This window comes from Pholcus phalangioides, unplaced genomic scaffold (genome assembly GCF_987345545.1).
Source record: "Pholcus phalangioides strain wild (caught in Gottingen) unplaced genomic scaffold, Ppha-v1.0 ptg000011l_1, whole genome shotgun sequence".
Taxonomy (NCBI): domain Eukaryota; kingdom Metazoa; phylum Arthropoda; class Arachnida; order Araneae; family Pholcidae; genus Pholcus; species Pholcus phalangioides.
This window is the reverse complement of record NW_028301604.1, coordinates 58,438,721-58,510,809: the sequence shown is the minus strand read 5'-3', so window position 1 is coordinate 58,510,809 and position 72,089 is coordinate 58,438,721. Positions and strand designations below refer to the sequence as shown.

The window sequence follows — 72,089 nt, the reverse complement described above, 5'->3', positions numbered from 1 at the left end:
CATCGTAGAGGTATAGTTTCAATTTGAAAAATGTTCAAAAATTACCCTGCACCAATTTTGAAAGTGAAAATGCAGTGCGTCACAAAATAAAAAAAAATCTAAATTTGTATACGGTCCCCCTGTACTCTAACTTCCAATTAAAAAATTGTTGCCCTGTCTCTCCTGAGTCCAATAAAAATAAATGTCAAGTTTATGAGTAAAATGTTCGCTGAGATATTGTAATTCAGAAATCGGAGAAAAGTGGGACAAGGACAGTATAAATGAGGGGAAGGAGCGTTGTCCGTTAGTTCATAACTTTTTCTAATATTTGAAAATCAAATATCTTAGCGGATATTGTACTTGGAAACATGGAATTCTTTTGTTATCCTAAGGCTGCAAATTTCTAACTGGAAGCTAGAGAACAAGGGGCTCGTATAAAAATTTAGATTTTTATTTTTATTTTGTGACACTGCATTTTCACTCTCAAAACTGGTACAGGGTAATTTTTGAACGCCTTTTGAGCAGTGTTTATAATAGAACTATACCTCTACGACGGAGTGTTTATGACATAAAAACCACATTAGCACTTACAGGACACCCTGTATACATACTGTCCATTATACAGTGTCCCACAATCGACTGACATTTTTCAAAAAGGGATAACGCGAAAACGGTGACAGTTAGTCATTCTTACGGAATATAAATGTGCAGAGTCAGGAATTCCAGATACGTCATTCATGTTGTAAGGGGATGTATAGTTATTAAAATAAAAAAGTCAACTTTTTATACGGACACCCGTATTGTAATATTTGCAGAGATATATTAATTCAAAAATCGGAGGAAAGTTTGGAAAGAACATAACAAAAACTAACTTCTTTCCCAACTTTCCTCTGTTATTTGAATTCAAATATCTCTGCAAATGCACTTAGAAACGTTAAATGGTTTTTTTTACATCAGGAGAGACAGGGTAACAACTTTCTAATTGAATTTGTGGGCACAGGGTGTCCATATAAGAAGTTGATATTTCTATTTTAATAACTATATATTCCTTGCAATATGAATGACGTAGCTGAAATTCCTGCCTTCGCACATTTACATTCTGCAAGAATGACTAATATCTGTCACCGTTTTCTTGCTTTCCCACTTTGAAAACGGTCAGTCGATTGTGAGACACTATGCAAATGCAAACGCAGAGGCCACAATGAGGTGGCTGAAACTGAAAAAAAGTAATTAAAACAATTGCCATAAATGTGATCTAAATTGCAATTATTACAAGTTTGCAACAAGTTGACAGCATGATAATCAGATTTCAATATCCTACAGGACATTAGTTACTTGCAAATATTTCTATGTTTATTTGCATAGTATACATTCATAAAAAAAATAGCTACTTATTTTTATGATTATAAATTTTCTTTTTTCTTTTTCAGCAACACCATATCAGATGCTTTCTCATACTGCTTCCATTAAAATTTCAATAATATTTCCTGGCTTCATAATCTGAAACGCGGTTGGTAAATTGTTTTGAGAACCTCCGACATAACTGAAAATGGGATGGTAAAAAACGTAAAATATTAAAAATTTGTGTAAAAAGAAAAAAGATAATACAGAAAAAATACCAATATGTATTTCAAAGCAGAGAGAAAGAGAATCGGGAAAAGTTGTCATCGGCAATAACAGTCAAAGGTAAGAAAAATAAGTCTGTTTGTGTGAAGATGGACCACTAGATTCCAAGCACATTACTCTTCGATTAGCTTGTATGTTGACACCTAATCCTGTTATAAGACGCAAGGATTTCCAAACTGAATCTTGGTGAATCCCCTTTTTTTCCGTAACGGGATTTTTTCTTTCTATCTCTCCGACATACAGACGTATACATCCTTGGATATAATAGAGCTTTCAACTCTAAAAAAAACCAAATAAGTTTTAGAAACATTTTTTCTCTCGCTCGTTTTTGCTTGCAGAATTTCAAGCCGTGTTGAAATATTAAATGAAAGTAATGTTTGGTTTTTTTAAAATCATCCAAGATGTAAGCTTATGAATTTTAGATATGTCTTGAGTGGCAGTGGTAGATGGTATTTATTCAAATGATGTGAAGAGCACGAGGTAAAAAAAATATCTTTAGATTCATAGAATAACTCTTTGTAAGTACTAAATTCAAAAGTGAGTTTGAAATTAAAAAAAATCTGGTTTTTCAAAATCAAAATTATCAAGAGAAACCTCAGAGATACATTTTGCTCTGGAATTTCTATTATTTTATTTCACTATACAACCCTATAACTACTACAACATTTAGAATCCTGATACTTTCTGTATTATAAAGAAAAGGTGGGACATGAAATATATCTGCATTTTAATAAGTTAAATATTTTCAAGCATTTTTTTGTCTAAACTCTTTCCGGTAACATTAACGTGTGTTTTACAATCTTCCTAAAGTTTATTCAGTCTATTCCATAAACAAAATGTGAACTGACTGATCTTGCTCTTGTCAATCATTCTATGTCTCCGACAAAGTCAGAGGTCAACAAGATAAGATTTTATTTGTGCAACAACAGGTTAATACAACAAAAAATGAAATAATACATTATCTGTCGATATCACAAATATCAATTAACATGATTTGACATTTATGAAACAAATAAATTTCAATCAGGAATATTAACTTTTTTTAATATTTCACTAATGAAAGCAGCATCGGAAATTTAGAAATTTTAAAAGATGACTTTTTTTTAAAAATTATTTTTCCTCTATATTACATCAGAAATTTACTTACCAACATCAAAGTTAAATATAACTTTATGCTTTAGTTATTTAGATTTTTTTCAATCTCCACTTACATTTTTCTTCATACTCTGTAAAAAATAAAGCACGAATTCCACGTTGTAATTGAAAACGTATACTGACTTCACGTAAAATCTATACATCATATCTAGTAGTAGAGGTATAAATGTTATTTGCTATATGTTTTTCATCTCAACAGTGGTTGATTTTTACAGCTATAATCTTGAATAGGTGGTTCAATAAAATATGTATCAAGTTCGAATACGTAGGTTGATATTAATATGCAATCATCCATGTAAACCTGGCAACCTTATTCTTACGCACACAACTGCCTAAGTATGAGTAACAGTTTCTTACATGCGCTAACAGAAGTAAAAAATAATAATGATACCACGAAAAAAGTATCCATTAAAAAGAGGATTCAAAAAAAAAAAAAGAACCTAAACTCAATTTGACTCACTTTGAAGTCACTTCCACCGCGAATGTTGTATTTTAACAGGCTAGAAACGAAAAACTGTCAGAATCAATCGTGCTTTTTCAGTTGTTGGCGGAGCAATCCTTTTCTTCAAGCTTGTTACAGAGTGGTGGAGCTCACAAAGTAAAATAAAACATAAATGGCTTCTTATTTAGCTTTTCAAAGGAACACCGCGGCGTTTTTACATATCGACCTGACGGACCATTGTTATGTGCGGTGGAGCTCTCTCTCTCTTAACTTACACAGTTTGAAAGAGTGAATGTGTTGCTTTAAACAAAAGGAGGCTACTAATAAAAACCATTATAGGGTCATTTCCTTACCTTAATACACTTACGCATTTTCTGGAGAGCCACTGTCTTCTGAAGTAAATTCTTCAGCAACAATTTCAAATAAGAAAGAAAAAAGAGACAAGGTTTTCATATTCCCTCATAAATAAAAGCATACATTATAGCATAAAAAAAGATAGCTTTGTGATTTCTTAAAATGAAATGGACAGATGTCTGCAGCAACATTTGCTTGGTCTAAAATTGGATTTGTGGGTCATTAAATTTGCAGCAAGTTAGTTTTTCTTTGTGAAAGTCTTTCATAAATTCTTTGAACTTCTAACTCAAGCTCTTTACGTAACTCATGCGGTGTTTTCTAAAACATTCATTTTTTAACACGGGAAATTTTGAATGCATATTTCTTTTTTAAAAACAAGCTAAGATTTGAGTGAATTTCTTTACAAGAATGAGAATGTGTGATATTTATAATGAAACGCGCGTGACTTTTGCATTTACTGGATAAGAAAAAGGTTACAAGTATGGGATACTTCGTTTGAGAACTGGAGTGATTGCGTAATTTGCCGGCACAAAAAATCCGACTGTTCCTTTACAGACAACGAAAAAAAAAATCAAATTTATAGTTCATAATTGCACTTATCAAACAGACCATTTTAGGCAAATATTAATTTCGGAAAACATGTCGTAAATATAATCGATGCATCAGATGGTTTTTTGCAAAAGTGATATGCCCTTACATGAAAGATGTAATAATTTTTATTCGTGTGAGGAAACTTGATAACATATTACTATGTCGGTAATTTAGTGAGTAGAAGATAGTTTTATAAACTATGCATAAAATACCTGGCGTGGTACTTTGGCTAATTATTTGATGATACGTTTCGCAACGAAATCCATAAAAAAAATTTAATTTGAAATAAATGGCCCTGTTTCATATACATATTTTTAGTTATTTTATTTATAATACAAATAGTGTGGGGTCGCTCGTTTCTATGCTATCCATTAGAAGTAAGTAAAAAAAGTCAAAAGACAAAATGTTATCAACAGCTCGCATTCTTAGTAGTCAGAAAAATATCTTTCTTCAATACTCCCGAATGTCTAAGCTATCTTTCTCAAGAAAATGGGACTATTAATATCATTCTTTTTTGTTATCTTACCCGAGAACCCGCGATATTCTTAGAATACCTTACTTTTGGCTGCTTGACGGGATACATATTTCACTCGATCTGTCTGTGTATTCTTATCACGAGTGAAGTTTAGGATGTTTGAGAAGCATTTGTTTGGATAAAGGTTATCAACCAGTACATGGTCAGGTCATGATTGCTCACTGTGGTCATGCCTATTAAGATATTTTTCTTCTCTTCTTCTGCGTGTGTTTGCATTCTTTTTTCTACAATACAGTCGAGGTAGTTTTACTTATTAGATTAGGAAAAAAATTAATATGTAATTATTAGCCATTTTAATCATGTGATCACATGTTTTTTCAGAAAATTTTTAAAAAATCGAAAGGACTACTTTTTGTGTTTTAAGTGTGCATTACAGATGTATATTCTTATGAATGCCTGATACCGGGATTGATGCATATATGTATATTTTATTTAACTTTTAATTTTTAATTCTTTTGTGTATTTTTGCAGGACTCATTCTCTCTTCGAGATTGTGCTGGGTAAATGATTTTAGTATAGTAGAAGTCCGTAATAAAAAAAAACAACATCTCACAATCACGAGGAAAATTTTAATTATAACGGACTTCTCGCTCTAAGCGAATTCAAAGTTTTTGCTATGATAGGTTACAAATGGTTGAAAATTGCTACTTTACAATTGTTGTTGCATTAAAACGTCTTTCAGATCATTTCGTAACAATATTAGTGAATGAACTGAACTCTCCAATCGTGAAACTGATTTTTTAGTCTCACACTCGTTGATTCTCTAGAACATTTTTGCATAGAATTTCAGATTCTCAAAACGATTTGGCCGACCGATACAACAGTTCGAATAGTCATTTAGTGAATGGGAAAGACCAAAGTTGAATAAAATCGTCCCATATCCCGTGCGTACAGTGAGAAAAACCTAAAAATTGATGCGTGGAAAAAGTTTGACTACTCTGTGTCCATTCTTTGTTAGAAGTACCTCAGAGTAATGTTTACGACGAGCATGTGCGATAATGAGTCACTCTTTATTTAATTCTTGAAGAAAGAGAAAGATCCGTTTTCGATAATTTTCTTCGTTACGAAAGCTTTCTAATTTTCAACTCGCTATAAGAAAATATTTTTTTATCTTTTACATTAGCTTTTTGACAATCAGTTATAAAGCACTCGTTAAAGCGAGATTCTCGATACAAGCCGAACTTGTTATAACGGACTTTCACTGTATTTCAGAAAAAGCTATGACTTTTCAAAACATTAATGTTTTCCCCCCACAATTGCGCGTGTGAAAGATAATTATATATTACTGCAATTTGACTGATGTTTGGGGTGATTATGTCTCTCGAGACTTGGTAATAAATAGTATCTTAATGTAACTCGCTAACACAGCCTGTTTCTAATTTAATTTGATTTTTTGGTTTTGAATTAAATGTTATTTTAGTAATGTTGTTTAGAGGTAAGCCTCGAGACTTTCGGGCATTTAATAGCACCTCAAGAAAACTCTGCCTACATCACGTGTTTCTAATTTAATTTAGCTTTAAATTAAATTTCATTTTGAATAATCAAAAAATAATAATTTGAATACAAATCTGTTTCTAAAAATATTACTGGATTAGATTTTGCAACAACATCAGTTTATTGAATAATCATCATTCATTAATACACTGCTCAAAACAATTAGGAGAAATGTAGTTTTTATTTAATTGTGATTTTTAAACATTTTAGTTGATAAAATATTAAGAGAACATTGTTGGGTATTCACAAAGCGTTGTATCACAAGAGTTAATGATCGACTGAATTTTAATAAATTTAAATGAATAAATTTAATAAATTTAAATGAATATATTTAATAAATTTAAGTGAATAAATTAAATTAAATTAATAAATTTATATCAATAAATAATACATATCTCCTAATTGTTTCGAGCATTGTACAGTATATGACTTGCTTGTCGAAGCTAATGGTATCACACAACTTCTCATTTTATTCTTATATAATTTCAATAGGTATGAAGAGAAGTACGATAAATTCGACTTTTTCATAAGTACCTTTGCAAAATACTGTGCTGTAGTACGTGTTAGAAAATGAGAATGAAATAGAATATTCCCGATATTCTAAAAATGCGAGTAAAAATTTCAACCATTACTACACTGTTCAAAACAATTAGGGGATATGTATTATTTATTTAAATTTATTAAAATTTTGTTGATGATTAACTCTTGTGACACAACTCTTTGTGAATACCTAACAATGGTCTTCGTCAGTATTTTATCAGTTAAAATGTTTAAAAATCATAAGTAAATAAAAGCTACTTTTTCTCTAATTGTTTTGAGCAGTGTTCTAGGCGTTGTGATCCATTTCATATATACTCCATAAACTTGATGAATTTCAAATTGATGCAAGCAAAATATTTAAGATACGGAACAACACGCTAATGACTTTTTCATTTACGAACTGCTTTTCAGATCGCAAGAATATGGCGAAGAAGCCAAATGTGGAAGATGCAAAGCCAAGAGTTTTGCTTTTAACGAAGTTTCTCTCTCCGACAGAGTTAAGAGAGTGAGAGTAGAGGGTGGCCAATGTTTGCGGAATAGAAGTTAGGATGCGTTAGAGAAGAGAGAGAATCAACGTACAACCACATCGCCACCAATCAGCATCAAGTGAAACTCCCGCGGGAGTTTTCCACCCAATAACATCGCGCCCTTTGATCTCAAGAAACGCCTACTATAGGCCCGTTCTTTGAATGGCGCGAGTTATTACATTAACCAAGATCCGAATTTGACTGCGTCACCTTTAGTGCCAGTCCCTAACTCCCAGTCCATATTCCCGAACTCAGCGTATCTCCGACATCCCAGGAAAGTCCACGCAACTGCCAGAGTTACCATGAGGTGCTGTGCACAAATTTACTGCCAAGAAGTCTCAAGAATCACCTCTAGACAACACTCAAAGTGTATTAACAAATAATCGCTTTACACACGCAATTACAGGGGAAAACATTAATATTCTGTAAACCAGGGATCTTCTACCTTTCTTCAATCGCAAACACTGCCTATATCCATAATCAAACGAAGAGCATCCGTTTCAGCAACTTTGACATGCGTATGCTTGAAGTCTCCATAATTTTAATCCTTGAAAGCAATTTTTACAGGGTAGTTAATTGAAACGTTGATCAAGCACATGCGAGTGCGAAATCGGACACGAACATTGAGCACTCTCGATGCTTCAAGGAGCACCATGTTTCTTGGAGATGGTTGCTGTATATATGTAAACCATAGTTTTCTTAACCAAGCACAATCTGGAAGAAAAAATGAGTTCATGCAAAAAAGAATAATAATAAATAGAAATTTTTAAATAAATAGTAATTAAAATAAATACGATCTTTGTTTTTTCTTTCATTATTTTTTTGATAGGCTTACTGTAAATAAATAACTATCACATACAATTTTTTTATAATTTTGGTATAAGGCTTTCTATTGAAGAGTAAAATGTTTTTATAGTTTTATGTTAGGAGAGAAATATTTTCAGACTTTCAAATGCACGAAAATCGTGAAAAATTACACATTACATATTTAATTTGGTATGCATTTTAATTTTCACATTATGATATATTTTCTTCTATGTATTTTTGTTGGAATTACTGTATTTTTATGAGGAAAACTATGTCGGTAGAATAATGGATACAAAGATTTTCTTTTTAGACACAAATCTCTCTAGTATAATAAATGACTCAAATCACTGATGCTACTGATACTGATATTTTTTAAACAGCAATAAATTCAATAAGAATGTCATGATAATAGTTCGAGATAACTGATGTCTGGCAATTTAAATGCTTATACTTCTTTTACTTGAATCATTATATTGCACGCAAGGTTCATTAATTCCTCTCATTGTAGGTAGGCTCTGAGCGTTGTGTATGGTAGTGATTGGAAAAAATATTTCAGTGCAATTTATTTATATTGAAGATTATCAAGGCTCTCACCAAGCAACTATGAATATTGAAAAAAAAAATTACTGGTGAGTACAAACCAATGGATTAATTGAAGCCTTTTTTGAGTATGAAATTTCAAAAAAAATATTTTGCATCTTACTTTTATTCATCATTTATTATCATATATATTTTAATAGAATTTTTTAAACATTTACTGGCGGTTGTGACAAAGAAACTGGAAAAAGTTAGTTCACTATATTTTCATAAAATTTATAATCGGACATAGTCTGGTCATATCATCGTACATTATTTAAAAAAATATTTTTTCTGTGTAATTTTAAAACTTGATATTTATTTTTTCAAACTCCGTAAGCTCAAATTTTGACTAATCAGTGAGCCTAGGATTTGTTGTATAGGAAAATAGGTACTCTATTAATATAGTAAATTATACCAGCGTAGCATTACAGCTAATCCATTTAAAGTTATTTATCTAGGTGATATAAATCAAGAAATATTTAATTAAATTTTTCATTATTTGAAAAATTGGATCTGAAAAGTAAGCAAAAAGAAGGCATCGTGAAATGCGTGGAATTTTTTGGGTATAATGACAATCTGATCTTTAAAATCTAAATTTAATAGATTTATTCCATAGTTTTGTATCAAAATTTTGCTTATTGCATATTTCCTATACGCATTGTATGTTACTGAACTCTGTTTCGTTTTAGTATCCTTTGTATCCTTCCAAAAATGGTATTTTATAGTTGAGAGTTGTGTAATATTGCAAGAATCATCCAATGAATTTTTTCATTTGTATGTCGATGTATGTACGTATTTAATGGATCGATGTTGAAACAAGTTGCATTTTATGCGCCGATCCCCAGGAAAAACGAAGTGGAAAACAGGAACAACAAAAGTCGGTGTAGTTTGACCGAAGTGAGGAAAACGCGATACTAGGGGATTTCAGTTCGCGAATATAATGTCGTTCGCGGAAAGAGAAAAATCCAATTTGGGGCGCAAAGGGAGTAGTCACTGAGGCCGTCGCCTTCCGCCGTCAGAAACAAAATCTTTACTCACGGGACTCAAATGCCCGCGAAAAGTGAGAAACCACGCACTTTGGAAATGTTCTTGTCTGATCTACCATTGTTTGGCCACTATTCGTCCAACCCATTTTCCATCCGATTCAAATGCTTCGCCAACAAAGATCTAACGATAAAAATATTTCTACAAATGCTTTTCTACTCGCGATAACCAACTAATCAAAAACGAGATTCCATTCCTTTTTTCCCCGTTAGGTGACTAACATAGCAGTGAACACCGAAATCAGGATATCCAACAAGTATAACGACGCTTTAACTACTTGCCCGACTTGGACACGGGCATCCGCTTCTCCCCGAAATAGACTTGTCCGTGCCTAGCAAGGGTGTCGTAATCTGCCCCCAGAGGGCGCTAACGAAAAGTAAACATTTAACTAAATCTGCACAAATGCTATGGCTTTATACAACAGTAATATAATGATATCTAGATACATAATCTTGTAATCTAATTATATAGATACATAATCTATTTCAGTCACATAATCTATCTAAAAACTAGATTATTTATATTTCCTGCAAAAATTCATAAGAGCTTTTCAATTTTGTTTTTGATTTCAAAAAGAATTTAATAAGCGAATCAAAATTTTAAGATTTTCAAATTAACCCTTTATATCCTGACGATACAAAGTACCACGATAGATAATTTGTTTTGAACTAACTAATTTTTCCAAACATTGTTTTGGCTTTAATTAGAACTAAAATGACCTACCAAATAATTTACATGATAACCATTTATTATTATCTCATTACATTTATACTTTTATTTTAATTTATTATAATTTTCTTCTTATTCTACTTTTCACAATGTCGGATATAAAGGATTGAAAAATTGAGTGCGATTTTCTGTAATTTTCTGTTATTTCTATTCATTGACATATGAATAGAATGAAAAAAAAACCTGACATTTTCTGTGCAGAAAAAATTAAAAACTCATCAGGCAAGTGGTTAATAAGCATTTCTTTTTGAAACCTTAATAATTCTTTTCCTCAATACTTCAAACACGTTTGAAAATATAAACCAATGTGCCAAGATTTGAGATATCAATTTCCTAACCACAAAACGCTTTCCCCCCGTGAGGGATTTCCTTTTCATTTATTTAAAATTTCCTTTCAAACAAATTTTATTCCAGATTTGTATTGCTAAAAGCCATTTTTTAATTAGGGTCATTTTTGGTGAGATGAGCCTGTTACTATAATTTCTGAAGCACAAAAAAATGATGTCGGTGACACTGAATTCATAGGCTGCACTTGTAACATTTGGAAAAAAAAATTCCAATTGTTATACTTCAATATAAAAATAACGGAAGAGAGTGAGATATGATTCGAAACAAAAAACATTCTTTGGGATTTATATCGCAAAAATAATTCATTTTTACATATGAACCAGGGTACGATTCATGCATTTTTCAAACATAGCTTTTATGTCTTTTTAATGATTACATGTATTCAAAAATCTTGAACTCAGGCTATATAGGGTGATTCTAAATTCATGGGACAAACTTTAAGAGGTGATAAAAGACACCTAAATAAGCATTTTTGATCATAGAATGTGAAGTTGAATCGCAATAGCAAACGCGGTAGAGGGTGTGTTTAGAGAATGCACAACAGCACTTCAACAAAAGCAAATATCATATTTTTCTGAGGGATTTGCTGCAATAAATGCAATCGACCATTCGAGGGCGCGGGGTATTGTAATGTGGCAGGCTTTCTCATAATGCAACCCAGGTAACGCAAATTCTATCACAAGTCATTACCGCTTGATCATTGCAAGGTCTTTGCACTAATAAAAAACAAACTCAATCCAAGTTGCATATGCACTCCCGAATGGTTGATAGCACATATCGGAGCAAATCTGTCGGAAAAATATATTTGTGACGTGATGTGTACTCTCTAAAAACACCTTCTATCGCCTTTGCCATTGCGGTTCGACCGCACATTCTATGATCAAAAATGATTGTTTAGGTGTCTTTTATCATCTCTCAAAGTTTGCCTCATGAATTTAGAATCACCTTGTGCACTATGTTCAGTGTTGAAAGGTTTTGATATTATGCGATTAAAATATTATCCCAATAGTGACACGAAAATTTAGACCCAGGTGTATTGTAGATATGGTTTCAATATTATGCAATTCAGATAATCCTTAATAGGGAAATGAAAATTGTAGATTAAAATTATAATTGATTTTTACGCACCATTTTCATCAAAGTTTTTATTTTGTCACAGAAACGGTAACGGACAGAGTTGACCAAATAGTTTGGCGACGGTTCTTTTTGACCTCGCTTTTGTAGATTTTTGATTGTCGCCAAAATATCACCAAAAAAGTAAAAGCGTAAGAGAATTGAGCAACCCCGAAACGGAGCGGTATCTTTAGGAATATCTTGGAATGCATTACAAGCGCAAACTGTACCACGAAGTGCGGATTGTGTTTCAAGAACATTATAGGATCAAGAGTCGAGCGCGAGAAATTTCATACGGCGATGAGCGTGATATGTCAGACAGATTCCTTTATGATGGCAAAATGCGCGGTCCCTATAGACCTTAAGTCTTTCTTCTCTCTCTCTTTACGCTCTTACATACCCATATATACACTCACACGTAGCCGATGTTTTGTCCCTTAATTCTCTAAGGATTCGAAAACTCTAAAGGAGGCAAGTATTATGTGTCGTAAAATTATGTAAAAGTCTTTTTGTTTTTAAAAATGGTGAAAACGATCGAGCTCAAAAATTTTGAAGCCCTAAAACCATTTGCAATTCTTTAAGAAAGAAATATACACGCATATGTACGACCAATGTGAAGCTGGTTACAATAATAGTCTCCTTTTGTCTTTTCTATTGTTATGATTTTATATTATTTACTCTCTTTCCTTCCATTTAACCACCTGGTTTTTATATATTCCGGTTGGACTACCTCGTGTTCGTAGAACCACAAATTTTGTTTCTTATAGCCTATTCGTGAATACGTATAGTCTTGTTTTTATAACGTTAAAACATGGATACATATAGCAAAATAATGATATTTCACGGATTCTGAGTTTTTCCTTTACCAATCTCGAAACACTTGTGAAAATAATATGGACAACGATAAAATTAATTATAACGCAACCAAGTAATTGTCGAAAGTTGAACATTTTTTTCATCTAATAATTTTGGCGCTTTCTGTTTGGTTCAATATTTCAGAAAATATATGCAGTTTCTTTTCTAACGTTTTTTTATATTATTATAGAAACAATGTGCAATCAGTTACCAATTTTGTGAAAAGTTTTTCATTCAAAATAGTATAGAAAGTAAGATATACTCGTGAGTGCGCACACAAATATTGAACAGAAACTAGTCAACAGAGTCTTACCTAAGCAGACTTACATTAAAAGAGATTATTGATAGAGATAGCAATTTCAAGCTCTTGATGAAGTATTAATCCATAATTTATTACTTCGGGTGATTTCTTGTTTTCACTAGCCCACACTGAATGAATGAACGCCAGAGCTCTATCACCGGATTTATCCCGTTGAAGAGATATTTTCCAACCCAGCTTAGTGGCAAAGTCTGGAACAAAGCCCACACTATATGCGAAGGTAGAAATATTTTTGTTCAACTGGGAGCAACCTTTTCTTGAAATTTATGAATCACCTATAAATGTAAGAGCAGGTAAAATTATGTCTTCACTGGTATGTCGAAAGAGGGGAAAATAACAAAATCTTGTTCCAACCGCTTTTGAGTGACGTTCCTATGAATATGAGAAAACTTTTGAACTCGAGCTTCTCTTGAAAAAAGTTACATACCGGTCTATCAAACAGTGTTGCTGAATTTATTTTTGCATTTGATGGAAGAGAGGAGAGTTTGTTGTTGACCATACGCGCTGACCATGAATTTTCAGATATCCAAGTACTTTCATCGCATCGTCATAAAATATTCACGATGTTATTGGTAACTTTCAGTATCATCAAAGATTAAATGAAAGATGAAATTCGCTGGGGAAATACGGTATGCTCGTACATTCTAGTCTGCTGAAAAAAGAAGATGTTGATCATCACCAGTGTGTCCATATATCTTGCTACTGAAAAATTCTTCAAGCCTCAAACTTGCCAATATACGCGCAATATAATCGTCTAAACAGAGTGTTCCTAAATTCTTTGCCTGAACTTGACTGGATGGTATAGTGTACACCGAACCTACCAATATTCGTCGTAGAACATGGGGTCGCGAACGCAGCCCGAAAACGGCAAAGGTCCCACACTAGTCGGATGGAAAAGTCACTTTAGCTGAAATAGTAAATAATTTCCGGGCTGAAGTGTTCAAAGTAGCGCACGGTAAAGATTAAAAACAATCCATTTCTTATACCCGGAAATTTTTCTATTTCTTATTCTACATACCGGATGGCAGTACCAGACTATTTATAATGTTATCTACTGCCCATACAAATGACACGGTAGATGTGCAGTGCCATAGCAAAGTTGTAAACACAAACGATAACTGAACCAGAGTTCTTTGTTTTTACCGAATTCACCACGCCGTTGAGACAAGACATACCGTTCAAGACATGCCGTTTGAGTTAGATCCCTCTCTTGAAGTGCCGGAGGTTCCATGAAGGTCGTTAGATCGACGTCTTCTATCTCTTCGTCATTAAATATATAGTTCATCAATATTATCTTCAACTTCCGATGATGATTGGAAAGATATGTTTCTTTGTACAAGTTGTATTGGGGGTTTGATTTTAGATACTTGCGTTTTTGTTTTCTTCTGGTTCGGTCGTGTTAACCTTTTGAATTAGTCTTCCCTAATTTGCTTTTTCCTTTTATTCGGAGATACTCTCGTCGCTTTTATTCTTCATTTGTAAGTTTCTTTAGTAATTTTATTTCCTTAATCTTTGCCTGTAGTTCTTTTATTTTCAGCCTTAATTGTTTTTCTTTAGATACATCTTCAAAGGTTTTTTTATTTGGTGTCCGTGTAAAATCCACTGAATGTTGCTGTCTTGAACCAGGTTTTACCACTTTTAAGTTAGGAGTGGGAGAAGTTTGTTTAAATGAAGTCATTCCAGAAGCAGATAGTGTAGAAATTTCCACATTCAATGGAATTGATTCACCAACTTCAATTTCTCGATCAAGTGCATTTACACCACAAAGTGACATCAAGTAGTATTTAATAAAAGGTAATATTAAGAAGGCCTACTATGAGTAATCCATATTTCAGCGATAATAAAATAGTAATATTTGTTTATTCACAAAAACTTCCCACAACAGACTATTAAGGGACAATACCGAACATCAACGGGATGATTTCGAACATCCCCAAACGACACCTAGTGGCAATTTCTGAATCGAACCTCAAAATGTCCATTACAACCAAATTTTCTTCCTACAAAATAAATAGCTAGAGCAGCGGTTCTCAACCTTTTTTCTCACTCGACTTTTTAGTAAAAAAATTCTATGGCGGACCTCCGTAGAGTAGACCAATTTTTTAATTATTCATCAAAGTAACTGATGTATTTTTACTATTAAAAAATATCTATAATCATTTTTTTTAATGTTAATTTTTTTTTTAATTTTCCTCGAGCGACCGCGGAGCCCCTGGAGAGTGCACCCCGCGGAGCAGCGGTTGAGAATCACTGAGCTAGAGAAACGTAGAATCTAACGATACCAGGCTCACTACGTTAAACGCGAACACATTTTACTTACCTTTTATCCAAATCAGCACTAATTTACTAACAAAAGTTCCAAAAAAAAACTGATTTTCACACATCACATTCACAATAACATAGCTAGAAAGGCGCTCGCCCGCTCAATGAGTTTACGGTGGACACTGCCAGAGTGCAACACTAATCACACCGCTCTAGATTCAGTGACTGAGAACAACGGTGTTCGGAATTCCTCGATGTTCAGTATAAACCCGCTCTCCTAAACTGAAGAGCCAAAAAAACTGGTAAAGGCATGCGTATGCAAATAAGCAAATAAAGAGATATGGAACCAATCAGAGTACGGCGCTGCGGTCGGCAACGCGTATATAACACAACAAGTGTCTGGCATAGTTGTTAGATCGGTTACTGCTGCTACAATGGCAGGTTATCGAGATTTAAATGAGTTTGAACATGGTGTTACAGTCGGCGCACGAGAGATGGGACATAGCATCTCCGAGGTAGCGATGAAATTTGGATTTTCACGTACGACCATTTCACGAGTGTACCGTGAATATCGGGAATCCGGTAAAAAATTAAATCTACGACATCGCTGCTGCCGGAAAAAGATCATGCAAAGAAGATTCCAATTGATTAAGCTTCCAAAATTGAAAATTATGAAATCATGATTCCTTTTATTAAACTGTGATTCGCGACAGATTATCATATCACTTGAGTGATGCTGTTCACAATTTTAAGCACTACTGGTTTGACACATAGTTGCGTAATAATATTGAATAGTTCGTCATAATAATACGTGAGTAATTTGAACGTATTACTGGGTACAGTGCAAATAATAGAGAAAAGCAGGCTAATTAAACGATGATGACTGGGTATAAATAAATGGGAGAAAATGAGGAACTAAAGCACACACAAATATACTGATTCGTAGCAGTACCAGTAAGTATCGTATGTTTACGATTACATTTTATATCATATCAGCTTTTTATCCGTATTGATGGAAAATAAATTATCTAAGTGAAAGCATGAAATTTTGATTGTCAGCTGTGAGCTTGATGCGATCAAATCTAGTTCTGGCATGCATGCACTATTATTTATTTCGCTCCCAATAAGGTAATAAAGCTATATTCGTGTGAACATATGTGTTATTTTATTTTATTTTGAGACTCGTCTTGGGGTTTTGATATATGGCGTTCAATACGGGAGGCGAGATGGTCAAAGAGAAGGAGGAGAGTTGATGCTACATAACCCACCTCAAGGTTGTGGTTATAGACGCCAGAATCGCCCCCAAAACGCTCTCTTCGAGTCTAACGTTCTTTCCAGGCGTTGAACAGCCTGATTTATTGGCCAATTTAGCTACAAATGACCAATGCGATAACCAATATCGGACCGATCCCTGTAACGGCTCTACCCGATATTTTTCATCCTCTTAATTGTTTTGGCGAGGTTATATCTGCCACTGGGGTTTTTCGCTCGGATTTATTACGAGTTGTTCATCTTTCGTCGCCTTCTTACAGGTCTTAGGTTACTACTGACTCTCCAGATTTTCTTTTATTCCCGTTTCATTTTTTTTTTCAATATTTTCCCCTACTTTCACGTGTCTTTCTTTCCTATTGTTTGCTAAAACTACAATTATTATAAGCCTCGAAATGCTTTCCAGCAGCTGACTGTCAGGTGCATGCAACATTAATGTATTTCACCTGTTCGTGTTACGTGAAAAATCCATCTCTCCGCCATTTGATTCATTTCGACATATCTAGAAAATTTCTTCTAACATTATGAGAAATCATTTAACTATATTGTCGTTTCTCTGGTCATCTTTTTCCTTTGAACTTTGCGTTAATATTTCAGAGAATGGTATACAAATGCAATTTCAATGTCGTTTTCGCCGAGATAATCCTGTTATTTTTTGGATAAATAGATTGCATTTTAATCCATAGTTTGGATTGATAGACTGCACTTGCAACATTTGACCTTCAGGGAATTCAAATTATAAACTTTAAGAAAATACAAATACAAAGGCCACAACAGGCAAATTACCCAACGAGGTGGCTGAAGAAAGATGCCTATAAAAATATGGATGCCAAATATAACTAAAATACAGCAAACCAGTATAAGAGCATATATCAAGGAAAAAAAATTAATAATTAATAATATATAAATGCAATGCCCATGAAAAAGATTATGATTGTCTTATTCTAAGTATGTGGATAGGTTCTCGATTTATCCCAATATATTTATGGTACTTCTTTATAAACGTGTCGATTGTGTGTTACAATTCACGACCCCCTGAGGTAAGCTAATACATTTATTGACAACCCAATTGGAGAAAAACTCCCTGTCAAAATAGTTTATTGACAGTGTATTAATAACTAATGGTCCATCTTCTCCATTCCGTTGCAAATTTATTACCTATCATATTCCAACATTTCTATCATATTCCCCTGCAACACCCGCGTTCTTCCAATGCAAACAAATTTAAGAAATCAAGTCTCTCTTCTTAGCTGAAGCCTTGTGTACAAACAAGAGCACGTGTAGCTCTTCTCTGCACCCCCTCAACTAATTATGTGTCTTTCTGAAGGTATGGTCTTCAAACCTTACGGCATACTCCAGTCCAGGACGAACCAAGCCTCGAAAAAGCGGACCCCCCTCCCCTCCGTCCTTGTCAGCAAAATTTCGTTAGCTCTGCCTCCACTACCTCCTAACGCATATTGAGATCAAAGATCGATGCAGGGGGTGGGCATTAGCCTTCTATGCGCCCCCCAACCCAAAATTTATTTTTGATGCAAAAAAATTAAACTATCGGAAGAAACACTTTTATATATTACTATAATCTATTTCTGTTTATTTCAATGCTATTTGAAGAAAGAATTCAAAATTTCTCTTTAAGAAAATCATTGCGACCCACCTTTTGTGCCCCCTCCGAAGATCGATCCTCTGCGTACTCCTCTGATTGGATTGCTCTTCGAGAATATGCTAGGAGAGTCTAACCACCACCGTCTGACACTGCTGTAGTAAATGAACTTTGCTATGTATGCACGGGAATTATTATTATTTTTCACATGATTATAGACTGAACACATTGTATTTTTAGCTTGTGTTTCAAGTCAATTAATTACTGGTTTAAATAAAGCATTAATTAATGGAGCGATGTAGATCGTCGTTGCTAGTTGGTACCGAGCATTGAGCTCTCGTCTTCGTCATCATGGTTTCTCTAAATTCCAGAGATGTTGATCAGTCAATGGCAAGGAAAATTGCTCCACAGTAATCCGCAAATGAAGCTAACGTGGGTTAGAGCACACGCTGGCCTATGGGGCAATGAGCAAGCTGACAGGCTGACCAAACAAGCAACTAAAACGGAGAACAAAGGAACAACAATACTCCTACCGCAATCATCAGCTAAGGCAGTCATCTGGAAAAACCTTTTGCTCGAATGGCAGAATGAATGGGATGATGAAGAAGCATCAGGTTGGAGAGTTTTTCGCATAGTTAAGACTGTGAAAGCAAAAAGCCTGAATTGGAAAAGTGAGGTCATACTGTGTGTTCTGAACAGGACATGTCCTTTTCCACAGCATCTTCCTTCGAAATCCCTGACTGTAGATGTGGATTAATCGGGAACGAGTTTCATTACGCCCTCAAATGTCCAGCAACTAAACCATACCACTTACATGCTCCAGCAATTAGAAATATTGACAATTGAAGGAGGCAGATACCAGAAAGGCAAACTCTAATAATGATTACAACTTGGTTAAATTTTATGGAAGCAAATCTAAATCTGGTTCGAAGAGACCCATCGACCATAACAGTCAAACCAAGCACTATCAGGATAAGTCCCCGAAGATCCTCAAGAATCAGACGACCCGTTCTTTCATATGCTGAGGTGTCTGAGGACGAGGATCTAATTTCTTGAGTGAATGATGTTTCAATTTAGGAATTAGTCGTTGCAGTGTTGTTTCATCCCTATCCCTTATCAAATTTACTTCCCTCTCGATTAAAAATTCTACTTCTATGTATATTTCTGTATTATTATTTTCGTACTTGTCCCTTTTTTATGTTTTCTCAATTTATGCTAAATGTTTTAAGCATTTAATCTATATATACGTTTTTTTGTATTTTTGCATCGTTTTTATATTTTTCGCACTGTTTTGTGTTTTTATATTTCTTCGGGGTTTCCGTGTTTTCGCATTCCTTCATTGTTTTTGTGCTGTTTTGTATTTATTCATTGTTTTTTGGTTTTTTTTGTGCTGTAATATTTTGTGTATATGCGATTCTGTGTATGTACATATGATTGTGTGTAATAAAGTTTTCTCAGATACGGCCCTACCCCTTCACACGGGCAATGGCTAAAATTGGCTAAAGCCGATAGAGCCTGTTCTGTGCTCGATTTTAAAGAAAGAAAGTCAATGGCGGTTGCTTGAAAACAACCATTTGAGCAATTTGGAGTTATTCCTTTCCATTTAGCTATCGACGCGGTTAATGGAATTATTGCGGATGTGTGTCTAGTCTTTTTTTTCCGAGTGCAATATGGGCCCACACCACACGTAATCAAGTGTTTCAGGGGGTAGTAAATAAATACACAAAATTTTCTTCTTTTTTAATATCCAACCTATTCACAAACCATTTGCGGTCACAGATTTATATCATACAAGAAAATTATTTTCATGAGTAGTAGTTTTTTTGCTTGTCCCGTAAATCATCCCAACTTGTTTTCTCGTCAACATCATACAGGAGCATAGACAGTACGGGGGGCGTTATCCGCCATTCACGAAAAATTGTATCATTAGCATAGGCGGCAAGGCGAAAAGTAGACAATTTTTGCTGATCACCATGCACACCCTCGGTGAACCACCCCCATCCGATTTGAAGAGCACGTATCCGCTTATGTAAGGGAGTCCAGAAAATCACCCAACCCAAGGCACGACCACCTAGATAACCGGCCTCTGCACACGTGATCAGGAATGCTGTGACGTCAGCAAGAGTAGTGCTATCGTTCCTCCATGACCCTACTCAGCGAAGCACGATTGAACGTGTTTGTTTGTTCTTCATCTCTGCTTCGCACGTGTTTTTATAATTTTATTTCAACTCTCAGTTTTTTCGAATTTGTATTTTTATATATTTCTCATGCCGTTCACGATAGTCGTGCGGAATTATAAATTAGATTGAAGGAATGATCCAAAAGTCGCCGTGCTCAGATGCCGAGAAATAGCATGCCATCGAAAGGTTTACGAAATTACCAGCAATAGTAAGGTAAGAACGTTCTTGTATTATTTATTGAAATTTTCTTGAATTTTTCTGGTTATAAGAGCATTAGTCCACTAGTTTTATGATAATGTTGAAGGCTATTCCATGTCGAAATTTAATCATGAAGTGCAAAATCGCTGATTTTTTTGATATAATATATCAATATGGTATATATTTTTTTCCGCATCAACAAACTTCGATACAAATGAAAGTTTAACTTTTTTTTTCTGTTGATGTTTTGTTAATCTAACTCCAATAATATAGACAAAAAATTAAGTAATATGCTCTATACACAAATACTGTACCTCATCTGTTCAATTTTGAACAGATGAGGTACAGTATTTGTGTTTAGAGCATATTACTTAATTTTTTGTCTATTTGAACAATTTTTGTTATTTTATCTTTTCATAATTTTAAAAAGTTAACATTAGTTCAATTTCTTACTGGCAATGAACTCAATGAAAATTAGGCATACATTAATTAACATAGAATTGTTCACCTTGGGAATTTTTTTTCCTTTCTTAATTTCTAATTTTTTTTAAAAAACTTAATCATTATGAAAATTTGTCATATACTTTTAACATTGTGAATATTATGAAAGTTTTACCTTTTTTTATGCTTAGATATTTTCAAAAATATTTTTTAGAAAACTTATTGTCTCAAGATGTACCTAAGTAGGAAATCTTTTGATAGTAGAGAGAAAAAAAATTGCAATCATAAAATAAAATTATATCAAATTTATTTTTTCAAAATTTTTATTTTCAAAATAAATTGACTTAATGCCATAAATTTTTATAAGGGCTCTTCTCTCTCATTTTACAGGTATGTAAACCACATTTCAAGCCAGATTCTTGATAAGCTATTATGAACCCTGAGGAAGCGTTCCTGATTTCATTATCTGCTCAGCACCAAACACGGTCATGACAACATTATCTATCCTCTATCAACGAATTCAACAAGCTTCCTGATCGGCAAATCTACGGATACAGTAAGGTCTCGAGAAACTCTCAATGATGTACCACTGTTGAATGTACACTGGAATTTTTGTACACTGGGACTCTCGCGTTTCACTGTTCCACACTTCAAAACAAGCCAGAGAGAAAAAGGATATGAAACCGGTAGGAGTTTGAAATGTGTATATGCAATTTATTGGATTGAAAGGGAAATTTTTCTATCAGAAAGATGTGAAAAACATTTATGGATAACACTGTAAGGTCATGTATATGAGTACGTATGTTTTATTACTGATGCATTCTCAAATAATTTCTATAAAAAAAATGACTTGTGATGAATTTGAAACAGAAAGGGAAAAATGCCAAGTAAAAGGTAATAGAAAAATGCAAAAACTTTCAAAATATTCGAAGAGGTGACCAACGATGAAGGTAAACAATAAGGAAAAGCCACGAATTTCTAATGTTTTATAAAAATTTTCAGATTTTGAGTGAGGAACTCTGTTTCAGAGTAAGAAAAAAATCATGACCCCCTAAAAGTCATGAAAAAAATCAATGCTTTCGCTTGAATCATAGCTTTGCCTTTATTGTTGGTTTCTTTTCAATTATGCCTATCAGGCAAAGGATTATTACTTGTTCATACTTTCCAAGTAGGTTTTTTTTTAATATGGTGCAGATATAATTCGGAACAGTCTGTTATGACAAAAATGATTTTTAAAAATAATCGTAAAATGCAAGCATGTCTTCATATAACATTACTGTGATTTGGAAAGGAGACATCAACCTCCAATTTTATTCACTAACTTGTTTTTTTGTATCGCAACATGAGTGTTTTAAAGCGTTAAATTTAGTACAGTGTAACTTTGATAACTCGCCGTTTATTATTTATATGGTTGCCACTATATTTGATTCATTGGGGAAAATATTTCAATTTGATACATGAGACCCATATCCCACTTAAGTCGACTACGATTTAAACTGCATTACCATAACTTGTACTCAGAAATCACCCATGCGTTGATCAGTTCAAAAAATTTTGCGTCATTACTCTCGTATGTGAAAAATTATATTTTTCATTGTTTCTGTTATTTCTTTATTAATATTCGTCAAATTCTCTCCACTCCTTTCAGTAGGGTTACTTCCCGTTATTTCTCTGTTTGGAACCTGAAAACTCAACCTGTTTGATATGACAGCCACAGCTGTGAATGATTTTTGAGTGTGAGAGAAGACACGAGAAAGCTAAATTGATATGTTTTAAATGAGGGGAGGACATTTATCTGTTTGGTCAATTGCAACGCTCATTCACAAATAACATCTTCCAACAATTAAAATATACGTCCCTTCCACCTAAAATTTGAAATTATTCCCAATACAAAAGCTTTTCGTAGGAAATTGCAGATATGAAAATTTTTTTATGAATTTGTGAATGATATCTAGAATTATGTGTGTATGTTCAATATTACATACATAAAAAGTTTTTAAAAATTGAAGCAAAATGAAATAAAATTCGCTAACTTGACATCTGCTTAAGTTAACATAATTATTTTTCGATAGTCTTTGGGTTTCAAGTTATCGGGGTTCCATAGTGTCTTACTTGGTACACGCCACAGATGATCACAAAAAATATATTTATTTTTGACTGCACTGTTTACTCATAACCACCAACTTATATTAAAATCAGAATTGTGTATTTTTGAAATCAAAATATATTTGAAATTACTGAAAATCATTGAAAAATCAAGTTATTGAAATCATTTATCAAATGTGTGTTTTTCAATTTATTACATGTGTGGACAGATTTGTTTTTCCTACATCTGAAAGGATGTTATATTCATGTAAAATAAAGTTGTGTCAATATTTTTTGAAACATGTAAATAAACTTTTCCAATTTAACATTATTATGGTGTCTTTTATTGCTATCAAATAATATTTAGGAGTAAAAAAGATACAAGGCTTTGTTTTTCTCATTCATCAGTTCAAAAATCAGAAGTTTCAAGATATTTTTGCAAAGGTTTAATTTTAGGAACACTCGATTTTTAAAAAAAAAAAGTCTCATATTTATAGAAATAATACTGTACAGAATGATTGGGTTTTTTCTTTTTCAAATAGAAAAAAAATTAAGGAATTAAGATGACTCTCTCTCTCTACAATGAGAGATATCTATGAAATCATTGTTTAATTTTAAAAAAAGTGAATAGTGCAGTGCATAACTAATAGGAAAGGGCAAAAGAATTTTTTTAAATGGGTCATTAATGTTTGTGTATATAGTTGAAAAAAATATCGATGTCTTTTAAGAAAATTTCCCGACTGGTTACGTGATTCAAATTCTTCAGGGAGAAAAAAACTTCAAAAAATATCGTCGCCGTATCCGATCAGATCGTTAGGCTTAAGGAGGCGGAGGTTTAGCACTACTTCTAGTGACGTCACAACGCTACGCAAAGGCCGGTTATATAGGAGGTCGTGCCCAAGGACAACGCATGTAAGGAGCTGAGTGGACACAAAACTTGTTTTTAGCCGACCCCTTCCCCATAAGTGAGACAGGATGAGTGAGTAGGTCCGAAAGGCCTACTAGAGAAGAAGGTATATATAGATGACTTATCAATAGGGGGAATGTTAGTTCAGGTACCCACGAACTAGGGAAAGATTTTTCTCGTTTTTGGCATACCCAGTAAAAATATTATTTAGAATATTCCATATTTCTATAAAGGGTAGTTGATGACGTACGCATCATTAACCCTTCCTCCTTTTCATCAAAAGTCATCAAATCCAACCCCCCCTCCCCCCAGCGCTGCTGACGAAATACTTGAATGGCCCTAAACACTATTCTCTAAGCGTCTAAGCCTATTGTCACAAAAATAATTTATTTTCACCAAGGTGCGATTCATGTATTTCTCAACCATATTTTGATGTCTTTTTAATGATTACATGTATTGAAAAATCCTGAATTTGGGCTATATACATTACGATCAGTGTTTAAAGGTTTTAATATTATGCTATTCAAATAATCTCATAGTGAAGTGAAAATCGTATATATTTAATTCTTACGAATCATTTACAGTTTTAATAAACGTTTCTATGTTCTGTCATTTTAATGATTCCAAATAGAAACAATAACGGACGGAATCGGCCAAATAAATTGGCGACGGATGTTTTTGATTTTCCGTTTCTTCTCTTAATATGTCAAAGAAAATGTTCGATGAACTGTAGAATTCCGTTTAGCAATAATGTTCTCGGGGCTCTAGAGGTAAAACCTTGGATATTTTTTCTGTAATCAAATATCCGCGAAATAACAATTCCAACGCCTATACTTAGATGGCTTTACCATGCTTCTTCAAAGATAAAAAAAATGTAGTTTTCTTTCTTGTTGGTAGCTAAAAAAAAGTGACTATGCAAAATAAAAAAATGGAAGGGTCGTGAAGAGAGAGAGAGAGAGAGTCAGCTATAGCACATAGCATTGCTTATGAGAAACCAATGTGACGCAAAATCCTCAGAGAAACAACTCCTTATAAGTCATCCATCAAAACTGTGCCACTCTATGACTGCGTAGAAGAGAGATGAATCGTGTGTATGTGTGTGGAATAAGAGAGGAGAAAGGGATCCAAATAAAGACTTTACATTGGATTCTATGCAGCCGCGACTCGATCTCATTTTTTAAAATTTGGGACCCCGCTCTTTAAATGTCGACAGTGATCATTTTAAAGTCGAGCTCATGAATCATGCGGCGTGACGGCGCAATAAAAGAAAATGCGTATAAATCACGTCACGCTTATATGATGATGAAAAACGCCAAAATAGTTGGGTGGATTTTCGGGTATAAGATTGTATTATTCCTACTTCCTTTTTTCTCATTCTTCTTCCATTTTTCCTCTCTTCTTTTACTGTAATATCGGTGTGATGTTTCTTATCAAATGATGGGGCTGCTGTTGATTGATGACTTATTATAATTCCGTTATTCTAGACATCTTCATTATTTGAACCGATGATGATAATTTGTAAATCGCGCTTCTCGAGGCTAGCACAGACTTAAACCGAAGAGGGAAATATAAAATACGGAAAAACTCTCATCTCTTAAATCATAAATAAAGTAGAGGAAACATACCTTGGAACATTATTTTTCAAACTTTTTTTTTCCATAGCAGTCTTTACCGTAAAATTTTACTCAATTCATTTTTAGTATCTGTATACTGCGTGAGACATCGGGTGATATTTAAATTACCTTTCTGTTCGATTATAGCCATGGAATGAGAATTTAAAAGCGGGCTAAAATGTTTCAAGGTACAACATTGGGTCTTTTATTTTGAAACATGTAATGTTGTACTTTGAAACGGGGTAAAATTCCAAAGACAAAAAAATACAAGTATCACTGGAAAAATAACATAATTAATATTTTTTTAAAATATAAATCATATATTGGAATAAAAAGTACCAAAATAGTGACACAAATATTATTATTAATACACATTCACAAAAGTCGCAATAATGGAGGTGGAAACGTATTTACGTGTTTGAAATGTGCAATTATTCTTCATTATACTTTTAGAAAGGAAAATAGAATGTTTTTAAATCTTCAGTTTTGCCAGTTTCTTTGATGCTAGATGATTGCATTAGAGATTAAATATCCGTGATGGCAACATTTGCTATATCTGGCACTGATGAACAATAAAATATTTACTCACCCTTCTCCAAAGGAAATTCACTTGGTGAAAGTTCTTTGTTGAACACATACCAGACTAAACTTAATGTTTTTCTCAACAAATCGGACCAGGAGATAACCAAATGTGAATGGAAGAGAAGAAATCAAAGGCAGCTGAAGATTTTATAGGAGAGAAGTATAAAACTAAAATGTAAAACATATAAATTGCACATTTAATTTTTCTTGTTTCAAGGTACACCAAGTTCCACCATGTGTGAAAAATATTAATAACTTTATTCACAATTTGCTTCGTATGATTCAGCACTTTGTATGGTTTATCAAGTGATTGCATAGAAATTTTAATTGATAAATATTTTTCACTAAACTTGCAATGTTGAGAAGAAACACGGCAAAAATCAGCGCACAATTTTATTACTAAAACTTGCTAACTTGCAAAATCTGTATCAAGGTCACAGACAAATAGCTGAAACAACAGTTACGAATTTATGTATTTTTAATCTTTCGCACTCCAAAAACATCTGTTAGAATACTATTAAAACTATTTCAAGTGTTTCACCGTTTACTATGGTCAAAGTACAACAGTTCCCCTATTCTTAGCCGTAGACGTAGAGTAGCCGTTAATGTAGAAGCAATTTTAATTTCTTTGGAGAATAAAAAATTGTTTCTAAACGATCCAGTTTCTTTCCAGTCGAGTAAAGATCTAAAAGACATGTATAAGTTATTTTGTATTAAAGGATTGATGCCCACAGAAAATATCGGTATATAACAGTGATAAAAAGAGAAAGATGTTCAATGGAATTTATTGCTATTGGCCGTTTGAGGTCGTAACAACATCCCGCAGGGAGAAAGCCGTTTCTGTCAGTGTCGAAAACTTTCATTTTGTAATATACGCAAAAAAGACAATTTATATTTCGGCATTATATCATCGAAGAAGAAGATAAACTATTGCACGATAAGAAAATAAATAAATGGAAAAAAATTGCCATAATAAGACCGTCTCACTCAGTCAGGGACTTCCACTAATTATGTTGACCCTAAAATATAAGCGATTTATTTGCGAACGCATACGTACGAGAAGTAAGAAGCGGAGGTATTTACAGACTGCTCCCTCTACCTTGGTTCATTGCAACAGTAACGACACTTTAAGACCACCTGGCTAGAATTTTTATGGGATTCGAGGTACAAAACATGCGCGTACGCATGTATACGCGTCTACGCATTCAAGGGGTCGAGGGCCGGTGATAAATTTCTTAGCTACGCGTACGTATTTTTTATTCCTCCCGTTTCATCGTCTTTATTTATTTTCTTTTACATGGCCCGTATTTCGCGCGCGAAGGTTCTCGTTCTTCTCACAAAATCCTTTCTGGAATTTAGGCATCGAAACCGGTTCAAAGAATCATAATGTATTTAATTTCTATTATTTCTATTTCGCGTGTTTGCCGGTTCGAACAAAAACTATATAATATTGGTAGAATATTTTCACTGTAAGATATGTCTTCGTGAAAAATGTCTTACTCAGTGAAAACTCGATATAACGATAATCTGTTGACCAATGAAATATCGTTGTAGAGGGATTATCGTTTTATCGAAAAGCAACATTATTACCACGTAATGGAAATTTATGCTTTTGTTTTTTAAATTGATGTTGTTAGTACCCCAGAAAATGTGATGTTTAGTATTTTTCATCACAAAATATTATTATTGATCAGTTGATTGAAAAAATTATTATTGATTTGTTGATTGAAAAAATTAAGTTTGATGCTTTGTTCCTGTGAAAAGGAGTTCATTTCATAACATTTTTGTGTGTCACACAGGAAGTAACAATACCTTTAACATCATCAACACTTTCAGTGATCTTGTGGGGCTAAATTCAGTGATACCCTACTCATGTCAGTAATTCGTTGTAACACCAACGACGTCGCGGAAAACTTTCCAATGGAAAAGTTCTCCCTCCCAATCAGAAGGAAATGAGAGATAAATTTGCAGATTTTATTTAATTTTTTCTTATCTATTCGTCTTTTTCTATGTAATTCCATCAGGGAAACATTTCTCTACAAAAGGTGATGTCAAAAGTCTTCAAGATTTGCTCAAAAAATGCGTCCAATTAAAAAACAATGAATGCATCAAAATGCTCCAATTAAAAACACCGACGTAAATGTGAGGTGACATAAGTCGAAGAGATGTAAGTCAGGGTATTAATGATGCCCTAGGGGAGGATCGAAAACAAGTGACGAAATTAAAATTATATTCAAGACAATTTTGAGTAAAACATGAAAGAATACCGCTGTGTCAGTCTCAAAAAATATCGTTATAAAAGAGATTATCATAGTAAAGGATATCGTTGTATCGAGACAATAGACTATAAGTAATCAGACTATAAGTAAATTCCATACAAGATTTGAAACAAGATCGTTGTAGCGTGGTTTTACTGTAGTAACAGCACAAATATACTTTTGTTGTTTTAAAGTTAATATAACTAAATAAATGTAATTGAAAAATTTCTGAGGCAACTTCTGAACATTGTTTACTGATATTCGCAATGTGAAGTACAGTAGCAACAAAACTTTTGTAGCAACAAACGTTTCGAAACAACGTCTCTTGTTAGTATTAGATTCACTGAACTTTCAAAAGCGTCGCATGTCCTTTTGTGTCATTCTACAATTCTACAACGACGTCCTTGAGCTGGTTCGTAAACGTTTTTTTCTTTTATTTCTGTTCGACTTCTGCCTTTCCATTACATTCAACTCTCATCATCATAGATGACATATCTCTTCTCTGGTTAGCCCTATAAAGAAAAGAAAACCCCATTCATTCTAATGTAAAAGGAATTCAAATAGTATGAAATTCGATTTTGTTATACTGTAGCTACTTTCTTTGCATCGTTATCGTACCGTCATGTCATTCGGACGATGTTAGAATGTCTACCCCTCACAGAGTCTGTCAAGCTGCGTATGAAATTTCACAGTGGTATGACACCTTAAAGAAGAGGCGGTATTTGTTATCCCTCCAGTTGGCTAGTTAGGGGGCAGGTATCCCTTGCACACCCAAGGAGCAACAGCAGGGGTTTCAAACCCCAACAACTCAGATTTTACTCCAACTGAGCGGCAGCTGCTCCGAACTTAGATAAATAAAGGGAGGATCCTACATTTCTTCCAGATATTTACAGGTTTATAGACAAGCTTATATATTGAACATAATTCTGTCAGTATGAGTTTTACTTGGTTACTTTTTGTGCGAGCATATTCCACTTTTGATCGTTCATTCGAAAGACTAGAGTTAAATTTAGATAAAATTCACATTTTTGCATAACCATTACAGCACAGTAATATTGCAGCATTTTTAGAAGTAAAATGAATCGGTAGCCTATAGTTTGAGGCAGTGGTTCTCAAATTTTCTTCACCCGCTGCTCCCTTGTCCTGGTAAACGTTCTTCCACGGCTTCACAGAATAGTTTAACAAAGAACAACTTCAAAGTACAGAACATGTATATCTCTTTCAGACCCTTGTGTTACAAATATGTGGGTTGCTTTTTCCTCACTGTAGAATTTTTTCTTTTGACCTCAGGGAGTAAAGACCTCACTTTTAAAGAAATATGTAAGTTTTGAGTTAGAAATATGATGTATAAACTTTGGGGGATTTCATCAGAGGGCAGTACTTGAATTTGAACTTTCAGGGTTTTTTTAAGATGGCTTCGGGGAAAAAGTGCCTCCGGGAAAACTTATTCATTACATGAAATTTGGTAATAATATTTTTTGAAAAAATTGTGTGGGGAGATGAATATATCCTGCATGATCTTGGCTGAAAAAAATTAGAACGAAATGAAATATTTTTCCACAAAAGAAAAAAATCGAAAATTCGAAAAAAAAAATTGAAAAAATAAAGATTTGCGGATATTTATGTTTTAATGTATTTTTTTTATTATCAAAAATGCAGAAACATTTTGAAAATTCTAAAAAAATTAATGCTCGGATCGGAAAGAGATATGAATATCACCAGCTCATCGCGATGCGCTTGGCAAAGGGTGGTACCGCACACTTTTAGGACCACTGGTTTAGTATTTGCTCACAGATGACTCATTGATAATTTGGTAAATTGATAAATTGGTAAAGATTGGCTCTTCGGAAAGTTTTTCTTGTTTAATAAATATTTGTTTAACAAAATATATTTATGAAATTAATGAAAACATATTGTCCTTGAATTGAATACAATCAAATCATTTTTAGAAACTACTCACAATGCTTTGTGTGTGATAACTCGACTAGATTATATACAAAAGCATTTTTTGACGTTACGAAAATACTACAAATCATTGGTGAATCTCTTGAGGTTTTGACACATTGTACGGAAAAACACGCACAATTCGACTGAAAGACGCAAGTTAAAAAGTAGCCCGGTGGATTGGAGCAGATATTTTCTATGAATATTATCCCCGAAAGATCGGCGGACGAATAGACCTGCGGGGGTCCATTTCAGGGCAACACCCAAAGCAAAAGGAAACCCCCTTCCATATTCCGCAGGCTAGCATTTGCAAGCTAACAACTACGAACCACCTTCCCTACCGGGCGGTTACCAGAATTTCTATGCAACTAGTCATTCGTCTTGTACGCTCTACTGGAGACCAGAAGTCTCTCTTTAACAAAATGGGCCCCCTACCTAGAGTGGGCCCATATTTTACGCCTGTCTTTCTATGTAGACAGGTAAAGCCGCATCTTTCCTGCATCACTGGATAGATCTTATAGCGTAGACATATCATTGGCGGGATACTGCCGTCCCGTTCAGCCAATTTTTAACACGATTAACGTGGGTAAGCCCGGAATTACACTATAAAAGTTTTATAATAGTTCTTTATAAAGCTTAAAAAATGCAACCAATAACATTATCGGTTACATTAGAGCGAACGTACAAGATAAGATTATTGGTTGCATTTTTCATGTGTGTTTTATGAAAGAACTCTCCTAAAACTTTTATAGTGTAATCCCGAGGCCGGGATTACGCTATAAAAGTTTCATAAAAGTTCATTTATAAAACTTGAAAATTGCAACTAATAAGAGCATCGTTATTGCATTATAATCGCAACCGATATTGGATGCATTTTTCAAGTTTTATAAAACAACTATCATAAAACCTTTATAGTATTATCCCAGCCTTAGGTAGGGACTTACACTATAAAAGTTTTATAAATTTTTTATAAAACTTACAAATGCAACGAATAAGCTAATCTGTTGTATTTGCTCGAATGTAACCGATAAGCTTACTGATTGAATTTTTCAAATTTTATAAAAGGACTTTTATAGTGTAATGCCAGCCTTATATTGTTACATGATATTAAATACTATACGAAGGTTTTTAACAGCTGGCTGATGCGAAGGCATATTTACGCAAGAGAGAAAATTGTACTGCACTTGCGGGATAATCGAACCCACGTCCTCTCTCTTGCCGGGGGAGCGCCCTAGACCACTAGACTAAAATGGCAACGAATATCTCAATCTTTCCGTGGAGCTCGTGTCCACTGAACGAGATCCAAGGAATATATCTTCGCGTCAGCCAGCTGTTAAAAACCTTCGTATGGATAGCGGAGAGTGACATCATCCTAGGATACTGAATACTATGCCGTATTCTCGCTACATACCTTATCGCTATGAAATATTTTTGGCAGAGTGCTGTGAGGTGTCAATAATCAAAGTTCTGGTGTTCTGAGCTGCCTACACCAGTAACGATTTTTGGAAGCATCTTGACCCATTTTTGACAAGTTTCCCAATTTTTCATGATATTACACATCTTTTTTATACATGGTAACTGATTACTTAAATAACATATTTGAGAAGTTTGAAAAAACTTCGTAATAATTTACCATGTCTTTCTTTGTAATAAATACAAATTGCCAATTAATTAACTTTTTAGTTAATATAAACTAATTAACTTCATTTAGTTAAAATAGTATAAGTAGTTATGATTTCAGGTAACCATGTGACAAAAAAATATTTTTTCTATTTTCAAAAAAAAAAATCTGTATTCTGTTCATGGTTATGGAAATTTCTAGATCGAAAATTAAGATAAAATTTCCGAAAATTTCATTTTTGAAAAGTCATAAAAAATGAAATTTCTTTGCAAACAAATCTTAAAAATACTATGGACTCGTTAGATCTTTTAATTTCAAAAAATGTTTGCGTTTTATACAAAAATTTATATGAAAATATATTAAAAAAATTTTAACAAACGTTGCGTAACTGCAACGTCAGTGAAAAATGGGTTAATTGAAAAAAATCGATGTATACAGAACAAAAATATTAGTCTCTAAATTCATCTGCAAAATTCATTTCCGAATGCAAAATATTACACGTATGCTGGATTTTTGCAATTACTATTATATTATTTGCGCCTCTAACTATGGGACTTCAAATCGATGTATCCTCGAAACTGCTTGAGGGTTTTCTCTGAAGTCAGTCTTTGGAGATTAAACAGCATCTATATCGCGAATGATCGCCTAATGTAGCATAGGCTTCGACGAACCAAATATTTTTATACCTTATACAGCAATCTGCCTCACCTTCTTAGAGAATTCTTGTTGGATTTTTTCTCCTCTCCCCAGCAAAAGAAAGCAGCAATAGCCACCACATCTGCATTCAAGAGGGAGGAGATAAGAATCATATCCGAATGCACGGAGCTGCTTACTATCTATTATAGTTCGTGTCGTTTTTTAATAGTGCCACGTTACACGGTTTCATCTATCTATTCATAGCAGGAGGCCATTGTGTTCCCCGACGTCTCCCAAACACCCAGGAAATGTTCGAGATTGTAGAGTGTGGCATGTATTGCTTTCGCTCCGTTATATAAAGATCTTTGAATTAAGGATTATACCCCGAGTGACCAGGTGTTTCCCACAAAATGAAAAATGATCGCCACATACACATGAGAAATGAGCTTATAATTTTCACGTTTGCAGCAATCTTGCCTCCTATTTTTTTATCATCCCCCCTCCCGTAGAACATGTTAGGAGGAGCGAAACGTCGATAAATAATACATTTCATTCATCATCCACACACCTTTATTTTTTCCTACTGTACATACACATCATGCATCGCGGTTAATAAATCATGTCACGCATAAATACATTTTTGGATTAAGAAGCGAAAAAGAGCGAGAAACGAGGCGTCTTTTTCATTTTTTGCTTAGAATAAGACGCAACTGCCAAAGTATTAACATGAGATTCACAACCTCTGAGAGCACTAATCCTAATATAAACAGCTTAGGAAAAATTGATAGGATATAATGTTTGCATAGTTGACGATTGGCTATAATAGCCTCGGTTAAGAGTGTATCGAAAGTTATACTATACTGTCTGTTCTATCCTCACATCGTCTTCATAATAAACTTTACTGATTGTCTTTGGTTTCGTCTAAATTTTGTCATTATTCTACGTGTTCGTCGGGATAGCTTTTTCAGGTGTTTTTATCTAAAGCTGTTTTGGTTAAAAATTTTAGTTAGCGTAATTTCTTTAAGAAACACCTCATTTCAGAAAAGCATTGTTTAATAATATCTGAAAATAGCGAAAAACGCCGCATCTGCGAAATATTTCCTGATAAAATTTGATATTAGTCAATACTTTTGTTAAATAGTGCGTGATCTCCGTAACTCAAAAAGTTACAATGAGGTACTTAATCAAAAATAAATTAAAAGATTGTTATAGCAATCTGAACTTCATTTGGAGCTGATTAAATAAAAAATTTCATACGATTTCTCAAATGTCAATTAGTAGAATTTGCACCTCTCCATTTATCAAAAGAAATTTACTCCGTGAATGAAATTTCGTTGGATATCGATGACTGAAAAATTCTTCATTTTTGTTGCTTTTTGCATCATGAGACTTTCGAGACTTGGTCTTAGGTCAGTAAAGTACTTAAAAAATAGTGAAAATAAAGAATTTCAATCTGATATTTTAGCAAATTTTTATTCAATTGTTAATAAATAAGATTCTTTCAGTGTAATAGACGCATATATTTTATTAATTGACACTTTCTTGAATCGTAGGTGCAAAATAGTTTTAAATTTTATATTTCACTGAATTTTTTTAAATTAGCTTTTTACAGAATTTGCCTTCTGACAGTCGAGTGGTTAGGGCAGTTGTACTCAAACTTTTGTCACTCGCGGCTTCCTCACCTAATTTATGATACATCTGTGGCAACCCAGATTAATTTAGTAGATATTGTGCATTAATAAAAGAACCACTTCAAAACATAATTAGGCACATAAATTAATATTTCCAGCTCGTCACGGTGTCTCTAGGAACCGCGACGGACACTTTCAGAAACACTGTGTTGAAGAGCTAGCCTCTGACTGTGCAGGTCTGGGTTCGAGTCCCTGTTTTGGCATGAATGTCTATTAACACTAACAATTTTCCTGGGCAGATCATAAATATCGCTTGGGAATATTTGGGATGATCACCTTCTTATAAAAAAAAACTACCACAGTTAAATTTCTCTTTTCTGGCTGATTATTTTTTATAATTTTGTTTTAGTGTTAGTGGTAGAATTGTTTCTACCCTTTAGATACTCTTCGTGAAACACCCTGTATATGTAATATGTACATAGGAGTAAAAATGGGCTGTGGAATGTTTGTGCAATAGCTGCAAGCGATGAAAAAGGAAAGCATTTGAAATGATTATGTGGACTTTCAAAGGCCATTCGAAAGGCTTTGTCAGCGGTTTCAGGAGGTACTCGTGAACACAAATCATTAGGAGCAGCGTCCGGAACATGCCAACGCAATCGTGTGTGGGTATGTGTCATCATCATCTTTCCCCCTAACCACCAGAATCCGAAACTCATTCCAGACCGGAAAATTGGGGATCCGTTGCTGGCTAGAATCCTTCCGGAGGCTAGAAGCTGCTGCTGCTGTAACTGCAGCGCACTGTTCTCTCCTGCCCGATTATCGACAAGAGGGAGCGGGACAAATTAATTGCCCATAATTAACAGGCAGAGTGCTAATTAGGAGGGTAAATATGAAACACAGAATGCCTTTAAACCGGTTGAGCATGAGCGGGGCACCAGTAAGAGATATTTAGCGAGAAGCCTATAATTTCGCAGATTGCGGTGATGAAATTAATTAAACTGTGACGGTATGAACAGAACGCTTTCCTTATTGGATGGTCGAAGCTTCACTAAATAAATAAGCACGGGACACTGAATACCACCACAGACATAATGTCACTGAACACTGCACAAAACATAAGTTATATTTAGAAATACAGAATGCTTATACTTCGAATAAAAATATTTTATCAATTCGAGTACGAGATCGAGGAAAAAATAATATCGAAAATTCACGAGAGAGTAACGATAGGCAGTGGTAAAGCTTAGTGCAAATCTTAGGATAGAGGTAAATCATACGATTGCGCAATCTAGATAGATTTTCAATCAGATCAGAAAGGAATTTGAGTCATTCACTATCCTGAAAAATCTCGTAAAACTCATTAGTTTCCACCATAAAGTTTTGAAATGTCCATACAGGATCTTCTCGAATATAAATGTGTTTTTTGCAACATTAGGGGTTTATACATACATGCATGAGCTCCGAAGATTTATTTTAGATACGCGAGTAATTATATTTTTGTCATAATCGCATAAATCTAAACGTAATTCATTAAAAAGTTCATTCACATACAAGAAATATGATTTAGTGGCAAACCCTTTTCAAAATCGCGCAACCCGTCTCCAGATAACCATCAGCAAAATTCTGACGCGCATTACAAAAACATGACCGTGTTTTTAAAATCGGGGACCAACGTTCGTCGTACATCATTAATATGATGGTGATTAAGTCAGGTGAGAATAGCATTCACCATTTTCACAACATCATTTACCTTTATGGACGTAATGATTAATCAATACTTTTATTCTATCCCCGGCAGATATTTAGGAACTTTTTAGAAAGGAGGGTGGGCAATTTATTTTACGGCGACATTTCTTTTAGAGGCCTGACAGCGAAAAGAATATTCTGATGATAACATCGGGCCGAACAACTCGCGAATAAAATCCTCAGACGACAATTATTTACATGGAGAGTTGTTGCATCATTGTATGTCCGGAGACAGGTTTCTACATTCATCTTCCGTAACAACCCACGGAAATGGCCCGACACGTCGTACTCACGTATGCTAGGCGTAATATTTCAGATAAGGCGTGCTATTTTCGAATAAATTATGGACACACGAAGAAAAGCTCTTTTTTTATGCTCTTTCTCTTTTTATCTCGAATAACTTATACCCGTATTTATTATCGAGGTATTTCCGACAGAATTGAGAAAAGAGAAAACGTGTTTTCCCGACACGTACGTTCTGGTCAAGTATCACTCCTATTAAGATATTTCATAAGGACAGATGCATCTACAATAGGTACTTTTAGATGAAAAATATTAACTACTTGTGGTCAAAAAATACAAATACAAATACAACGCCACAACAGGCAAAATGCCCAACGAGGTGGCTGAGAAAAGATACCCATAAAAAAATATGGATGTCATATATTTCAAAAATATAGCAACCCAAATTAAAAATGCAATTAACAAAAATTGTAAATAAATTTATAAGATAAAAAAAAACAAATCTGTAAAAAATATACAGGGTGATTCCAAATTCATGGCACAAACTTACTAACTAAGACACCTAAACAAGCATTTTTATCATAGAATGTGCGGTCGAATCGCAATACCAAAGGTGTAGAGCAGTGTTTCCCAAAGTGGGCAATATCGCCCCCTGGTGGGCGATGGAATGGTCCAAGGGGGCGATAGAACCTACTGATTTAACATAGGATCCTATGGGTTTACGTGAGTTGGGGGGCCATGAGAGGAAAAAATTTCTGATGAAGGGGGCGATGGAACAAAAAATTTTGGGAGAATATGGTGTAGACTCTACACCATAGTCTCCCAACCTTTTTTGTCCCATCGCCCTCTTCTTCAGAAATTTTTTTCTCCCATCGCCCCCGAATGCAATCTAACCCATAGGATCCTATGTTATACCCGTAGCTTCTACCGCCCCCCTTGAACATTCCATCCCCCCCAAGAGGGCGTTAACTCCCACGTTGGGAATCACTGGTGTAGAAAGTGCTTTTAGAGAGTGCTCAACAGCACTTCACAAAAAACAATTGTCATATTTTTCGACGGATTTGCTGCAATATGTGCTATCAACCGTACGAGGGTGCATATGTACCTTGGGATTGGATTGGAGTTTTTTATTGGTGCGAGGACAATCAAGATTATGCAGCGCCAAACAATGATCAAGCGGTATAATGACTTGTGTTATAATTTACGTTACCCAGGTTGCACCATGAGAAGGCCTACTACATTACAATACCCTGCACCCTCGAATGGTCGATTGTACTTATTGTAACAAATCCGTCAGAAAAATATTATATTTGCTTTTGTTGAAGTACTGTTGAGCACTCTCTAAAAACAGCCTCTACCTTCTTTTGCTATAGTGATTCGAACACACATTCTATGACCAAAAATGCCTTTTATATAACCTCTTAAAATTTGTCCCAGGAATTCAAGAACCCTTTATATTATTGGTCAAATGATTTGCAATTTGGATTTTTTACTTGGAACAAAGAACACTGACCGCAATAACTACGAAAATTTTTTGGTATCTTTAGTTGATATATGAATATTGAGTACTTCCCGAGAGTGTCTGAGAATAATGAAAAATTCTGCGTTGGATTCTGAATTTAATATAAAATATGGAAAAAAGATTTATAAAAATGGAAATTCAGATTTGATAATGACAAATTCGTGAAAAAGTAATTAAGAGAAATAAAAACTAAAAATGTTTATGCGGCTCCTTTAATGAAAAAAAATTGTCAATTATAGTTTTCAGTTTGCTTTTCTTTTTATGGTGCTAAAAGAGGAAATTTTCCCCGTGATATTTGGATGAAAATTCGCCGAGATATCAGTGGTTGGAATTCTTCATTTTTGTCATCTTTTACGTGCTTAAATAACTGAAAGGCTTTTAAGATTACTATCATGTATATCAATCACCGATATCTGGGTGAATTTTTATTCGAATTTCATGGGTTAAACTACTTTCAGTACAATAGAGAGATTTGCTTGATTTAATTTAGTTTTGGTTTTTTGGCGCAAGAACCGGTTAATCGCAAACTTTCCCAATTAAAATTTTTTTTATCAGGGCTTTAAAACAAAACCCCGACTGAATATAAATTTGTATACGTGTTCCACACATTTTATGTTACGTAGGTGCCACTATCACAGCTGAATAACTATTTTTCATGTCTTAATTTTAGAAAAAACTGTAGAATTTCCTGACATACATTTTCATAAGCGTTCGAAAATTTGAGACTATGTAGTGGACCTAATGATGTATGTATACGAGAATTTTTCTGAATACGCATTAATCAGATTTTCCCTCGGCATCGAACTGGCGCATACAATTTTTTCAGAGGTAGTTAAGCTAATAAATCAAGTTGTTTTCGTGCAGATTCGATCGAAACGAGACAATCTCAGATGTAATTCTTATTACACAGCCAACATGCAGCATGTTTTCATCGAAAATGACAGGGTGTGAGCGAGCGAATGTGTGTATGTCGATTTGAGCGTAGCACACGGTTTAGTAATGGCACAGCGATTTGAGCGTCATTTGCCGCCCTGGCTGAGCACACTTATTTCCTAGGTGGCACCCACTGATGCCATCATTATAGGTAGACGGAACCGATAACGTGTAGAATTCAATCCTCGCTCAAAATAAGTACCATCCTGCCCCGCTGAAGCTATTAATCATAATAGCTGACCGCAAGTAATATAGATGTGCCGCAAAATCTATTGCTCTCTAATAACAGACGTCGTACTGCCGTTGAATTACAATGAGGTTCGGCAATAAACCAGGTGTAAAACATAATTTATTACGGCAGTTAAAAATAATGACCATGCGGATCAAGGCTACCCTCGCCAGCATTTTCCTTCCTCTATTCTTCTTTCAATGCTACGTTATTTTTATTTGTATGTATCATTAAATCGGAGATACCATCAATGTTTTTGAAGCGTTTCGTTTGTTACTTCATGTCAAGAAAAAAAAAGGGGGGGGGGTTGCGCATAAAATTACTTAGCGCGTGTTCTTTTTCTTTTATGCCTCGAGCGACGATTGATTCTGATGAAAAATGGCTGCCTTTTATTTTGCACACAGAAAGATACCAATCACTAAATTCAAGTTCGTATACTTCGATAAATGTCATTGATATATAAGACGGTTAATATTGTTTCGTGCAGTAGTGGGGGGATATGCCGATATAATTGACTGATTCTACGATACTTTCAACGATTTCAGCTAAGTCAATTTTTCATGAGCATGGTGAAAAATCACCTTTTATTATACTCTGATACTTTATTATTCACCTAAATACTACCATGGTGATTTTGCTGCCAAATCATAGAACGATTATGCTAATTACAAGTTATTTATGTTTCGAGGATATGCGTTTTATTAGAGATGTACTATAAAACATTTTAAATACTGTAATTACGTAAAGTGTCGAGAGAATACTTGCGGGAAAAACCCTTAACGATTAAATTTGAAAACGGAATTTTTTCCATGCGTATGAATATTTCTTCAGCAAAACAACATTGGTATAGTCATTTTGATTGTTCAGATCGGAACATAAGGATCATTGTGATAAGAATTGCTTTATAAATGTTTCGTCGAATCCAAATGTCGGAATTATCAATGCGGATTCATTCGCGTTTCAACAATTGCACCAAAAATCTTTCAAAATGATTTAACGCGTGATATTCGAACAAACGCTAAATCTTATTTTAGCGTGAAATATTACTCACGCAAAAGGGGGATGATAGATAATAAGGTTATTATTCAGAAATCAATCTGGTTGATAATCAGAATGCAGTTTCGAGACGTGCCCTATACATCAGCAAACCCGGATGCGAGGTACCAGGCTGATTTATCACTCGACTATTTTCATAATTTGACAGTTTTATTCACCGAACGAGTTCCCCCACGGAGATCACACAACTCTGCATACATCAGTTATGGCGGCGATTTCGATAACGTATATATTATATAAGCTTTCTTCTTTTATCCAACAGAAAAATGTATATTTCGTTTCCGTTTTATTTCTATGAGCACGTGATGGTTTTTACATATTTCTTTTGTGTCCGGAGACATAAAAAATATTAGTAATAATAGTCACACAGGCCATTTCTAGTGATACAATTATACATTCGTCGTTGTAATGCTCGATATTGTACACGAAGCAATATTGATTCAAGATGCAGGAGCATGTCATGACATTGCATTATTTTTCAAGAGGGACATAGTGTAAATAATTCTCGTAAATTAGTACCAAATAGTTTATCAGCACTAACGGGAGAAGTAGGCTTCGTGTGTCGCTTATCGGACTGGAGCCGTAAAACTTTTTTTGAAAGAATGTGATTACTCATTATTGGTCTTCCGCGTAGAACCTTTCTCTGGCCATACACGTTTTAGAACGTGTTTTAAAGCTCATTTTCTGAAGCACAGTATGTAATGCGATTTCTGTTCTGTAGGTCTAGAACAAACATCAATCTCTACCCTTCAATTTACATTATCGTTTTTGGGAACAAAATTTGTACAGTTAACAACTCTGGTGATTAGCAGTGCATCCCTTGTCACTGTCACCTTATGTTTGACGAGAAATTGTCCGATTTTCAGGCGGAAATTTTAGCTTCTCGTTTTTTTACAGAGGACATCAGTAATTGAATTGTATACAATGAGTTATCACTGACACCTAACTTCTCAGTAATCCATTTAGTGATCAAAGCGAATTGCTGAAATTACCGCTCGCTGGTTCAACGTTTTCACCATGAAACTTTTTACATTTCACCAGGAATACGGACGAAGTTCCCTTGGTCCAACTGTTCTTGGCCTTCTTTGAAGTATCAATATCACTCAAAAAATAGCCATGTGAAATATACACAATCTCATCTACATAGGCTACTTTTATCTAGGGCTGGTAGAAAGGCTGTAGTCGCACCAGACAGCTGAATATTAGGGGCAGTTAAAACTGGTTTAAATCAGCATTGTGTGAAGACGTTTTGTATTAGTGCTTAACGAAACCTCAAGTTGAAATTCTATCAATATGTGACGTTGAAAATATGAGTTTTATGCTTTATTAACCACCTTCGTCCTGCAAGTGATTATGACAGCAAATTTTGAAAAGATGAAAATTTTTTTTCTCACTGGGCCACAAAATTCTCAAGACCAGCCTTGCTTGCATCAATTTTTCGATGTGAAACACCCCGTTAAGAAACAAATTTGAATGCAAGCCCTCTTTCTGCTCTCCTATAAAAAACGTGACCACGCAAAAGTTTTTGAAAGGATAAAATAACAAATTAATAACACCGATTTTTTTCAAGAAAATTTCATTTCTTTGGATTGTTGAATTTTTAAAAATTTTTATTTGACATCCATTGTTTTTATGGGAATTTTTTTTTTCCACCCGCTCGAATTTGCTTGTTGTGGACTGTGTATTTGAATGAAAACGACATAACAGAAAGTGATTGAGGTCTTGACCACATTCATAACATCCAGCGCCATCTATTTCCAACATACAATACGAAAAAAACCACGCTCACAAAAAATACTGTCTGGCAATTTTTTTCACAGACGGTATAAAACGAAAAATCGAGTTGAGCATATCTGGGGGGACAGAAAATATATCGGATCCAAATCAATTGATGCTCAAATTCCCAGCTTCAAACACGATCTCTTCTGATCTGGAGAAAGAGAGAAAAATATATTTTTAATTTTGCTCATAAACTTTACAACTCTCACTCTCCCAAGGAAGTAGGAAAATTTATGACGGAGGCCTTTGTCATGTCAGATGATTAGTTAGAGGGGGATTCATAATTTTTTAGTATAATGCCCTTACATTGATTTTCCAGTGAATGCTGCATAAATTGTTTGAAATGCATTAGGACAATGATCAGGATTTTAGGTTAGAGCCTCCTATTTCGGGGGGGCATACAATTTTAAAAAGCCGCAAATTTTTTTCGCACTGAGCTACAAAATTCTTAAGACCAGTCTTGCTTGCATCAAGTTTTCGATGCGAAACATTCCCGTTATCAAACAAATTTTGCGCAGTCTCTGCTCTGCTTATATAAAAAAGTGGCGAAGCAAAAGTTTTCAAGGGGATAAAATAACAAATCAATAACCACGATTTTTTTTCCATGAAAATTGCTTTTATTTTGGGTTGTTGAAGTTATAAATTTTTATTTGATATCCATATTTTTAAGGGCATTGTTTTTTTGGGGTTTTTTTTTCAGCCTCGTTGAGCTATGCCTGTTGTGGCTTCTATAGTAGTACGGTAAAGTTCTTTTGCGGAGACCGTCAATTCGTCCGTAAAAGAGGAAGTATTTGAAGGAATTTAAAAAAAAAGGAAATTATTTTGTCGTAAGAGAGGTGTGACCGCATCTGGGGGTTTTACTGTACATGAATTTGAATGAAAACGACGTGACAAAAATTTAGAGGAGGCCTTGATCACAATTCATGTCATTCAGCGTTTTCTATGTTCAACATACAATACAAAAAAAAACCAAAAAAAACACGCTCAATAGAAATTCTGTCCGGAAATTTTTTGTACAGACAGTGTACAAACGGAAAATGGAGTTGAACGCATTCGGGGACACAGAAAATATATCAGATCCATATCATATGGTGCTCAGATTTCCAGCTTCAAGCACGACCTCTTCTTGTCTAGAGAGTAAGAAAAAAAATTTAAATTTAAATTTATTAATATTTAATTTTTTATTTGCTCCCCGTCTGTGTGTGTGTGTGTGTGTGTATGTATTTTTTTCCCAGACAGTAGTGTGTGTGTGTGTGAGTGCGAACATACGTACATATATACATACATATATATATAGCAAGAGAGAAACGGAGAGGTTGGTGTGTTCGGGTGGGTGCCACTTAGAGTGATGGATGGCGTGGCGCGCAGCCCTCTAATCAGGCGCGCCCTGCGAGTGTCAGGTCATTTTTCATGTGGTCCCGTAATTGCCACTTCCTCTTTAATACCCGACTGAACTGAAGGGGCGAAGCTGGGAGAAGGGCGCTTAAATATAGAGTGCAGTCCGCCATTCGTCTTCTTCGCCTTTGGCGGAATGGAAAATAAAAATAATAAGAATATACATAGAAAAAAAAACGAAAATGGTGAGAGAGAGGAAAAGAGAGGGCTTTTATGTAGCTGTTTTATTATAAGGCTGCCTTCATTTTCTTTCTTTTCTTTTTAATATTTTTACTTGGATGGGTGGGAGAAATATGTTCGTGAGTGGCAGCTTTCGGTTTTTGGACTACGTGAGAAGAGCCACCCCACAGTCACGTCAACAGCAACCACTGATTGAGACAAGCGGATGATTTCCAACACTACGTACTACTACTACTACTACCTCCAGTAGTAGTAGTGGGATCGTTGCTGCGGATTGGGGTGGCTTTTCCATTGCAATAATGAATGTTTCGGCAATTAGCGCGCTTTTCGTTGTGACATATATCCAGATTAGAGGTTTTATGCTATGCACCGCTTCTAATTTATTATACCCGCGTTTTTATTTTTATTTTCGTTATCTGTTAATCAGATGAAAAATGCGTTGCACTGTTAAGGCTGGGCTCGAGATTTGTGCTTTTTCTTGTTTTATTTTTTTTTTAATCGGAAATTTCCAAAAATCCAAATACGATGTCCGGGCTCAAGGTATCTAAAATATTGTAATATTAATTAAAATAAATAAACTGGCTTATACTGAGAGAACTGCAATGTTTAATTCCTCCAATGGGCGCGGTAGTCCAGGTGGATAAGATACTCGCCAAATGATGTTTAGAGGTGTCGCGAGTTTGATACCCGGTTCATCCTTATCAGAAACTTTCCTGACGCGGGGGTACAACAGAAACGGCGACAACATGATCACAGAAAAAGATTGCTACCGCAGGGAGTCCCACATCGAGGGTCGATGGGTTAGCGCACCACCCTCTCGGTGAGTATAAAAGGATGCCGTTCGGAATCGGCAATAAATTGTAGGTCCGGTGTAATTAGCCCTCATGTGCAGAAAATGACCGTGTTGCTCCCCAGAATAGTTTATTCGACATTTTCACTTATATAAGAACCACTTAAAAGCATAGATAGACACAAAAATCAATATCTCCAGCTCCAGTTCACCGCGAAGCACACTTTGAGAAACACTGTCATAGAGAGAGAGCGCTAACTTTCTCAGTGAAAAGTAAACAATTTTAGGTATCGTGATCGTTGTAATCAATAAAATTTCCATTTTATTTTGTTGTCTGATTTATTTACAGTGATCCATCATCAGTTTTCAATATACAAACTACACTAACGGTGTTAAAAAGGAATTGAATTTTTCTCCGCATAATCGAATGCCCCGCTTAATGGGATATTGTGCGCTGAAACCGTTGATACCCATTTAAGCGGGGCAAATAATTCAAGTGCCAGCAAGAGGAAAATTCAGAAATGGGTTGTTGCTCATACATTCGGCATTTTATAGGACTCTGATTTGCATATTTCCAGTCATTCGCTTTCGTGCAGCGTCTCTATCGACAAAAATTCAAACTAATATTTTTAATACCAAAAGAGAGAGAGAAATTCTTTTTCGTGAGAATAACTTTTTAACTTATGTTATAATAACCACATTCTCTAATACACCGATTCTTTTGATATTAAAGAATTTTTAAACTATTTACGAATTTATGGAACACCCTGTATTTTTATTGTAAAACATTTTACAGCTTTACATGACATATACAAAAACTCGATGCTAGGGAACAATCTTATAATAAGCTTTATTGTCCGACGATTCAATTTTTTTTAAATTTCGAATACTCTTCTATTTACTAACAGAATGAAATATCCTTTTTTTTGTAACGGATAAAATTCGCCGTATTTAAACGATTTTTTTTCTCTTTCCAAACATTAATGACAAAAAGTAAAAAATAAAATATGCAGTATTCGTGTAAAATGCAGACGAACCGACACACATTATCCACAGTTATTTCAAACGGTTGAGCTACAAAGCCATAAAATATTTACGCGATTCATTTATAACATATTAACTGTGTGATTGGTTGAAAATTTAAAAAGAAATGACGTGAAAAAAAAACAAAAAAAAACTTATCGTTAAGTAAAGAATGACACGATATCCACATAAAATGAAACGACTATATCCAGGTGAAAAAAAGAAATAAAAAATCGCACACATATACATAAAAAGAGAAAATAAACATGTGCGTAGGTCTTCTTTTGACGTTAGGATATAAGAAAGGCCCCAGCAGAAATAGCCCTGACTGTCAAGATGCGAAAAATTGCATCATCTCTTATTTTCGAAATTAAAATGACAGCTGTGAGGCAAAAATGTGTCGGCCGGGTTTAAATTAGCCAAAAAAAAAAGAATAAAAAATAAGACGGGAGGGAGAATGATGTCTCCAAGTGCTTCTCTGAAATTGCTTTGTGATAGCTACTTAAATATGTGAGACGAGTAATTTCCCGGAATTAGTGTTGTCAGAATCTTTCGAAAGGAATTTACGAATTCGAACATTATTTGCTCCCTTCAAATGCAAGGCAAGTTCAACACAAAAGAAATGTTCTCTTTTTTTTTTTAATTCGTGTCATTTTTTTCTTCTTCATTATTTTTCCTGTCTCATTCCAAAGACATCGCAAGATGCGGAGAAAAAAAATAAGAAAATGATGAGGGAAAACAAAGAACATTGAGAGGAAAAACACGTAAATCCGATTTCTTTATGTAAATGCCTCCCATTCTATCCTCTTCTTTGTTTCTCTTTCTTGAGATCTGTTCATTTATTTTTTTTATCAGTTTTGTTTCTGTTCGCCTGCGTGATATATTATACAGTTAGTTATACACAAAAGACGTAAAAGTCATCCGCGCACAAATAGATCATTGTTCTAAACTGATAGTATGCATGCATCATAGCCAAACTGGTTGAAAAAAAAGAAGAAAAGAAAGAAAAATTGCAAAACACATGAATTATAGATGCGATCAAAAAATTTTGGTGTTCATTAATCGTTCGATGATTGTTCTCGAGGAAACATTTGATTGAACTGACGATCATTTTTTAAAGGCCGGAACGCTACACTGACGTGACGTGATTTCACGTCGTGTCGGAGACGTTGTGAATTCTGATCCACATGGATAATTTGTGACGTGGGAATTCCACGTCACATAATTTCCACGAATCAGAACTCACAATGTCTGTTAAGCCCGATACATCGAACTATGCCGGTTGTCGGTAATTTTATACTCCAATTGTAGCGAGCGTTTTTCTGTGACGGTCCTATAGAAAAAAAACGAAAAGAGTCGTTAATAGGAAAGGGGACGAGCAGTAGGCTCTAACTTTAAAAATTAAAGTTAGTACTATAGGAAAGTACGAGTGTGTGTTACATTTTGTGTGTGATTGAATCTGATTAGTGCAGTAGTAGCATTTTAGGTTACATTTACATATATATATATATATATATATATAAAAAACTGAGCTTTTGAACAACGTCTCTGTCGTGTAAGATGAGTTGATTACCAAAATAATGTTGAGAGGTGGTATTTATTTTCATTTTCTCGCGATGATCAATCAATGAAATATTATTTCTAAATAGGTCTTATATGTTACCTCGTGGGCTTCTTTACCCACGGAAATTTTTATTTATCCTGTCAGTTAAAAAATAAATGGTCACTGGTGGGCAACAGAATTTTTGTATCGTTTATTCACTTCCACGACACTATACAGAGTTTTAGAAGTCACTTAAATCGTATCTCAACTCTTAATAGAATAAGCAATTTCCAAGTAATATAGTGATTCTAAATTCATAGGACAGACTTTAAGAGGTGATATAAGACTCCTAACCAAGCATTTTTCTATCACAGAATGTGCAGGCGAATGCCAATAGCAAAGACGGTAGAGGGTGTTTTTAGAGAGCGCTCAACAGCACTTCAACAAAAGCAAATATAATATTTTTCCGACGGGTTTTCTGCGATACGTGCTATCAACCATTCGAGGGTGCATATCCAACTTCGGATTGGATTGAGTTTGTTTTTTATTGGTGATAAAAAACATAAAATCCCAGCATATCAAACAATGATCAAGTGATAATGACTTGTGGGTGGTAGAATTTGCGTTGCCAAATTGCTCCATGAGAAGGCCTACCACATTACAATACCCTGCACTTTCGAATGGTTGATCCGTCAGAAAAATATATGTGCTGTTGTGCACTCTCTAAAAACACCCTCTACCGCCTTTTCTATTGCGATTCGACCTCACATTCTATGACCAAAAATGCTTGTTTAGAAGTCTTATATCACCTCTTATGAATTTAGAATAGCCATGTACAGTATACGTATATATAGGCCGGCCTACAGATAATTCCTTTTTGAATAGTTTTGCATTCACCTTGTTCTTCATCATGAAAAAGAACTGCTTGGAATAGTAATAATGAATGAATACTAAAAACAAGTAAAGTTAAATTCACTTATAGAAATCTTTCCTGGTTATTCACTATTTTCCAAGATGACCCTTGAATGGCCATTTTCTACCCCCCCAGCCCACCAGTTTACATTTCTTATTAAATTGCGTGTTTTGAAATTATAGCTAACAGAATATTTATATCTTTGATTGAGAATTAATTTGATCAAGTGATAAAAGTAATTGAGTTACTAGACTTGAGACAAACTGTTTTTTAGGAAATTTAATGCAAATATATTTAAAAGTCCATTGGTGTATAACCCAAGTCACTCCGTCCCATCCCTAGGGATATGCGGTTCATCTTTAAACCAGCCGTCGCGAGTGCAATCCAGTCCAGCACGAAAAAAATTGGGCTGAAGCAACTCGCTTAGTAATTTTAACTCAAAATAAAATAACTAATAATTAAAATTAAAATTTATCTCAATTTAACTACCCCTGTCCAGGGTTCCCACTCATTCCCGTGACTGGAACAATTATCAATTTATTAGTTAAATAAAATACAATTTATTCTTAAAATATACTTTAGTCCATTATTTACATATCCACATTAAATACACATTTCAACAATATAGTGGGTAATATATAACAATATAATATATAACATCATAAATATATAACAATTACATTTCTTTCCCACAGGAATTATTACACTTTAATAATTCGTTCCTTCTCTAAGTTTTTCAATTTCTCTCTGTGATATAGTTTACAATTCACCGCGGTACTGAAGTGCGTAATGTCCCATTTAGTATTTTTCGTTTTATTAAACTCCCCGCAGATAAAAAATAGGTGTATAAAGATATCACGATTCTGGTTATTTTTTCTGAACGTTATTAAGTGAGTAAATGAATGTTACGTCATAGTCTGGCAATAACAATTCTCGCCAAAGTAACATAATATTTTTTTCATATCTCATCGGAAACGTCGACCAAATTTATGAGCATCTTTCACCAGAATCGCTCCAGCACAATCATCTTTATCAAGTGAATATAAAAGGAGCTTCCTAACGGAAATGTATGCGAAGAGATCGGTGTTATCGAGACAGTATGATGGCTGATGGCCCTGGTGGTTGCATCTATTCTTTGACCCGCCAGTTAGTTAGCTGTTGAGAGCTCATCTTGTTATGAGTCAATTAAACGATCAACAACGAGTAATAAATTTTTCGTGTTTCTTTCCCCTTAATCTATTTTCATCTGATATATTTGAAAATAATGCTCACGCTGTGTGAAGGTCCACTAAACTGATAAAATATGGCGTATCCATCGAGAATATTTCGCAAATATTTACAACATGCGTTCATCGATTCAATCAGTTTAATGTGACCATTGACAGGTCTTTCGGACACTGATGAAATAAATCATCTTACGTCATTTCGTCTAGAGAGATTAGATTTCCTTTAAAAAAAGTACCCACGGGAACTAGACTGATTAAAAACTCTCCTGACTGGACCTTTGAATCTAATAACAATGAATTATTACTTCCTCGATCGACTTGATATGAGAAATTTCTAGTTTGGTCAACATTTCTTAGACAAAATAAATGACGTTTTGAATCTTGAGTGACAGTCGATTTATGACCTCCCTATCATCATCCCTCCTCTCTCTCTCTCTCTCATACACACTCACACGCAAAACAAACTCATAACAGAGGATAAATTACGCTAACTGGAGATCTCGCTTAGGTTAGCTAACGAAATTTAACTCCCGATTGCTCAGCGTAAGTTGGCTAAAATTTGGTAATCCACCAAGTGGGATCCCTGGTCAACGTGATAGTGGTCCGATTTATCCTTCAAAATGACACTTATTGGCTGTCGAAACGTGTTAGAAATTTCGTGTTTTTTTCCTTTTATTTTGTCTCACTCGTTGGTTATTTTAGTGATTCCATAAAACATCGAAAAATGATGGAACTATATAGGGTGAATCCGACCTATTTTGCCAAACGAAAGGGGGTGATAGACAAGCCCAAGTGGATCATGAACCACCCCACCAACCCTGTCCTATCTCAAACCGTTTTGAGTAGGACCGGTAGATATATAATCGCTGCAAATGCTTCCTCTTGCAGTTTGGAGTTTTTTTTTCATACCTTGGTATTCATCCTTTCAGTCAAAATGGATGCAGGAAAAAAAAATTGAATTTAGGAGAACAAGCATCAATGCAGGTAAAACTTTGATTAGAGGAGCAATCGCTTTCCCTGCTCCCCCCCCCCTCCCCGCTACCCCATTACCTGTACCCATTCTCTAAAGAAGAACACCCTTACGGCAAGTTTGACAAACGAATGCATGAAAAAATCAAGGTGATTTCATTTCAATCCTTGAATGCAATTTGTACAAAGTGTTTCATTGGAATGTTGATCAAGTGCTCGTGAGCACGAAATTGAACACGAGTACTTTTGGTACTTCAGGAAGCACCGTGGACAACAGATTGAAGATGCCTGCCCTACACTCATTCTAAGTGGTTCGAACCACTCCAACATGACAGTGCCTCATCACACAAATATAGAGTCCAAATATGGCCCAAAAATTAAGAACTGAAAGCTTGCACAAGAAGGCTCGAAGCTTTCCGTTACCATTCATCAATAAAACACGATTATTCACAGTTTTTACATTAAAAAAATGTCTTGAAAATGTAATTCAGAAAAAATACTACTTCCCTTGTACAAGTCGAACACGTAATGTGTTAAAAAGCAATCCGAATGTCCATTATGCAAAACTAAAGTGCAAATATTGTTATAAAACACCACAGATAAAAGTTCTGTTCGCCAAAAATGTATCTTTTGGTACCAAGTGGGGTGACGTAGGTTTCTCTAATGAGAAAAAGTTCAATTTAGATGGACTTGATGGTTTTTAAACATTACTGGGATGACCTTCGCCGTCACAGAGCCACATTTTCGAAACACCAAATCGGAAGTGGATCAGTGATGGTTTGGGGAGGTTTTGCACCCAAGGAAAAACTCCAATCGCGTTTATAAGCTATAAAATGAGACGTATCAAGCCATTTTGGCAGAAAATCTACTACCCAGGCACCTCTTATAACTTCTAAACAGTATTTCTTTCAATAGAACATGTTTCAAAGTCTACAGTCGTCGTTTGAAGTCATTTCGGTAGAACACGTTGACTGGCCAGCCAAAAGTCCTGATCTGAATCCTTTAGAGAACTTATGGGGCATTTTGGCCTAAGAAATGTATAAAAATGGTACGCAGTACGGAAAATAAACTTGACCTTCTGGTAGGTCCTGTCCCCAGCAAATTATTTATGACTTATCTTGATGATTTTATGATTTTCTGGGATATTAAAATGATTTTGTGTGCATAAAAAAAATTCTAGCATCCTTATACTTTCTTCCAGGTTTTGACCTTGACTATAAATTCAACAATTTTTTTCTGAGACAGTGTAACACTCATCAATTTGTTTTCACTGGAAAATGTTTAGTTCTACTTATAATTATCACTCTAAAATTTTCATGCATACATCAACAGGTTTTCGAAATATGGTAATTTTTCTGTTGTCCTTAAACGTTTTCCCACCACTTTATGTTCCACGGTAAAAAAGCGGTGAAATGCTTAGTTTGAGTTTTGCATTCATCTTTGTCGTAGAACAGTGTATCTGGTAACCATCAAAGGTTCTGTGCGAACCAAAACAATGGAAACCTCTAGTCTTACAGAAAGCATCCACAGGCTCAAGTAGTCCGTGCACCGTCGTACCCAGTGACACAGAAGAATAATTAAACCTACATAATGATGATAAAATATCAAATGTAATTATAGTGAATGTGACGGTGTGAAGAATAAATAAATGTGAAATGAATAAAACAGAGAGGAATCAAGTCTAAATGATAGTTTTTATTGAACGAATACTTCCGTAATGAGCAGGCAATAAAGACAGACAGACACTCCTTCCTTGTTGACCTACCTTCCTATGGAGGATATCCAATAAGGTGACCTCTCGCAATCAGCCAAGAATTGGGTAAACTGACCCTGAGTGGACCGAGAAAAGTAAATATCCGACATCAGCATTCCATAGAACCCTCAGCTTTACTTTAATGTAAGGGTTGTTTTATCGTTTCTCATCTAAAAGAGGGAAAAAAGGTATTGTACGCCACCAAACACTGGAATGCCGCCAAGCTGAAGAATTTTTACAAACTTGTGTAAGGCTGGGGTTACACTATAAAAGTTTTGTAAAAGATCGTTTATCAAACTTTTATAGTGTAATCTCGGCCTTATGTGTATATATGTTTAAGTTCATGGCAGTTAATTAATTTATTTGTTGGAGTAGACGCGCGTTATAACGAATCTGTGTTATTGCAACCGTTTCATCATAATGACCGACATGGCAAGTTCCAAATGTCTTCCTAGTCATCCCATGCTATTTTTCATTCAATATAATGCTCCACAAAGACCATTCAATCTGATTCAACATCCTAATTAAGCTCTGTCCTAGCTCTTAAATTAACAAAATTAGTGTTTTTCGTTTTCCAAATTTGTGTTTGACCTTGACTTTTGATATTGAGGAATTTGGTACATATGCGTGTATGCAATTAATTATTTCAATTTTATTATTATTTTCTAACCTGAATTATTATTATATCCTATTCTAACATATCTATTATAATTATTTAACATACCTATTATATCCTGAATTATTTTCTAACCTGTACTCTGCCATTGCAACTGATTAGATTAAATGAAAGTGAATAATACAATTTTTTGTTCCGTCCAAATATGGAATTCTGACAAGTTAATTTTTTCGAACCCTCGATAAAGTGACCTCGCAATATGACTGCCGTGCGTTTTTGTGATAGGGGTGGGGTGTGAGGAGGGAGACCCACCACCAATGGGGATCGTTATTACTAACGTCGACTCAATTTGAAAAAAAATATGTAAAGTGAGTTGCTTGTATAAAATGTTTTAATAATTTTCAAAAAATAATAATAACCTATGCAATAGGGAATTTTTTTTGAGGAAACAATTTTTTTCAACAAGTTAGTAACACATTGCATATCCTTCTATGTGTGCATCAGTGATTCTTAATGTTGGTAATGGTTTCGCAGTCTTAAGAAATTCCATGTAACCCTCTATGGCCCGGTGTATATTTGAATATAGTGTACATGGCAAATACATGGAGAAAAAAACCCATTGTTTATTTTCTCAGTATTTATGGTGTTTTAGAAAGTACATCTCATAGTGTCATTCAAGTTCAACATACGGCTATATAAGTAAGCCTACTACAACACCATTTTTTATCTAGAAATACTAGTTGATTCCCGTCCTTTTTTTTGAGAGCTGTAGAAATTTTACGTGTTCAGAGATATTTATCAAATTGTACCAAAAATTGAGAGAATTGGAAATAAAACTCAAAGTAACAACTACTGAACTTTACTAAGCAAGATTTTATCTGTTTGTACATCAGAGTAAAATAAAAGTTAACTAAATTCCAACCCTTAATTGTCCATCGAAAGTAATTCAAAATCCCCTCTAATTAACTAAATGGTTGTGTTGATGTGTTGTTTCAATTAAAAATATACTAACAGCACTAATTTACGTCCGTTTTTGTAAAAAATATAAATTAAAATTCATTTTCATGAGGGAGGACCATAGAGGGTTAAATGTCAGAATCAGTTTGAGTTTACGAAGTTTATAGTTGGTGAAAAGCTTATTCTTCTCTTTCAGGAACGTTGGGAACATCGCCAATAATAAGAGAAATCGCCATTGGGGTCTAAGAACAAATGGATCTCATAACAATCCCAGGTACAATAGCAATGATGAGGATAGAGTACCAATTGCTTCTAGACGAGTGTACTTACTCTTCCATCCAATACGGGTCCCCTATCAACTTCCGGAGGGTGGAGTCGTTCAACTCTGGCAGTCCACCACCATTCCAAACAGGGGGACCCAACTAAGAATGGGAACTCCTTCAATATTTGCCCTCTTTCAACTTTCGATGTTTATTCGTTGCTCTATCTCATGCAGCACAGAGTAAGTTACTTGCAATTTAGCACCTGAATCTCGTGAAGTGAATGAGAAATTCATTTCCACTCTCTTGAGTACAAAGAATTGCTTCATTCTCTCTCTATTCTTTCTACCCGTGAAGTGGAAGCAACCTTCCTAATTTTCTACTTCTTTCAACATTTTCTACCATAAGCTGAATTTTATTGCAAGAACAAAATAAAAAAAAACATTGAACGTATCATCATTCCGTGTGATTCATTTTAATTATTGTTGGTATGGCAAACATATGAGTGTAAGATATGAGTGATCACACAAAAGGGTCATGAACATTTTTTTTAATCTTTCACTTAAATCGTATATCGAAAAATTTATTTGTTTATTTTACTTATAACAATCATTCTCTGTTTTTCAAATTTCTATTTTTACCTAAAAGGAAAATTTCTCATTAGAACAAATTTCGGAAAAGAAAATAAATTTCTGTGAAGAAAAGAAAAACTGTGCTTTCTACAGAGAAGTTTTAAATTTTTAAATTTGTTTATTTCTGTTAAAAAGTAAAAATCCAATCTCTCTCTCTCTCTCTCACACACACACAAATAATCATAATAATACAGTACATTCAAATATAATAAAATTAAATTAAACAACACAAATTGATTTTAAACCAAATAAAAACAAAAGCAGCGGAAGGGGAAAAAAATCAAAAACAAGAAAGAATACATTTTTCAAAACATCATTCGAAACAATGGCCTCTAAATGCTATTGCACATTTCAAACAATTTCAATTTTCAATTTCAATTTCAATTTCAATTTATTTTATTAAATAACAGTTACATTCGCAAAAATAACACTACCCAAGAGGCAAATGGCTGCCAATACTGGGGTTATGATCATGAAAAAAAAAAAAATTAAAAACTGATACAACGTTTCATGGGAAAAAATATATATATATATACATAAATTCAAACACAAAAATAATCATAAATACAAAATCAAGTTATTCAGGATAACTTAATTTTTTTTTCAAAATATGTGTTTTAAAAAAGAATGTAAATAGATATTGATATCTGATGCTGTAATTAGGTACGTGAAAAGTGATTTCACTCAATAATGGACTGAAATCGTTATTGTTATACAAACCTTTTTTGAAAAATTTAAAAATCAAAAAACGCCGCCTGGCAGTCGAGTGGTTAGGGAGCTAACTAGCCTCTCAGTGTGCAAGTCTGGGTTCGGGCATGGATATCTACTAACAGCAACAAATTCCCTGGACCGATCATGCTGATCCCTTGGGAATACGTGAGGATTACGTTATTTGAAAAAAAATGCGTGGAAAAATCGCACGTTGGACGAGTAACGGATGAAGAAATATGCTCATTAAAATCGTGTTTCAAAAGTATATATCTTACAGCCAAAGCCCGAAATACGGCCGATTCTCGACGGGGCCGCCCACATTGCGAACTGGCCAAGAGTTTTGGCCGAAATCCGAATTGCAAAAAATGATTCACACTTTGGCTGGCCATTTCGCGAAGTGTCCGGAGATTCGTGGTGGAAGCTCGATGTGCTGATGTAAGATAGCCCGGAAAAGCCAAATCAATTTTTTTAATCGCCATACATTTCTATATATAGCGGCTATATTGGATTAGCTCCCTGTGATAAGAGAAAAAAAAGTGAATTTTGAGAGAAAAACTCTATATATAAAAACAATTATATAAACATATACTTTTTTCTACAAAATTTTGGAGAAAAAATGATTATCGCATCGTGACTGCGATTTGATGGGTTGCCGTAACTAACGTGGACATAATTATCACGAAAAAATACGCCAACTTGACGATGATCGTGAATCGTGTGTTTTGTTATCAGACTTTGACCAGGCATCACCGGCCATTTCGCGAACTGGCCGGGTTAATATTTAACAAAATTGGCCAATTCGCGAAGTGGCCGGCCCCGTCATGAATTGGCTAATTTCGGTCTTTAGTAGTAACATCTATATATTTTTAAAAAATTTACTTTACATTTTTTCAACTACATCAATAATAGTTTTATATAGTTCGAATTCCAAACAACACACCCATGCTCAAATGGTAATAGGCTTCCAACCACTGAGCCGGGGTGGTGGTTGGTCTGCCAAACGCCAAACAGTCATAATCAAAAAGATCTGGCATGAATATTAAAAATCAAAATAATACTACTACTATCTGCGAAATCTCTTGTCACGTGGAAATGGTAATATAAAAAATATTGAGAGAATTTCATCTGCTGTGAAAAAACTAAAAATAGAAGAATATGTATGTACTGTATATGAAAAATTCGTGGCGCGTTGAGGTCAATGAATGCAGTCTATTTACGTTCATACAGATACATTTCCAAATTTACTGCAACTAAACCGGAATTTCGAGTGATTTCCTCCAATACTTAATCTTGACGAAACTTCTAAAGCGAAACGTTTGGAACCGTAGTTAGCCTTTCAACCCAACATCAGTTTGAGAGAGGCACAATCTGCCCTTAATCCATGCTTGGGATCAGAGTACAAAAACCGAAACACCTTCTTTTTTATGGGTACGCGGTCACACAATAGCACGTCAAGATGTACAAGCGTATGGGCTTGTCGTTGAGGCAAAACATGACAATAGATGGATACAACTCCGCTCCTGTGTTTGTGGTGCCACACACCAGATATGAGGCATTTGTGAAGGACTTCCACATAATAGAATCAGCTCTTTCCCCCACGGACCTTCATTCGAAAAAAAAAGTGAATTGTATCTTCACCATAATAAAACGGCAGGGATGTTCACTTGTATTGCCAATCCTAAGCATCTGTTGTTACCGCGCAGCTTTGTGGAAAAAGTAATATAAAAAGTGTATGAACACACGTACACACACACCAAAATATTTCAGTAAAAAAAGCTTATGGTAATGATTGTAAGATGATGTTCACATAGTACTTTTCGGTATAGCAAACACGTTTTGTTGAATACATTGGACAGTATTAAATGAGATTAAAAAATACTGCATATGTAGAAAACGAAAATATATTTTTCTTATTTTATTGCAGATATCACTGCATTGATACATAAAATTTTATTTATTGCAGGAACAAGATTATTTATTGCTGTTGTTGTAGTGCACGTCATGTTTCATAATATGAACATTTAAAGTGTATAAAATTTTTAGCATTTTGTTGAATTATTCATTATTTTTCACTCAAAGTATTTGTAAAATCCATAGCTTAGCGGGTAAATTTATCTGTTTATTGGTCGAAATTTAATTTGTAAGAACAAATTGTACATGCACAAATGTACATGTCATGAAAAACAATAATTTGTATATTTGATTTTACATTGAATATTTACTGTGCAAATGCTATTAATACCTTATAGAATTATGTTGTCTTTTATTCAGTCATTTATCATCAGGCTTTGAAACCAAAGTGTTATTAAACTACTTTCTTGAACAATTAAAGTTCCATCAAAAATAGGTTTCCGTGTTTTTTTTGTGTGTGTGTGTGACGTTTCTTACTGTAGAAACATTAATCATAAAATCATTCTTAAAAATTTTCTTATCTTGTATCTGGCATGAAAAAAACACGATTTATTACGATCTTGATATGATCGATAGCTTGAACAGCAAGTGGTTGAAAAAACAATTAGGAGAAAAAATTAAAACGGAAAAGATTTGTATTCATTATTCGAGTATAACATGTGATATTCGAAAATTGCAGATGATATTATTCAACGATAACGAGAATAATATCATGTACACCTACATGTTATTTGGCTTTACGTTATGTGGCCTTCGATCTTTTTGAAAGTTTAGAGAAACGCCTGTAAACACAAGGATTTTTTTTGCTCTGTCTTAGACGTTATGCGATCCAATAGAGCGATGCTTGTGTTTACCGAAGGCGCACTTGTTAAAAGAAGCCAAGGCTAAAGAGATCTCATAAAAAAATGACTCTATCCCTTAAAAAAAAGCACAGATAGGGGGGTTAAGTCACAAAATTTCTTTTTTGCAGGTAAAACTGGCAAAAATCTGTCAACGGAGGACGTGGAAACTTCAGCTCTCAGCTCACAAACCTGCTTTTATAGCTGCAGTGTTAACTTAACGCTGGGGGTGAACTGTTCTTTAACGGCAAACTTAACGACTGTTTCTTCCGAGAAAATTTGTAAATTCGTGAGGTGATGCCGAGGGCGTGAAAGGTTGAGGCTGATTTTTATGGTGGTCCTAGTGGTGACTACGTGTTTCCAGGTCCACAAGATGTTGAAACAGACAGACATCAGCCAGCAGCCCTATCTTGCGCCTTTTTTATTGTTTCAAACAATCACTTTTTTATACCGTCATTTTAAGGAAAGATTTCTTGGAAACTTGAGTTTAGTCTGTCAGTACTTGAATTCAAGCTCTACTTTCACATTTTCTTCATTACCATTTCCCAGAAAAACCAGAAGAGAAACAAAACATACAAATACTTCTAGGATAGCTCTTTCTCTGACGTATTTGTTAAAAAAAATGGAGATAAATTCGGCGAAATTTTCTTTAAAAGCTTTAATTCGTGTTCTATTTTAAAATTTAAATCAAGAGTGGAGTGCAACTATTATAAAATATGATAAAATTATGAAAAAATTATCATACAGTATTTTACAAGACTAGGTTTGGTGGTCAGCTTAATAAACTTCCAAATTTCTCATTTATATTGGTAGCATGTATTCCTTTAACTCATCCGACACTCTGGAGTTTATGAAAGCATTCAGTGCTAATTAATGGTAACGACATCCACAAACATTAAGAAAAAAAAATTGTTTTTTTATTTTTATTTTCCCAAGATGTATAAAAATATCCTCATTCATTGCTGACTGATTCAGCAATTCAGCATTGGGTTAGCATAGTAGGAAGAAACAGTAATAACACGTTTTTTAAAAGTTATAATAAAAAAATTATATTAAATTAAAAGCTGCTAAATTATTCGGTCCAGCTTAAATGAACCGTCCACATCCATTATCAAATTACGCGTTTTGTAAAATAGAAAAAGGGTTGAAAAATGTGGAAGACCATACACTACGCAATCGGTTAACACGCACGTCACAATTGCAAGCGAAGGAAAAAACGCATTCTGTGTGGAATAAATGACATTTGATTCAGAACAAGATATTCGTGCGATTCGCTTCCGTAATTCAATATGCATTCAATAAAAGCGAATGTGATGACAGCTTACCATTGCTGACATCAAGTGAGAAAAAATCGGCGTTGAAAGAAAAATACCTCGAATGGCGGTTGATGAGTGTCAACTCTTGCTTTGATGTCTCCTGGTTTTTCATATTCGAGTGACATCTGGCTCAAGTTTTGAAACTGTCCAGAACCCTAAACATACTCTAACATCCTGTTTTCTCCTAAAGCAAAGGATCTAATAATCTTTCTTCTCAATGACATTTTATACGAATAAGAAAAAAATTTGCGCTTTTTTTCTTCTTTAGAAGAACATATTCAGCGAGATGACACAAAATTTGGCATTCGATTCAGAAAATTGAAGTCTAAATTAGTTATTGATTCAATCTCAGGGTCGCGTCAAACTGGATTCAACATGTTGACCTCCTATTCAGTCTTGTTTGGAACGTGTACGAACACATGGGCCAGTCAAAAAAATTTGACTACGGAGAGTGGGCCACGATGAAATAAAAGGTTCATAGTTTTCTAGTTTCAATAGCGTGATGAAAATTTTGGACAACAACCAGGATCGTCTTTTTTTGTGGGACTAATCTTCGTTGGAGTTTTATGCGGCTTCTACTGCAGCCCAATGAGTATAATTGCCCAACAAAACCAGATTGGACTTTCAAACATTGCTCGAAAAGAGGGTTTATTTAGTTGTGGGATAAAACAAAAATTCTACGGAGTTAGTTCTAGTACATGTACTGTAATTCACTGTTGTGAAGTCATTTTCACTGTGTCCTCAGTTTTGTTCTGTTTTGGTGGCGGAAACCGGTTTTATAGGATGGCAAAATAACGCTGAACACTCCTAAAAAGAAATATTTGACGCAGAGTTGCTATTTGTCATGCATGCGCATCCCTTACTCAGCGGGCCAAATGGTGTCCTTAGGGCACTCTTTCCAAGTACTACATACGGAATGTCCGTAGTTTCTACGGATTTCTACCATAAAATACGGAATTACGGTGAATCTTCTCCGTACTACGGAAGTCTGTTTTTTTCAAAAGTAATTGCTTTTTATTGAGGATTTTTCTGAATGCTACAGGGTGATTCAAAACTCAACGTACAAACTTTTAGAAGAGGTAGAAAGCACAAAAAAACAAAACAGAATCACATAGGAATGTATGACCGGAAACGTCAACCTGATCAGCTAGAGGATAAACGAAGATTCCGAAATGACAAGCCAATAATGGGTGGAAAAACTTTTTATCTAGCGGTACTTTACACGGGGACAGTACGTGTACACGTGTGGCACGTACGTGGACAAGCAACCTTGTTGTTGATAGCCTTTGTAAAGGCTTACTTTATCTTGGTGTCTGCACATCCGCAAGTTGAATCCCCACGTGGGCTCTTATACAGAAAACTATGTAATTGCTGAATTGAAAAAAAAAACAAAAAAAAACGAATGAGCAGAAGTTGAGTAATTTATACATCAAGTTTCTTCATAATATTTTTCATGGATACGTTTTCACAAAGAAAGTGGAATATAGAGATATCGATGATGACGAAGCACACACACAATGATAACGTCCTGTTTCAAAAAATCAAAGAACGTTCAGTAATTTCGTGAGGTATAGTCACAACAAACAGTCCCTAACTTAAACGATAGGCTACTTTAAATGTTCATCAGAGCTTGGTAAATGCCCCATTTGGTCAACTTGAAGAAAACAAGAAAATCGATTTGCATTTTAAAAATAGTCATGAAAAGAAAAAAAAAATTGGATGGTGGGGGCTCATCCCGTCGGCGAACATTGCCACTATGGAGAGGCTTGTCTTAGAGTAATCTAATATGGCCCATGAAGCCAAACGTAATAAACCTATGTATATGAATGCTTGCAGACTTTAATCAATATTTATTAATAGAATACAGCAAATTAATATTGTAACTAGTGAAAAAATTACGATTCCTGATTTTCTACGATTCAAAACCTAACGTGGTAGGGAGGGACATTTCAAGAGGAAAAACATGATCTAATCAGGGCCGAGTTCAGAAAACTCAATGCATGAATAATTTGGGTTCGTTTCAACTTTTCACTTAATAAAAAAAAAAAAGCCTTTTTTGTGGTAAATCCCATTATGTGGGAATTTCCAATAACAAAACTAAATCAAATTTCAAAAAAGAAAAAATTAATGACAAATTCTTCACTGGAAAAAATTCATCAATGATTACGAGTCTATATTTCATTCAGGAGCCCTCGCCCGTCTGTTAAAACGCTAGTGATTCGTATTATCATTTGAAATTTTCATTGCGATGTCTAGTAGACAATATTTTCATCATTAAATTTTATTGTTCAGAGCTATTGAAGTTACCCATGCTATACCAGTTCATCAAACCCCTTTACCCATAAAAAATAATAGGATCATCCGATGAGGCATGAGGGTAATGCATCTGAAAAGATTTTGGTTCTTAGAGGACCTCATAATGAATTGTCCTAATCTGAATACATCTGTTTAATCGCAAGACTTCTCCCAGGACCAAATTTAGCCACGGGCTACAAGTCGAGTATGTATGGTCAAGTTAGTTGTTATCACAAATACCATACAAGAATTTGAGGTTTAGGCCTACTCCGGTGTGATGCCAAACTCATTTTAATATTTTCAAAATTTTTTAATTTTACATCATATTCAATTATTAATACAAAAATGTTATTGACATATGAATATTGAATAATCAGTAATATAAAACTATCAAAAACACCCCTTAGCGAAGTCATGTATAGAAATGCATCTCCTGATATATAACGCAATGGTGAATCGGTTATCCTTGAAATCAAAGTCGTCTTGAGAGTCGCTTTGGCAAAGCAAAATTGATTGACTTCAGTGAACAATCGCTGAAAAAGCTCCTTTTTTTCAATGGATTTCAAGAAAGTCGGAAGTTATTACGATGGAGAGAGAGCAATAAATAAAAGTAGGGCAAAAGAAAAAATACGAGAAAAGAGAGAATGAGAGAGCAAAAAAATGTTAAAAATGGATCGGAATTGTAGGCTGTCAAGCGCAGGATGTCATCCATTTTCCCCTGACCACTTATCCATCAAGTGCGGTTGGCAATTTTCCTGACACCTGATATCCGATTGATTGGTTGGACAGCCCGGGTTGCAATCACTGGCGCCAATGAAATATCGCCAAAAAATATATATAAATTGAAAGAAACTGAACGGGGTAAAATGCTGCCAAGCTTAATGACGTATTTAAAAATGGTAATCGGGCTATTAGTGTTCAGAATCATGAATAATGCAATTCGCAAGCCTTGCACTCAATCACCCTCCAGTATACGTAGATGATGGAGAGACCGCGAATAATGTTTAATGCAAAGATTTCGTTTGCACCTATCATGTGCATGCTAGTGAACATTCTTGGTGTTACGATTCAAACAGAATAAGATGAAAGAAGGAAATGTTTGAATAAAAAATGATGAATCATATCATCAGCAATCAATCCTCGTGTACATTAGACCTCGTTAATGAATTTCCGATAATTATATTTCACGCGTCTCGCAACAAGCTATGTGAATTTCATGAATACCTTGATATTATGATAAAAATAATTTCGTTACTCAATGCGTGAAGTACTATACTGTTTGCTACTAGTATGCATATGCAATGACATTGGCATTTTGACTGCCTCAAATAAAAATAAACAAGTCTAATGAAAAAATTATTGGGAAAGATAATCGCACTATTGTAAAGGTCCTCTCAAAGGCAAGTATTCCCGCGAAAAAAACATCGAGGATTTATTCACAATGAGAATTTTGCTATGCTAAATTTCTTGCTTTTGGTTTATTTAAGTCTAACTACTATGCCAATTTTTTTTCTTGTTGTAAAAGAAGCTTTTTAGTTCTGGAATATGGGTAGCACATATACGATGGAGCAAGAAGCGAATTTCAGCCAAAGATAGTAGTTCCGAAACGTGACTTATTGGGCGGGACTCGAAGCCGTGGTTTTCCACATATGGCCGTATCTATCTTTATAAAAATTTAGCTCCCAGCAGCTTCAGATGAACGAAGGTGAACGAAATGGCAAAGGTAAAAGAAAAAAAAACCAGTTAGGTTTTCACTTCCACCATTGATTCACGTAACTGTATGAATGTGACACCATATACGTTTTGTTATAACACTTTTCCTTCAGCAGAAACCTCAATGACGCATCTGATTCTTTCTGGAAATTTCCGCTTATTCGTATAGCTCCTGTCATTTGCTTTCAATGTGCAAACATAATGTCATATGAATAATTTACGATTGCAATGTTCGGTATCTTCTAAAATATTCTTCATTATTTGAACACTGATGGGCCATTTTTTTCCCTTTCGAATTTCTCAATTTTTTTTTTTTTGTGATTTATTAATGTTTTGGGAATGCCATTAAGGGAAATAAGTTTTATTTTTTATATTGAATATATATACAGTGTATATATATATATTGGATAAATTTTTTGGGGGGGGGGTGAGATGTCTTACCCCCTAAAAATTCACAATCTTCAGGTGACAACTAGTCATCCCAGTTATATAATGGCAATCAAACAGTATTATACAGGGTGTCCTGTAAGTGCTAAGGCGGCCTTTATCACATTAACTGTCCGTCGTAGAGATACAATTTCAATTTAAAAAATGCTCGAAAGGGGTACAAAAATTACACTGTGCCAGTTTTGAGAGGGAAAATGCATCGTGTAGAGCAAAATAAAAAATCTAAATTTTTATACGGTTTCCCCTGTCCTCTAACTTCCAATTAGAAAGTTGTTGTCCTGTCTCTCCTGAGGGCAACAAAAAAATGCAAGTTTCTAAGTGCGATATTCGCTGAGATATTCGAATTCAAAAATCGGATAAAGGTTCGGAAAGGGCAACATAAATGAGGGAAGGGAGCATTGTCTGTTAGTTTTTTCTGTTTTTTTCATAACTTTTCTCAGATTTTTGAATGCAAATATCTTAATGAATATTACAGTTAGAAACATGGAATTTTTCTGTTGGCCTCAGGAGATACAGGGCAACAACTTTCTAATTGCAAGTTAGAGGACAAGGGGGACCGTCTAAAAATTCAGATTTTTTTTTATTTTTTTATGATACACTGTATTTTCGCTCTCAAAACTGGTACAAATTAATTTTTTAACGCCTTTTGAGCATTTTTAAATGGGAATCATACGTCTAAGACGGGCGGTTGATGAGATAAAGGCTGCATTAGCAATTACAGGACACCCTTTAGTGCGATATGCACTTCTCAGAAAAGTTTTTAAGAACAATTGGTGGAAGTATAGTTTCCACGAAAGAATTAACATATTGTAGACCGATTTTTTAAGGAAAAGCTCACTCATCACACCGGCTAAGTATGAGTATGAAGACATGAGTTAACTCGCGACCGGTGAATATTGTGGAATATTGTGTCAAGTTGAGAGGCTGAAATCGACTTTCAAACTTATTTACAGACAGAAAATATTCTGCGAAAAATTTCCTATATTTCCCTTAGACAGAAAACGATTCTTTTTTTTTTTGCTCCCAAAAATGATATTCGATGAGGAAAGATGAACTTGACACAAGTATTATGCTCTAAATTTGTTTTTCACAAAGAATCGTAATTGAACGCTCATTTTAATTTTATGTGGAACATTCGCGCTGGGGAAAGCAGGGGAGGATCAAGCAAATTTTGAACCCGTGCGAGATATCTTTTTGCGCCCTTCCAGCGTATAAGGCGCACAAAAATGCAACAAGCACACACACACAAACACTGAAAACATGCAGATTTGTACACATCGTGCATAATATTGAGAAAACAATTTAGTCGTTTTGCCGTTAGCATGGGCTTATCTTCCCCTAATTTTTAACTGATATATATTTATATCTGGTTGTGTATCTGTGTTCCCCTCAGCTAGATGTATTGCATGCGGTGTGGTGGTTGAGTGTTCATAGTGACGGATTCCGTATCGCGAGGACCCGTGTTCATGGACGTAACTAGGATTTTTGCCGCCTCTTAAAACTTCAAAATTCGATAATTTTGTAACGGCGTTCTTTATTCCCACCTAAAAAAAACTGCCGCCCCCTAAATTTTGCCATCTAGGGCAGTTGCTCCCTCCTGCTCCCCCTCTAGTTCCGGCCTTGCCTGGGTTCGAACCTCACCATTGTGGCAGTGGTGGTAGGCTGAAGTTGGTTTTCTGTGGTTCCCAACTTCGAAGCGCAAATGCGAACCGATCGCCCCGTTGAAAAGTCTCGCCACAGAAAGCAGCAGGCCTACAACGATACAATTATTCAATCATTACACTTGGTGGCAGATGACAGCACTACACATAACAAGCATTACACAGAAACAAAGTTTGTCGGGTTTCACTACACGTGCACTCCAACATGTACCAATTCGTTAGAAGTTCCGCATAGGAATATGGACGAGGTGCATGTGTGGTTTAGTAGCATGGTTTAGGTTGTCTTCTACCATCTGCTAAAATTTCTTCATTGAGATAGAGTGGCGGATCACGATCTCGTTAGGAGGAGGAGGAGATGTATTGCATAAAAAAATTTTCTCTACATCTTATTCAATATCCAACGCATCCATATTATTTTTTTACAAATTTTTCCCACTCCCCTCCTATAGCGGCTCCACGGGTCACACCAGAGCCGTGGTTCCCAATGCGGGCTCCACACCTCTCTTGGGGGGGGGGGTGATATGATTTTTAATGAGATTTTTAATCAGGGTTTATGAAAATTCATATTTGATGAAAAATTAATTCGAATTAATGAAAATTCTTGTTCAAGGGAAAAATAATTTCACTAGTGATGAAAATAATCATATGCTCCCTGTTTGTCTCTCAGCCCTTTCCCGTTAAGATGCCACTGTGTGAATCGAAATACCACAGTACGACTTGTTGTCCATCGGGATTCATGAAAAGTTTTTGGCCCGCAATGTCTGAAAGGTTGAAAACCCTTGCCAAGTTAATAGTCTTTTGGGCTTGCTTCACGGGGGGCTCTTGAGGTAAAATGTATATGTTCTTCTAGTAAAAAAAGTATATTCTTTTCAGCTATAAAAAGTATGTGTGTGTTACGGAAAGACAATAGGGACGTATGCAAGATCTACTTTTGGGTGGGGAGTGGTGTGCACATGTTAATTTGAGGTTTAAGGGGAGCACGTGGAATCTCTAAACACACGAGAAATACATTTTGGTGTAGGCCCATCTAATCAAATTATTTGGAAACATTTTATGTTTAATGAATAATTCATTGAAAAATGACCGCAAAACTGAAGTGAACCATACTTGTCTCCTGCGTTCTGTATTTTGATGAAATCCATATGTATAATTTATTTATTTTGCTTCCAAAGATACACACAAACATTTATAAGCATGCATTTCAAGATGTGTCCAACGGTGTGTGAGGAAAAAAATTAAAAACTAAAAAAAAAGTACCAAAAACGGCAATTTTTAACAATTGTGTAACTTTTATGCAGTAAATATTGATACATTTATAAATTCATGCTTAGTCATTTAGAATAGGTCATAAGTGTGTAAAATTTGGAGTAAACTAGATGAAATTTGATTCGCAAGGGACATTTCAAATATTTGTTTGTGACGGAGATGGAGAAAACCCAAAATTAAGATATTAACTTGCAGACAACAATGATTTTCCATTTATAAAAATCACACGAAATAGAAAAATAACTAATGAGCGAATTTTAATGCAGTTTGTTTCAAAATATTTTACGCAAATTTCGCTGCTTTTTTTGGTGAAAAATAAAAAATAATATCATATTCAGGATTTGAACATCCCCGTATAAACTTAAAAAGACATTTTAAATTCACAGAAATTGAAAACAACATTTAAAAGGTTTCTTTTAATATATTTTAATTTTTTCACTAATCACTTACTTTTCTATCATTTTGGGGGGGGGGGCCCACCATGCACCCAATATCTCCCCCTCCCCCGCGTATGTGTCTTAGGTGGGGCATGGCGAAAAAAAGATTGGGAATCACTGCACTAGAGCCACCCCTGCCGGTAGGATGCAGAATTACAAAAAATACCTTTCGACACAAACTGTTTTTTGAGAGCATTTTTGTGATACGCTATTTGTAGGCAGTAAAGAAAACGAACTATTTTATCGAGAGAAAAAATTCTCAACTCTTTTCTCCCTTAATTATCTCAGCTAATAACAAAATTTCCAAAGCCATAAACGTCCATTCTCGAGGGAGTTATGCAACGATTAAGAAATTGTGACAAGGATGGGAGGTTAAGATCATCTGACCTGACTGACGTCGACAGCTGAAACGAGCCAGAGCCTGCTCTCTAAAGAGAAAGAGACGCTTGCTCATCGTGGAATACCGTAAAGAAAAGACAAGCAACTTCGGCAATCATCAAAGAAACCAACCAGTTAGTGGAACTTTTATTACAGTCGTCTTGAGTATATATGTATGGGAGGAAATCTAAACAGGACATTGAGAAGAGAGGGGGGGGGGGAAGAGTCACGTACAGCCTTTTTCAAAATGGCGGCCATCTGGCCATCGTTAAAAATGCATCTGAATTGCTACGCTGTTACGATTTTTTATTTTATATTTGTGTTCTGACTGCTGTTGATGAAGAAGCTTTCGTATGAAAGGGTTGTAAAAGACATGACCCAACCTTTAAAATGTGAGGTCTATATTTTTCATGTTTATATGCATCGGAACTAAAACTCTTGGATCATAAACAATAATAGTAGGTCAATATTTCACAATAAACCAATTTTCGATAGATTCGGGTAAAGTATCAAATAAAAAACAGAGATATATCTTGTTTTATCGCGATCTATAAAAATTTGATCCGTGATAAGGTATAGAAATGAATGTTACGTTTTGGAAAATTCTTATGCTTTGATAAGATGAAACATTAAGAGTGGAGATAATAATTAAAACTTTCCCCGTTAAAACTGCACATGCGATCCAGAGGGGAGCGATGGGGGCGATCACCCCTCCCAAGAGCTAAAACATGAGAGAAAAATTTATCTGTCCTATAAAATACAGGACGATTCAACGGACACAATTGAGTCTACTTCCACTATATTCGAAGCTGTTGGTGTCCGCCTCCATTTCATTCCAAACTGAAGGTGCCTGCCTCCGCTTCATTCGCAGATGAAGAAGTCTGCCTCGACTCATACGTGGAACCGGGGTGGGGGCGATGGATCCCTCCCAAAAGCCAAAATGAGGGGAAAATTTATGTCCCATAAAATACGGGACAACTCAACGAATCTAAACAATAAATTGTCCCTCCTAACATATCACCCTAGATCCACGACTGAAACTGTATCTGGTCTGTTGTAAGGGTGTGAACATAGTGCGTCGTATTTCTGATTCTGAAAACCCGCGTCGGCTCCGATTGGTTAAAAACCCGAATTTCAACTTTTTTTAACTTGAAATTCGGGTTTTTAACCAATCGAAGACGAGACGCGGGTTTCCGGAATCTGAAATACGGACGCACTATGCTTACACCCTAATCACCGCATTCACCGACAGAGTTTAAGCTACAATCGCAGGTGAAAGGAATGCAGATCGACACGGATTGGTTAAATTCAGGATTTTTACCAATCCGTGTCGATCTCTAATCCTTTAACCTGCGATTTTAGTTTAAACTCTGTGAGTGAATACGGCCGTAAGACTTGTAATACGTGCATCTCAAGCTGACTTGTAGGCTCGCCAACTTGAAATAAGGGGGTCATTCAATTATTATGTCCGCATCGATAGGAGGAGGGGGTTTGGTTGAATGATGCTTACGTCATCAACCACCCTTTACAAAAATATGCAATATTCTTAATGGCATTTTACTCGGTGTGCCAAAAACGAGAAAAGCTTTCCCTAGTTTGTGGGCACCTGAACTAACATTTTCCCTATTGATAAATCTGCTAAAGAGCCACTTTTTAGTAATCTCTAAATGTGTCGCGCATCCAAGTGATCTGGAAATGTGTCCAGCCCGCTTAAGTGCTCTGGAACTGCGCCACGCATCAGTAAAATGATCCGTAAATATGGCAAGGATAGCTTAAGTAATCTGGGAATGTGCAGCGGGTAGCTTGAGTGATGTAGAACCGCACTGGGGGCCGCTTAAGTGCTCAAAAACTGTGCCACATGTCAATCAAGAGATCTCTAAATTTGCCACGGATCGCTTAAGTGTTCTGGAACTGTGTCGCAGGCCACTTGAGTGATATGGAAATGTACCGCTTAGTTGATTTTTACAAAATTAGGTTTGGGGGGTGGGGTAGGCCACATCAGATAACCCCCAGGGCCACATTTTGTCCACGAGCCACGAGTTTTGTATATATGGCTTAGAGGGTGGTTCGCAATGAAATCAACAGAAATTTTTTATAATAACATATAAAGGTATTTTCTTTAGAAATTTTAATTAAAAAAATATTTTTTGCATTAAAAAAATAAACTTTTGATCGCTGGGGGGCACGAGTCTCCTATGCCCCCCCTCCCCCGCGTACATCTCTCATCCCACCAATATGTGTTAGGAGGTAGGGGGCACAGCTGACGAAATTTTGGTGACAAGGGGGAAGGAGGGTCAGAGGTTTCCTGACTTTAGCTGATGGGGAGAGGGCTCAAAAATGGCTCAAAATTTTACCTACGTAATACTTGAACTGGGGGCCCATAAGGACTTCTTATCTTTTTACCAGAAAAATGTCGCCAAAATTTAGGTGTACTAGAATTGAATTAACTGGTTAAATTCAAAATAACTCATTTGTGAAATCTCCTCTCTCTTAAATATAGAAAGCGTATGTGTGATGTCGTTGCTGTCCACTAGCAGTGAAGGAGGTTTTTTATGTCTATGCAGTAGTAATTATATATATAGCAGAATTATCATACTGATTTATGGATACATTTAGTGCCGGGCATGGGTATTTTGCGGTCTCTTTCAATATATTTATGCATAGCTCCCTGAAGTGAAAGGCTGGGGCGAGACTGTATCTTAAAGTCTTTTAACTATCGTAGAGAGTATGCATAGCCCTAATGGTCACCTTTTGTGTGTGTGTGTTTTTTTAATAAAGCATATGACGTATATTTTTCATATGACACATCTGTCTATGAATTGAAATATTTTGAGCTATGGGTTTGCTGAGGAGATAAAGTGTTTTTCATGTACTACGTAATCAATGCATTTATAGCCTATTTTACGACCCGGTGTGACTGCATTCTCCGCACCTAAGTCCAGCGCAGGACAGGACACATTCTTGAAATGACATCAACGTAATTACGTAAAAACTTGGAGAGAAACATAACATTTGCAATATGTGTGTGTGGCCATAAGAAATATAACTCTTGTATATATATATCTGAAATATATTGTATGTCCTTTTGTAATTTTTCTTTGTCCTGGTGTAATTTTTCTTGCAGTGATAAATGCCGAATGAAAGCGAATATACGTCAGTCCGATCAGTTTAAAAGAGAACTCGGTGTTACAGTGCAAGCAAGCAAGCATCTCTCTGTTTACAACGACTTTCCTGCAAGAAAAGCTTTTAAGAAAATTCATGCAATAACAGTGAAGTATGGAGCAGCTTTCTGAGGGATTACCTGAATATGACGATGTGGGTGAAGAGAAAGAAAAGAAAGAATAGGCTCCATCACGAGCGGCCGAATGCACAACATGGAACACAAAGTGATTCATGTTTCACACACGAAAGAAACAGCCCGCAGAAAAATAAATAAATAAATAAAAGGAAGAATGCATTGCTTTTGTGTGTGTAGAGGGAGCGAAACGTAAGCACAAAAAAATAAATAAGAATAAGAATATCTCTCCGGTAGATGGGATATGGAATAACGGGTCCGCAGGTCTTGTAGCAACAATGTTGCACATATCTGTTCCGCTTAATGTGCTGCGGCAGGAGGCGCAAGCGGCGTACGCAACATATATACTGTACGCGCATTCACATACAAGCATGCATACACACGTACACACATACACTATCCCCTAGCTGACCCCTGCGGCAATAAATCTCCAGAGAAGGGAAAGTGGGACCCAGGCGGATATCGGAAGAGGGCCATAACTATATTTCACTCCTTTCCATGTCATTTTAATGGGCCATAGAAATGTCTATTGCCTCCCTTCACTTACACAAGATGATAGCTTTGGGTTCAGGGACATTGCTTCGCCACTCTGATCTATTTCGCGCGCATTTTGTGTCGAGAACCTTTACGACACAAATAACAAGTTATAAATAAATGATTTTACACCTCGGAGACAATCTTTGCAACACGCTGTCATGAAATTGGCCAATCATCATTACAAAAGTATCAATTAAATCTTTTAATCACCTCGTTGTTTAATCATTCTGAACTTTCCCTGTAAAAACTGCTTGATAAAAAAGAAATACTGTATTTTTCTAAATCGAAAATTTGATTCTCCGTCCAATGTAATTTTAATCGCCTCCCATGTCGAAAATGTTGAATTTTACAGGTGTATCGGTCGAACGAAACCCATAAAGTATGATCATTACAAGAACGAATTATTGAAGCGAAACAAATCAATGAAAATACGACAGGATTTTTGACAGGCTCCTATTATAATTATAATACAGACTTTTTCTTTTTTTAGTAAATTTATATCGTAAAAAATTAAACAAATGATGTTTCGTACGGTTTCAATGTGTGGTGTTTTTCGTGATGTTTCAATCGGCGTGGTGTTTTTATTGATGTTTCGTTGAATGGTTCGCACGCTGACACTTGTTGATGGCCCAGCATTGAAATCTGCAGCAATTTGCGGAAGGGTTGCACGTCTGTCACGTTTAATGATTCTCGTCAGTCGTCGTTGGTCCCGTTCTTGCATGATCTTTTTCCCGCCGCAGCGATGTCGTAGATTTAATGTTTTACCGGATTCCCGATATTCACGGTACACTCGTGAAATGGTTGTACGTGAAAATCCAAATTCCATCGCTACCTCGGAGATGCTATGTCCCATCTCTCGTGCGCCGACTATAACACCACGTTCAAACTCACTTAAATCTCGATAAGCTGCCATTGTAGCAGCAGTAACCGATCTAACAACTATGCCAGACACTTGTTGTGTTATATAGGCGTTGCAGATCGCAGCGCCGTACTCTGATTGGTTCCATATCTCTTTATTTGCATACGCACACCTGTACCAGTTTCTTTGGCTCTTCAGTCTATATTTCGATAAAAACTACTTCTCATTGCATTCACAAGTGTATCGTATTTAAAAATGAACACAAGGGCCTGAACAAAAATTGTTTTTTTGGAGCGGGGGGGGGGGGGGAGTGGTAATATGGCATAGGGGCTCAAAATGAAGAATGTTAATTCAAATTGATCAAAAACAAGATTCTAAGTTTATAATAAAATGAA

The 72,089-nt window shown here is 35.1% G+C and overlaps 1 long non-coding RNA gene across 1 annotated transcript; it reads left to right on the top strand.

Annotated features, from left to right (window-relative positions):
• Nucleotides 1–27,374: 27,374 nt before the first annotated feature.
• On the top strand, nucleotides 27,375–57,067 carry LOC149080628 (uncharacterized). Its single transcript, XR_016193611.1, has 3 exons — nucleotides 27,375–27,419; nucleotides 53,334–53,639; nucleotides 56,704–57,067. It is a non-coding gene; the product is annotated as an uncharacterized LOC149080628 (long non-coding RNA).
• Nucleotides 57,068–72,089: the final 15,022 nt, after the last annotated feature.